The 52,386-nt window shown below is 39.2% G+C and overlaps 4 protein-coding genes and 1 pseudogene across 5 annotated transcripts; 2 read left to right on the plus strand and 3 right to left on the minus strand.

Annotated features, from left to right (window-relative positions):
• The window catches only part of LOC120294334, a 6,277-nt pseudogene extending 4,017 nt beyond the window's left edge, over positions 1 to 2,260 (plus strand).
• A 20,862-nt stretch (positions 2,261 to 23,122) lies between these two features.
• LOC104448544 (probable inactive 2-oxoglutarate-dependent dioxygenase AOP2) lies at positions 23,123 to 24,816 on the minus strand. The gene is made up of 3 exons (XM_010062402.3): positions 24,343 to 24,816; positions 23,800 to 24,124; positions 23,123 to 23,446 (listed from the first exon to the last, which is right to left on the minus strand). Exons 1-3 carry the CDS (start codon positions 24,714 to 24,716, stop codon positions 23,204 to 23,206), a joined length of 942 nt encoding a protein of 313 aa, XP_010060704.1. The 5' UTR covers positions 24,717 to 24,816; the 3' UTR covers positions 23,123 to 23,203.
• Positions 24,817 to 25,553: 737 nt separating this feature from the next.
• On the minus strand, positions 25,554 to 31,361 carry LOC120294912 (polynucleotide 3'-phosphatase ZDP-like). Of its 2 annotated transcripts, none has more exons than XM_039315913.1 (13): positions 31,230 to 31,361; positions 29,833 to 30,264; positions 29,466 to 29,525; positions 29,318 to 29,377; positions 29,129 to 29,191; positions 28,844 to 28,915; positions 28,656 to 28,712; positions 27,698 to 27,774; positions 27,396 to 27,477; positions 27,112 to 27,228; positions 26,323 to 26,453; positions 26,076 to 26,145; positions 25,554 to 25,855 (listed from the first exon to the last, which is right to left on the minus strand). In XM_039315913.1, the coding sequence occupies exons 2-13, from the start codon at positions 30,052 to 30,054 to the stop codon at positions 25,808 to 25,810; spliced, it is 1,059 nt and encodes a 352-aa protein (XP_039171847.1). In that variant the 5' UTR covers positions 30,055 to 30,264; positions 31,230 to 31,361; the 3' UTR covers positions 25,554 to 25,807. The 2 variants fall into 2 exon arrangements, with proteins under 2 accessions (XP_039171847.1, XP_039171848.1); XM_039315914.1 differs by lacking the exon at positions 31,230 to 31,361 and adding an exon at positions 30,750 to 30,903.
• Positions 31,362 to 32,379: 1,018 nt separating this feature from the next.
• Positions 32,380 to 35,610, plus strand: LOC104448545 (multiprotein-bridging factor 1b). Its single transcript, XM_010062403.3, has 4 exons — positions 32,380 to 32,625; positions 34,670 to 34,753; positions 35,064 to 35,146; positions 35,300 to 35,610. Exons 1-4 carry the CDS (start codon positions 32,484 to 32,486, stop codon positions 35,417 to 35,419), a joined length of 429 nt encoding a protein of 142 aa, XP_010060705.1. The 5' UTR covers positions 32,380 to 32,483; the 3' UTR covers positions 35,420 to 35,610.
• A 904-nt stretch (positions 35,611 to 36,514) lies between these two features.
• Positions 36,515 to 40,687, minus strand: LOC104448546 (tubby-like F-box protein 7). Its single transcript, XM_010062404.3, is given in 5 exon segments — positions 36,515 to 37,255; positions 37,784 to 37,913; positions 39,119 to 39,206; positions 40,143 to 40,303; positions 40,306 to 40,687. Coding segments are annotated over 5 exon segments (1,152 nt in total). The 5' UTR covers positions 40,502 to 40,687; the 3' UTR covers positions 36,515 to 36,678.
• Between the last annotated feature and the right edge of the window lie 11,699 nt (positions 40,688 to 52,386).

Genomic DNA, 52,386 nt, shown 5'->3' on the forward strand with positions numbered 1-52,386 from the left:
TATGCGACTGCACCAGAGCATGACTAGATCCAAATGCAACGATTCCCAATCATGAGTAGAGAATTTAATGAGAACAACCAGTAATGAGTGAATTCCCTACCTTTGTCCACCAGGATAGTACTGTGCATATATGGCAGTTTGAGACTTCCGGAATAGTGCCAATTGGACAGCATGAGATATCGTATGTATTCCAACAGCAATCATGTATGGCGAAAATGACAATACTTCAAGCCAGCTCCCACTTTGCATAGAATAACAAGTTCTTCTTGATCAACATGTAGGAAGAATCATCATCCACATTACAGCAACTGCTAGGTTCAACCATTGTCTAACTCTTTCCGATGAATACAAAGTCATGTAAAGTTCATAAACTTACATGCTTACAATATCTTTTGGCTTTTCTGATCAAACTCATGGTGAATTCACATACTAAAATTGTCTGGCTGTTGAGGGAAACCCTTTCTTGACTAATGTGATGACAAAAAAGGAGTACGCTTTAACTGATGAAATATTGCTTTTCAATACATAGTAACTTGTGACATATCATTTACTAAGAAATGTCCAGCATTACATTTGGAGTAACTAATGCAGCCTGCTTTGAGAAACAAGTGTATGACAAAAATCACTTCATTCTTGATGGGGGGTTAGAGTTATCTACCTTTTCTATGGAATGAAAAAAATGCTAAAGTTATGCAGGGTGCTTGAGCAGATACAAAGAATCATTAGGAAATCACAAGTCTTTACTTATCATTAAAAGGCTGTAAGAGGAAGGAGGCAGGAGGTGGTAAGGGTATTTTCCATAATTAGTTCTACTAGAATCCACCTCTAATTCTAGTCGCTGGTTGCTGCTTATCAGTTATTATCATGGCAATTGCATTTGATATTTGGCCTAGACCGACTATTTTAATCAGTTATAAAGCAAACACTTTTCTCTGTCATGCTATACTTGTCCTCAAAGTCAACAATTGCAGCAAGAGATAGTCAAGACCCAAATAAAGATGAAGACAAGATGGAGTACCAGACCTCAAAGGTGCGGAAGGATTGCAGAGTAATGAAAATGCTCAAGACATCCTCAAATATTCCTTGGTCAAACAAGAGGAGATCCCAAATCATGATAGGCCATGATGATCATTGCCTAAAGAGGAAGAAAGATAAACTTACTAAATAAGCAGCACAACCATCAGTTAAAACAGGAAGTCACCAGACTTGGCAAAGAGAGTAGACACACTTGAAGGATCAGTATTAAAAACTCCACATTCTGCCAAAGCTGCTAAAGATTTACCAAAACGACAAACTTTGTCTTTCCCAACCATTTTGGTTAGCAATATTCCTCCTTAGAGCCCTTTGAAATAAATAACAAAGGTGGAAAAGCAAAACCATGGGATATAGAGTTATGGGGCACTAGGTTGTGCTTGTTGTCTAAAGCTGAAAGCAAATATAAGGAAGATAAAAGCTACATACATGTTCGCAGTTCAAGAGAAGTGATTAAGTGCAATCACCAAAAGAATACTGTGACAAGAAACATAAGCTATAATGGGTTGATGTTTATCGAGGAATCCTCAGTAATCCTAACCCATTTTATTCAACATAGTTCATATTTCATTATGAAGCTATTACCCAACCACAGATTGTTGACTTCACTATTGTCCTAAAACTCTACATGTTTCTGCCCAGGGGTGAAGGAATATGAAACCCTTGAAATTCCCTTGCATGAGAAATGAGAAATGCTGTAGCAAGAAATTATCCCATAGAATTTCAAACAATATAAAAGATAAACCAGAGATGTCTTGGCATTTAAATGCAAAACTCTAGTGAAATTGAGAAGTGAAGAAACAGACACAAAAAGGAGGGACATGGGAGGGGATGTAAGCTGGCTTAGCACCTAGTAAGTTGTTGATGTAAAAATAGGCTCTGTAAGTCAGCTTATCATATTTGTCTACTGTCAAGTGCTAACAAAACAAGAAATCAGGAAACATACATTATCTTATGCATGATCGTGCCAAGCAGGGAGCACAGTTCAATGAAGCGTATGCCTCAAACAACAGAATGTGTCATTGGCTAGTCAGTAATTATAATGATTTCTTCCTGATACATCATAAGACTAATTAAAATGAAGCCACATGCTGGCGGAACTGATGCAATAGTAGTATAGCTTACTCCTAGTTCTTCATCATCATTATCTCCTTTCTACTTTAGTTTAGAAGCATTCCCTGAACTTGGGGTTTTGGACGACCGCAATTTTGTGAAGGCTGTACACTGAAGTAATCATGGTCCAAACACATTGGCCAACCTACTTCAAAACAATCAGGAGACCTGCAAATACATGGAAATAGTAACATACTTACTTAAGTTTGGAAAATTTAGCTTTTGAGAACATCAATATGAAAAGCACAAGTGAATAACCAGAAGTACTCATTCACATCATCATAGTTCTTCCAAGTAAAATGGTGCGCTGTCCTAGTTTTGTTTTCTCAGCCTCCTAAATTTTTGCAAGATAAAAAATTGCAAGAGATATAGGAGAGTTCCAGGGTATGGCATACAAAAGAAAAGATCTAATGTACTTACGTCAGATATAACCCTGTAAATTGGGGTAACTGCATTGTCCAGGAAAAACTCTGGCCTTCCTCCATAAGCTGGGATGACCTCCGATGTCATACTGAGACCCACCGTCAATATACCACATAATTCATACGCATCTGACCTTGAAAAGACCAAAAAAAAAAAAATGAATTCACTCTATGCTAGGTGGGCAACTAGTATAAGCAAACAGCAAAGTGAACAATGAAGAAAGAAAAATTTTCCTGGTAGATTGATGTCGCTGTAGAAACTGGGTAAATCAGGTCAAGGTTACAACTCGATCATGGTCCCTGCTGAGGTCTTAAGGAGTCACTTCGTGAATTACTCCATAATAGTTTGCCCACAAATGTATGTATGCAATCGAGGAAGCTGCATACAAACACATCTGAGATGAACGTTAAGAGTAATCGTTCCAATTCTTGACAAAATATACTATCCAGTGGAAACATCGCCCAAAAAATTTTCATACAGAGTAAGCATTCAAAACGCCTAGATATCTTGCCCTGTCTTGATTTGGGACAATTATAGAAGTTGAAAGGAACTATTCTAACTACTAAAAGTAGAGTAAATGGCATAAAATCTGATCCAACGCAGGATCAAAACGGGGGAACGCAAAAAATTTTGCAGTCAATATACATTCAAGTATCTTCAGACATTCATAACAACATATCGCTTCTATAAAGATATGCATCAGGCATTCCATGGAACTGTGAAATTCAAAAGCAACAATGAAAAGTATAGAATGAAGACTGAGGATGTACAATTTTACTTCTTCCACATTACCATTCATATCAAAATATGAAAACTAAGTCCATTACGTGAATAACAGAAAGACCGTAAATTGAAAACAGAATTCCCAGCCTCTGCACTTAGCTGAAAGAATACTGCCTTAGCATATCCAAAGTGACCGGTCAGAAACGCTTAAACCATTTAAGCCCATTTAATCAAGTTTTGGAAGCTTGTCAACAAGTTGTGATCTATCGATTTTTCAGTTTCCCACTCTAACAACTTCGAATCAGCCTACCTCACTCAATTAGATGCAGCATTCCAAGAAACAGAACTTAAATAGTAGCTCGCATTCTGTAATTTTTGCACTTACAAGCTGCCACACAGCATGAGAAATTTATTTAAGCCAATAACCAGGTGCCTAAAGCTCACCGATAACCTGGCAAATCACAATATACCAAATCTTGTTCACCAAGAAATAATTTATAAGCTGAGTCTTCCCTGCAATATACATCAATCAATCATCCATCCCTCTCGACCAAAATAAAACCAGACAAAACAGCATCCTTCGGCGACAACTATAAAATAAGGGGAACTAAAAAGACTCTGATTTCTTGGACGTAAATGCAACTTCCTTCTTCCGAACCAGAGCATGATAAGCGATGACTTGCCCACATTTGACCAACCCCGCATCGCAAACCTTAGCATAATGAATACTGAAGGGAACAGTCACAACCTTCTTTATTGGAGTGTAGACGAGAATGCAGAAATAGAATATCTCTTACTACCATACTAGTCATTTTGCATTGCCAAACACCATTTTCGTTGCAATTTACAAACTTCGTGGCCACACTTTCATAAACTTGGTGTTTCCTCTCATTTTAGTAGTAGCCATCCCAGTCACTTTGGTAGCCTTCCCCGTCACTTTGGTAGCTTTCGTCCGGCTCTGTTCCACAGCCTTTTCTGCGAAAGTATTGCAAGGATGGGAACTCCGCAGAGTATTTCTCGGGTAAGAAGCTCCTGAATTTCGGCAAATCGCACAGTCTAACATAACTTAACTCCGAGAAGGTGATTGTCATACTGGTCGCTTCTTCCCATTCCCCATGGCCAACAATTAGTTCCACATCTTCACATGATTCCACCGCCAGCTCTTGGATTTGCCCGAGGAGTGCCACCGTGAAGGTTGGGAGAAGTATTTGCAAACGTGGGCACTTCCAAGCCTTTATATCCCTCAAGTGTGGAAACGGGATACTTGAGAGACCGTCCTATTGCCAAATGCACCTCAAGTTGTCGAGATCACGCAAACCCAGGTTCCTCAATTTACCACTCCTTGTAACTGTTCCATCACTTTCATATATGATTTCGATGGAATGGTATGAAATCACTACTAGGATCGCGAGACAGCACTGCAACTTCTTCCACATAAAGGGTGAGGCAATTTGTTGGAGGGATTCCAATTTGAAAATGGAATTAGTGGGCATTTGATTGTTCCATAACTCTTTGCACTGAGGGCCTTCAATTTCTAGGCTTCTTATACTGGGAAATATAACCTGTGCAAGCACAATGTTAGAAAGAATGATAATATTGTTCGTTCTAGATCAAGAGAATGCAGAGAACAGAATAGAGCAAACCATATCATTGAACATTGGTTGTGACGAATTGTCACCCTCTTTTGTCGTCTTGCCAAAGGACCTCTTGACACCTGTAGAACTCGGGATAAAGGCTCCCAATTTTCGACAATGCCTAATAATTAGACATCTTAAGGAGGCAAAATCATATGAACAACTTCCGGAGCTGAAACTAATCAGGTTGTCAAGCTTCTCAAGTCTTAGTATACTTAAGCGAGGAAAACTCACATCTTCTGTCTTTGATTGATCACCTTCTTTCTTGGAAACCACTTCCTGCACTTGTTCGCAATTGTGAATGTACAGGAACTCGAGTTTCTTTAAAGTTGTGACTGTAAAATTGGAGAAGAGATATCTTAGGCCAGAGCAATGATTAACACTGATTGTTTTCAGACCAGGAAAACCCAAAACCATTTGGGAATTGCTCTTAACCACATGTCTCAGCTTTCCTGACCTCCTTAATAACTTGTTCCAATTTGGGAAGCAATACAATTTTTTGTTCCATATTCGAATCAAGGGATCCACAATCAAACAACAATTCCATGTAGGGACATTGCGCAGCTCTGAATATCTCAAGGTTGTGCAACCTCCCTATAATTTCGAAGGGAAGACGTCGAGTAGGTCGGGGCAATTGTAAAGGAGGACAGTGGTTAACTCACAGAAGGAACTTCTGAGAAGTTCGCCTTGCCATATCCTTCTGGAGGATCCTACTGACAACAGCACTAACACCTCCAAGCTTGGTAAACTAACCTGCTCACAAGCGTTATGTGTCAGACCATAGCTGTGAATAATTTTACAATTTAGCTTAATCCTAACTATCTATCTGTATGCAGCAGAAGAATGGATTTTCACTAGCCGCCTTACTCTCACAAATGCAGCTATAAACTACATGCACGTTTTAACTCATAAAACCAAGAAAAGATCCTCAAAGAGATCTTATCGCTTGCCTCAAAAAGCACATGCCTATGGCTGTTGGGGATATAATCTCAAGAAAAGGGATGTGTACCTTTTCATCAAAGAAGGAATCAGGATAAGCATCTTGTGAATGTGAAGTAGCGGTCGCCGACTCTTTCTTTTCACGAGGATATGAGAAGAATTTCTCTATGGGGCAACTAGTTATTTTTAATCGCATCAGTAATGGGAGCTCTATCGTATCATCCATCCCTTCATCTCGTCTTTCTTCATTCACAATCACCACCTTCATATTTTGACAATCCTGCACTTCAATTTGTTAAAAACCAGAGAAGATGCAGATATGCAGATATGCACAAGAGCAGCGCTAAAACAGAGGAGAACAGAGGAGATATCACAAAAACAGAGGAACCGTCTATTTTACACCCACACATATATAAAAAAAACTGACGCCTTAGCCTTTATATAGGCTTTACAAAAACAAGTAACCACCACAGCCTACTAACTTCACACGTACATCAACCAATCCACATAATAGACTATTAACACATAAAAACAAACCAGAAACATTGACTCATTCAACATTCCCTCCCTTAAACTGATGTTGCAAACAATTAGTTTAAAGGACCTTCTCTCAATTTGGAATATCCAACAAACGAATACCAAGGAGCTTTCTCGCTTCAAACATGGACAACTTTAGGGGCTTGGTGAATATATCAGCCACTTGATCTTCACTTCTACAGAAAACTAGCTCAACTACTTCATCCTTTGTAAGATCTCTTAAGAAGTGGTACTTCACATCTATATGCTTGCTCCTCCCATGTAGAACTGGATTTTTGGACAGCTTGGTAGCTGAGCTGTTGTCACAATAGATTATAGTTGCCTTTTTCTGTTTGAACTAAAGCTCTTCAAGAATCTTCCGTAACCATATGGCTTGACAAGCGCATGAAGTTGCAGCAACAAATTCTGCTTCAGTTGTTGATAAAGTAACAATTGATTGCTTCTTTGAAGACCATGAAACCGCCCCTGAACCAAGCATGAATACATACCCTGAAGTACTTCTTCTATCATCAACATCTCTAGCATAATCGCTATCTGTAAACCCAAACAAATCTGACTTTTCTCCCTTTTTATAGAACAGCCCAAAATTTTTAGTTCCTTGCAAATAGCGAAAAATCCTTTTTGCAGCTTTTAAATGTAACTCAGTTGGGTGCTCCATATACCTGCTTATAAGGCTCACAGCATGCATGATATCTAGTCTTGTCCCCGTCAAATACATCAGGCTTCCAACAATCTACTTGTAGAGAGTGCTATCCACCTTGCTTCAATAAGGATCTTTCAAGAGTTCAATCCAACTTCAATTGGAGTAGTCACGGGGTTACAATTATTCATTTGAAACCTGTCCAAAATCTCTTGAACATACTTCTTTTGAGACATAAAGATTCCAGCTGCAGATTGAATAACTTCTATGCCCAGAAAATAATGCATCAATCCAAGATCAGTCATCTCAAATTCATCTATCATAGACTCCTTGAATTTGTCAAACATGGCACTATCACTCCCAGTAAAAATAAGGTCATCCACATATAAGCATACAAGAAGCAACTTTTCACCATCACCAATTTTAATAAAGAGTGTATGCTCATATGGAAATTTTTTTAAAACCTTTCTTTAAAAAATAAGCATCAATGCGACTATACCAAGCTCAGGGAGCTTGTTTTAACCCATATAGTGCCTTTTTTTAATCTATAAACTTTATGTTCACTACCGAGCTTCACATAACCAGAAGGTTGATCAACAAATACCTTTTCTTGAAGATCACCATGCAAGAATGCTGACTTCACATCCAATTGGAAGATAGGCCATGAACTCTGCGCTGCTAATGCAATTACCAATCTGATTGTATCAAGTCTTGCTACATGTGCAAATACTTCTTTGTAATCCACTCCAAATTCCTGCTTGTAGCCTTTCGCCACCAAGCGCGCCTTATACTTATCAACTTCACCGTTCTTGTTCAATTTTGTTTTGTACACCCACTTGACTCCGATTGTTTTGTGTCCTTTTGGAAGATCTGTTAACTCCCAAGTGTTCTTCCTCTCAATAGCTGCAATTTCTTCATCCATTGCTATCCTCCAATTTTCTTTTTGTACTGCTTCATCAAAAGTTGTTGGATCACAATCTGAAAACAAAGCAAAATGGATAAGTGGATCTTCATATTGATCAACTCCTGTTACTTCATAATCACTCATCCATGCAGGCCTCCGTTGAACACGATGAGGTCGATCTTCAGGTTCCGCAGCTGCTGCTGCTGTACTTTGGACACTGCCTGTGGCGATTTGGGTTGTTGTGGATTGCTGCACCAGCCCATTTTCATCTTCAAAATTCGTTGGAATTTGCTTACCAACACCTTGTTCACCCCACGGCCAAGTTTGTTCTTTATCAAATATCACATCACGGCTAATAATGATTTTCTTGGTCATAGGATTATAAAATTTATAGGCTTTTGATTGATCACTAATGTCAAGAAAAACACATTTGACTCCCTTGTCATCTAGCTTCTTCCTCTTTTGGTCAGGAACATGGGCGTAGGCAATACACCCAAAAATCCCGAAGTGATCTATGCGGGTCTTTGGCCGCTCCATGCTTCTTCCGGTGTCATATTTTGAACAGCTAGAGTGGGACTTCTATTTAAAATATGAATACTCCAATTGACTGCTTCAGGCCAGAAACTTTTTGGAATTCCACTTCCCCTCAAGAGACTTCGCACCATATTCAGAATGGTACGATTCTTCCTCTCACATACGCCATTTTGCTGTGGTGTATAGGCTGCTGTAAGTTGTCTCTTGATCCCATGCTTCATACAAAAATCTGTAAACTCAAGCGAGTTGTACTCTCCACCACGATCCGTGCGAAGGACCTTTATTTGATTTTCTCCATCCTTTTCAACAAGTGCTTTGAAGTTCTTGAAAGCCGCAAAGCTTCAGATTTTTCTTGCAAAAATACACCCAAATTTTCTGGCTAAAATCATCGATGAAGGTAATGATATACCGTTTACCTCCATTGGAAATTGGAGATATTGGTCCGCAAATATCTGAATGAACCAACGCCAACGGACTTTTTGCTCTCCACGATTTTCTTTGTGGAAATTGAGCACGATGTTGCTAACAACACAATCTTCACAAATTTCAAAAGGAGCAGAGATTTGAGGAAGACCCTCCACCATCTCTTTTTATATAGTGTTCGCAACCCACCGAAATTAAGATGCCCATAGCGAAAATGCCATAACCAGGCTTCCTCCTTCAATCTTGCAAAGAAACATGAATTTGTAGTGTTGTGGAGATACAATGGAAACATCCGATTGCCTGTCATTTTGACTTCAGCAATTAAACCCAACTTCTCATCTTGGATTCTACAAATCCCACCTTTAATAGAGATTTCATATCCCTTCTCTTGCAGCTGACCAGCACTTACAGATTAGTCTTCAATTCAGGGGACATACAATACATTTGAGATAGTTTGTACCGAAGTCCCTTTTGGATGAATTGCCACTGTTCCTTTCCCCATCACCGACACAATGGAATTATCACCAAACTTTACGGTGTTGTTGTACGTTTCGTCTAGATCAAAAAACATTTTCTTGTCTCCACACATGTGATTGCTACAACCGAAAGTGTCGAGATACCACATGTTTGGTTGAGTTTCTTCCTTCTCATGGCACACCATCAAAAGAGATACTTCTTCTTCTTTTTCAGCAAAGTTAGTTCTTTCAACTCTTTGTTTATTCAAATTAGTTCGACATTCAGATTTGTAATGCCCATACCTGTGGCATCTAAAACACTCCACTTTGGATTTGTCTCACTGACCTTGGCCTAAAACCAGTTGAATGTCATCCTTCACGACCTCTTCCTCTCCCTTGGAAATCACGATATGAATAGCTTTCAGACTTTTGATCAAAGCTGAAGCCACTGCGATCGTTGTTCTCCCTTCCTTTGCCTCTTCCTTTGTTCACCCTTGTTTCGATGAAGAATGATCTCAGTTGAGACCTTCAAAGCTTGCTCTTCCATCTCTTGTTGTAGGAGTTTTTGTTCATGAACTAACAAGGATCCTTGCAACTCATCAATGGAAAGTTCTTCAATGTCCTTGGCTTCTTCTATGGAACAAACAATAAAGTTGAACTTTGGTGTCAACGATCGAAGAATCTTTTCAACGATGATGACATCCTCCGTCTTGTCGCCATGAATCCGCATCTTATTAACTATTGCCATTGTCCGAGAGAAGAAATCTGTGATTGTCTCTCCCGACTTCATTCGTAGCATTTCAAACTCCGAACGAAGCGTTTGAAACTGCTGCCTCTTTGCTCTTGCTAAGCCTTGATACTTTTTCTTCATGGAATCTCATATTTCCTTGGAGGTATCCTTGCAAAGAATTGTCTCCAAAATGGATCTGTCAATTGCTTGGAAAAGATAATTTTTGGCCTTGAGATCCTTCAATTTTAACGCATCCAAATCCGTTCTTTGCACTGCTGTTAACACAACTCCTTCATCAAGTTCGGCAACTCCCGAAGAAACAACATCCCAATACTCCTTGGACTTGAGAAAATTCTCCATTAGCATGCTCCAATGATCATAATGACCATCAAAGTGTGGAATAGCAGGTTGTACAAATGTTTCTAAGGCCATTACTGCTGCTGCAAAATAGAACCACCACAAAAGCAACCTGCTACTGCTACAAACGAAAATAACCTGCTGCAATACTCTCCCTTGACTGCTGCAAACGAAAGTACTTGCTGCAATAAAAACTCTCTTTTGGTTCTCACCTTTTACAGCACTCAAACACACACTTTTCTTCCTAACCTCCGCTCTGATACCAATGTTAAAAACCAGAGGAGATGCAGATATGCAGATATGCACAAGAGCATCGCTAAAACAGAGGAGAACAGAGGAGATATCATGAAAACAGAGGAACCGTCTGTTTTACACCCACACATATATAAAAAAAAACTGACGCCTTAGCCTTTATATAGGCTTTACAAAAACAAGTAACCACCACAGCCCACTAACTTCACACGTACAACAACCAATCCACATAATAGACTATTAACACATAAAAACAAACCAGAAACATTGACTCATTCAACACAATTACTCTAATTTCTTTGAGATATCTAGCCATAGACATCGGAAAGAGAAATGACAGCCCTATATCGGTGACAAAGAGTTCCTTCAGGTTTTGAAATCTCGATATTCCTTGTAACTGTACATCCAGTTTCCACATGCGTTGCAGGTTTGGTAACTCAAATAATGTCAATGCCATTAGCCGAGAGAGAATCTCAACATCTTTGGTGACTTTTAGCTCCTCCAAGTCGAAAACTACTTCTGCTGATTGAGGCAAAAGTACAGCGCAAGTGCCATAACTTGGCATCGAGGGACATTTAAGTGCCATAACTTTAAAATGGTACACTTGAGTGCCAGTTTTGAAGTTAAATGGGACACTTAAGTGCCACTCCGGCGAAGATCCGGCCAAATGGCTTACGTGGCGACTTTCCGGCGAGCTTGGTCCAAAACGGCGTCGTTTTGCACGCTGACGTGGCGGAGAAAATGCAAAAACGACGTCGTTTCGTGTCTACGTGTAAATAATAATATAAAAATTAATTAAATTTAATTTAAAATATTCAAAAAAATTTAAAAAAAAAATTTAAAATTTTAAAAATTAAGAAAAATTATAAAAATTAAAAAAAAAAAAATGGGGGGGAGATCAAACGGGGCCCGCCGCCGCCTCAGCGCCGTCGCCGGGGAAGGACCGGCGACAGAGGAGGGAGGGTCGGCCGGGTCGCTGGCCCCGGCCGCCGACCGGCGGCGAGGGCTGCGAGCCCCGCCGCGACCCGGCGACGAAGGGGGAGGGTCGGCCGGGCGCGCCGGCCCCCGGCCGACCTCGCCGACCCCGGCCGGGGCCCGACGACCCCGGCCGACCCTCCCCACTCCGTCGCAGCCCTTCCCGGCGGCGGTGGGGAGGCGGCGAGGGCCCGCGACCCCTCGCCGGATCTCGGCGAGGGCCGCCTCCCCATCGCCGCCGGAAGGGCTCGCGACGAAGTGGGGAGGGTCGGCGGGGTCGACGGGCCCCGCCCAAGGGTCGGCGGCCCCCGGCCGGCCGGCGAGGGCCGGTGAGCCATCGCCCGGATCGGGCGAGGGTCGCGGCCCTCGCCGCAATCCGGCGAGGGCTCGCCCTCGTCGTCGATTAGCCGGGGCCGATGACCCCACCGACCCTCCCCCCATCGCCGGCCCTTCCCGGCGACGGCGAGGAGGCGGAGGCGGCGAGGAGCCACCCCGTTCGACCCCCCCCTTTTTTAATTTTTTTAATTTCTTAATTTCTTAATTTCTTAATTTTTTTAATTTTTTTAATTTTTCTTAGTTTTTAAAAATTTTAAAATTTTTCTTAATTTTTCTTAATTTTTTAATTTTTCTTATTTTTTAAAAAAATTTGAATATTTTAAATATAATTTAATTAATTTATATATTATTATTTACATGTAGACATGAAACGGCGTCGTTTTTGCGTTTTCTCCGCCACGTCGCCGTGCAAAACGACGCCGTTTTGGACCAAACTCACCGAAAATTGTCACGTCGGCCATTTGGCCGGATTTTCACGAGTGGCACTTAAGTGTATCATTTTAAAGTTATGGCACTTAAATGTCCCTCGCCCAAGTTATGGCACTCCAGGTGTCCCAACCTCGCCGATTGACAACACTCAATATCCAATGACTCCAAATTCGGCAGCTTCAATAGCCAATCTGATTTCAGAATGAGCAACGCAGATCGAAACTCACTTATTCTTAGCGATTTCAGATTGCTATATGGTATTGGAGGTTGACTGTATAGTATCTTTTCCAGGTCGAGGAGTTCAGCCATGACCAGGGATTCCAACCGAGGGAATGAAACCTAAAAAAGTGCCACATTATCAGCATTTTAGCAAAGATTTATTTGAATTCTAATCAAATTGTATCAATTAAATGCAACAATGTTCTGTGAGCACCAACATCACAAACTACAGAGGAAGAAAATGAAAATCTTACCTGAATTGGAGCACCGTCTGATATGATTTAACCTCCCGTGCAAAAGCTCCTCATATTTGGCAATTTAACGAAACTCAGAAGACGTACCTTGGTAATTCAATTATGCCATTGGCAGCTCCTGCATCGTTTGTGACAATGCCTCACATTGACTCACATTCCCACACCTGAAGCTCTTCCAACTGTACAAGTCTATGCATGTATGAGAGAAACCAAAGGCTTTTCAACCGGTCGCAATTTGTGACTCACAACTTTCAATTTGCTGAAGCACTCTGGTGCCATAAAGCCGTGGCATATCTTCTCAAGATTAATAAGATTATTGAGGTACAAAGACTCTAAAATTGTAAATGCAATGAGGGGGAGACCGTACGATGAGTTGGCAATGTATTTGATGGAGGGAATATTCTGAATGTAAAGGTGCTTCAGATATCCCCGAATGCACAACTCATGAGCATTCTTTTTAAACTCTCTCAATCCATCCAAACGGAAGTATTGCGCCTTGAGCAAAGTTTTCTGAACCTAATCTCTTAAAAGAATATTATTGCTCTCTTCCAATTTGAGCTCCATGGTATTCACCCCTTCAATTTTCCTCCCTTCAACACTTCCTATGTTGATTGAGAATCCGATCAGGTTCTCAAATGAGAGGTCATCGTCCTCCAAGAGAATTGTGGGATCTTGGATTGATATTTCTAAAAAGGTCAGCTTTGTCATGCTTTTCAGCTCGACAAGCCTCGCATTACACGACTCAACCGGTATTTCATCCTTGCCCATCCAACCATCAAAACTTCCCTTCATACGCAATTCTTCCAACATGATTAAACCTTTTAAGACGCGAGGCTCAATTATCTTAAGCTTGCTGCAGTTACTTAAATTCAAAGATCTCATATTTTTCAATTCCCTGATTTCTTTAAGCAACTTGGAAATTGCAGACCCTGCAAAACTGAGAATTTGCAATGCTCTAAGTGGGACGACGTGGCACGCTGGGACGAGATGACACTCATAGGGTACCTAATATTTTTAGAGAGACCATTTGCAAAGGAGAGCAAAGGAGAGACCATTTGCAAAGGAGAGCAAAGGAGAGACCATTTGCAGAGGAGAGAAAAGGAGAGAGAGTGTCAAAGCATTTGCAGGGAGGTGGGCCGAGGACTATAGAAATGGAAGGAGAAAAGAGAGTGGGATGACGTGGCACTCTAGGACGACATGGCACTCATAGGGTACCTAATATTTTCAATCGTCTGCAGAGGAGAGCAAATGAGAGAGAGTGTCAGAGCGTTTGCAGAGAGGTGGGCCAGGGACCGTCCCCTCCCACGGCCACTTGTCCGCTAACAATCGACGGTGGCCGGTGGGCTGTGGGCGGTGGTCGTGCGGCAGTCGTGTGGTCGGCGTGCGGCGATCATGTGACAATCGGCAGCGCGCCGAGCGGTGGCGCGGGCGGCAATCGGCGGTCCATGAGCAAAAATAAAAAAAAAACGAATAAATACAAAAATAAAAAAATCATACCAAATGTATTTCTATTCTTTTCCTATGTTGATTGAGAATCCGATCGGGTTCTCAAATGAGAGGTCATCGTCCTCCAAGAGAATTGTGGGATCTTGGATTGATATTTCTAAAAAGGTCAACTTTGTCATGCTTTTCAGCTCTGTTGACACCTGAAATTTTCATCGACATTTTAAAAAAATATTTTGCAAAAATAAAATAAAAATAAAAATAAAAAAAGAAAGAAAAAAACGAAAAATATAAAAAATATAAAAGGGAGGCCTTTTTTTTCCTCGCTCGGGGGATTCTCTAGCAAAGGGGCTCTCTCTCCCTCTCTCTCTAGCTCTCTCTTTGGGGGTTTCGCGCACGACGGACGCTCGGAGGGGATTCTCTCGCTCACGGGGACGCTCTCTCTCGCGAAGGGGAAAAGAACCGACGGTCTTCATCTCTTGCTCGGCTGAGAGCTCACAGGGAAAAAAAGAAAAGGGGGATCGAGGAGAGGAGAATCGATCGATCGCCATCGCCTTCCCCTGCCTTGCGTGCGACTCGAGTCGATCGGAACCATCGTCGGCGGCGACGATGACGACGACGACCACGACAGCGGTGCGATAGAAGGCTCGGAGAGAGATCTCGGCTCTTGATCAGGTTGGGTTCCAATCGGTGGCTCAACATCTAGGGTTTTCGGGGGATTTCGATCGATTGGAAGCGGCGGCGACGACGACTAGTCGTGACAGCCGCTCTCGATTTGTATCTCTCTCTATTCTAGTTCGGCGGATTGTTCTCGCCCGCTCGATCGAAAATAGAGTAACCGTCGGCGAAGGAGCTCGAGGTGAGGGATTTAGATGCGAAGCTGATCAGCGGCGGTGACAGCGACGATGACGACGCCAGCGATTCTGGTTCCACCGGATCTGAGTCTCTCTCGGCGAACCTCCCTCTCTTGATTCTCTACTCTCCGGATTTGACTCGCCGGATCTGATCGATAATATCAGCGACATCGACGGAGACTGCGTTGGTGGGAGGAGGTTCAGATCCGAAGCGGACTGGTGGTGACGACAGTGACTCTTGGCCGATTTCTTCTCTCTGGATCGAGTTTGCTCGATCGGTGAGTTCTCTTTCTATCACTCTCGATCCGTTAGGGTTTCGTTTGCAGTTTCAATCCGTTCGGGTTGTGGATTTCGAACTCTCTCCCTCAGTTCTATTTTGCTGTTCTTTCCCGAGCTCCGGTCGGAGGTAAAGGTCTTCCTCCATTGGCGAGCGATTGAAGATCAAGTGCCAGGCGGTTGAAAATCGTGAGGACTTGATTTTGTCTCGGAGATCATACGCTTGCTTGCTCGATCGGTGCTTCTCTCTCTAGATCAGGTTATTTTTCCTTTTGGTCCAAAAGGGTCGTTATTCACAATTTTATTGAGCTGAAGATAAGTTGTTGTTTACATGATGGCCGTGACAAAGAAACTAGATGCTGAATTTCTGCGTTCGTTGCCATAGAGCTGTAGAAAATTATTAGAGCTGATGGTTTTGGATGAACTTAAGTTTGATGCTTAACTCTGTCGGATTTTACCAAATTTTGAAACTGAGCATGATTCCTATTGTTTGCGTGATGAAGTGGATCCTACAAAGTAAGTATTACTCGAGGGAAGTAGAAATGGCTGTTTTGGTTGTGGTAATAGGAGTTGTTGTTTGCACTATTATGGACGTTAAAGTCAATGCCAAAAGTTTTATATGTGCTTGTGTGGCTGTCTTCTCCACATTGATGCAGCAAATTTCAATATGCTCCTTGCAAAAGAAATATTCGATTGGATCTTTTGAATTGCTGAGCAGGACAGCTCCAATTTAAGTTGTCTTTCTCCTTACTTTTGGTCCAAATGTTATATTGATTTCTTGATTTGAGATACTGCTGCTTGTAATATGTTGTTTTGCTTCTTTTTCTTCTGTGGCTAGCTGCTGTTAGTATTGAAATGGAATGGTCGATGTGTCGCGATTTCGTATGACTGATAGACTTTCTGTTTTGGCTTAAATGAATTGATAGATAAGGTTTTCTGGTCTTGAGCCCTTCTAGACACAAAAAATACCTTCTAGACACAAAAAATACACTTGTAGAGCTTCGATTTGATATGTCGCACGCCCTGAATAGACATCATCCGGTCATCGAAAAATACCGACAAAGTCTGTCAATTCTGCAGTAGTTTTTTAGGTTGATTTGCTGTTTTGACCTACTGCAATTTTCTGTTTTAACTGGAACGAGCTGGAAGATGATGTTATTAGGACTTAATGTCTTCTAGAGATTTGTAATAGGCTTCTCAAACTTTCCATTGACATATTATACGTGCGATTTGGTCATCATTTGCCCTGCCTTTCCTTTTTTCAAATCGAGCTTTGAAATCTGGAATTTGTCTTGAACTGCAATGCTGTCTTTTCTGTGGCTAGTTGTTGTTAGTCTTAAGATGAGATAGTAGATTTGTCCAAATTGTTTTCAATATTTTGTAGAATGACGGTGTGACATGCTACTATGATCTATTCTTGATTGACTTGTTCATGTTCTTAATATTTTTAGAAATTCATGCGTTAGGAATCTTGAGGTGCTTCCTTCATGGAATGACATCCTTTATCAATTGTCTACAAAACGGTTTTAGGTACCATGTGGGTTACACATTGATTGCTCTGTTTGCCTTAAATACATATGTTGAGTGAATTCAATGGTGCATGTTTTGGAATAAGTGATCTTTAGTTGGTTCATTCATTGTTTTGGGTTGATTGAGGACCAAGGTCATGTGGCTTGAATGTTTGTCATGTTATATGCTTTGTGTGTGATCGTTAGATAGATGATTTAAGTGTAATACATAATGATGCTAAATCTTGGGATTTCACTTAGAATTTGGTGTAAAGACTTCATGACTTTAGTCACCATTTTTGAACACTAATAATGTCATGTTCTTTGATGTTTTGATATGTTTGTTTGTTTCCTTCCACTGCATATACCTAGTTATAGGTTTATTAGATTAGGTTTAGATTAGGATCCCGAAGATGGAGAAGGCGTGAAGATGGTGAAGGTCGATGTCCACTCCGACTGTTATCATGTAATGCTCATTTTCCCGACATATGTCTCGGGTTTTATGCATTGTATAAAGCTCAACGAGTTGCGGGTTTCCTTTCTTTCTCGATTGTTTTCTCTTTTATATTCTTTAGAATTGCATGATTAGGTTTACTGTTTTATCTTGATTGTTTACTTCATGTCTTGCAATTTAATTTTCATTTTCATTGTTTGATTTCCTTTCATTTCTCAGAAATAGAATAGAATGAAAATGATCAACTACGCATGATCACTTAGTCTAGGAAAATGATCAACTACGCATGATTAGGTTTACTGTTTTATCTTGATTGTTTACTTCATGTCTTGCAATTTAATTTTCATTTTCATTGTTTGATTTCCTTTCATTTCTCAGAAATAGAATAGAATGAAAATGATCAACTACGCATGATCACTTAGTCTAGGAATTGATGATCCTGAAAAATGTAAAAAGAAACGCATGGACATGTTAGGAAAAACACAACATACTGTTTAGGTACCGAAAGGGCGCTAATAGCAATATTAGCGTAACCCAAGTCCCCGAACCTAGATATCTGGTTGCGTAGGAATCGAGGAAACACTCCCGACCCTCGATTGGGTTTCTAGCCGACCCCAAAAGTTGAGGCTAGTGGCGACATCTATATATTCTTAGGTTGTTAAATACCTAGATTGTATAAATAAATCCGCTGTCGCGCGGGGTACGAGCTTGGGAGAGCTCGTGATCTCGTGAAAAACTCTCGTGATCAAAGTACCCCTAAATCCGACCTTTCCCTTCCTTGGATATATTTCGAGGGGCGGCGAGATCGGGTCGCGACAAGCTCGACAAGCCTCCATTACACGACTCAACCGGTATTTCATCCTTGCCCATCCAACCATCAAAACTTCCCTTCATACGCAATTCTTCCAACATGATTAAACCTTTTAAAACGCGAGGCTCAATTATCTTAAGCTTGCTGCAGTTACTTAAATTCAAAGATCTCATATTTTTCAATTCCCGATTTCTTTAGGCAACTTGGAAATTGCAGACCCGCAAAACCGAGAATTTGCAATGCTCGAGTGGGACGACGTGGCACGCCTGGGACGAGGTGGCACTCATAGGGTACCTAATATTTTTAGAGAGACCATTTGCAGAGGAGAGCAAAGGAGAGACCATTTGCAGAGGAGAGAAAAGGAGAGAGAGTGTTAAAGCGTTTGCAGGGAGGTGGGCCGAGGACTATAGAAATGGAAGGAGAAGAGAGAGTGAGACGACGTGGCACTCATAGGGTACCTAATATTTTCAGAGAGATCGTCTGCAGAGGAGAGCAAATGAGAGAGAGTGTCGAGCGTTTGCAGAGAGGTGGGCCGGGGACCGTCCGCTCCCACGGCCGCTTGTCCGCTAACGATCGATCGGGCCGTGGGTTGTGGGCGGCCGTCGTGCGGCGGTCGTGCGGTCGGCGTGCGGCGATCGTGCGACAATCAAGTGGCGCCGTGCGGTGGCGGCGAGCGGCAATCGGCGGTCCATGAGCAAAAATAAAAAATGAATAAATACAAAAATAAAAAATCGTACCAAATGTATTTCTATTCTTTTTCTATTTTAATAATATAAATTTTGTGTAATTACCAAACACATTATTTTGTTCCCTGGAGGAGAAATAGAAAAAAAAACTATTTCTAAAAAGAAACTATTTTTCGGAGTAGAAATGTTATCATGCACACCTTAAAATACCTTCAGCACAGAATGTGATACGATGAGATAGAACGCAATTTCACCTCATCTCACATGTCCATCTGTCCCACTTTAAGAAAATTTCTTGAATTGCTCCGAGTCATGCATGTTAAAATTAGATTCACAATCATGACAAACTCCATTACCATACTTCACCAAAATCATGTGAACGGGGTGGAAGTGCAAACTAAGGATGGACATTGGATCGAGGTCGCCCCTTCGTCCGCTTTCTCTTTTATTGTCCTCACTGCCCCCCCAATCCCTCTCCTTCCATCTCTTTGCTTAACCTTAAAAGGAAGTGAGTCCACTCCACCATCTCTTTGCACTAAGGGCTTGCATGGTAACAATTCTATTTCTCCCAATTTCTGTTATTTTGTTCCCCAGAAAATTAAAAGAATATAAATCCGTTTGGTAACGCCAACCTATTTTTCTATTCACCTGGAATAGAAAAGTAGTCGTGAATAGATTTGGAGCAGAAACAAGAAACAAAAAAGAAAAATTAGCTTTTTTTTCCCGAGAACAATTTCTAGAAATAAGCTAATTTTTTCTTTTCTTTTTTTTTTTTTTGTTTTTCTTGCTTACCGCAGCCCTAGCCAGCCACCTCGGAGCCAACCGCAACCATCGTCAATCGTCACATGACCAGCGGCGACCATAGTCACTACCGCCGCCCGATTATTGTCGTTGTTGCCCACAGCCCATTGGCTACCCTCGACCGTCGATGACCACCATCGACCACCATCACCACCGCCCGACTACGGCAACTTGCTATCGCCACCAATCACCGCCGCACGACTGCCAACCACCGACCGTCGTCATCGACCGCCACCGCATGACTACTAGTCACCGACCATCATCGCCAATCGCCACCGATCGCCGCCACCAACCGTCGCTGCACGACTACCACCCACAGCCCACCGGCCGTCCCCTCCCACAGCCACTTGTCCACCGGCAATCGACAATGGTCGATGGGTTGTGGGCAACGGTCATGCGGCAGTGGTCGACGACGACGGATGGTGGTGGCGATTGTGCGGTGGTCGTGCAATCGGCGTGCGACAGTCGTGCGGCGATCATGCGGCGCCAAGCGGTGGCGGCGGGTGGCGAGCGACAATCGGTAGTCCGTGAGCAAGAATAAAAATGAATAAATACAAAAAATAAAAAATCATACCAAATGCATTTCTATTCTTTTTCTATATTACGAATAGAAAATTTGTGTAATTACCAAACACGTTATTTTGTTCCCTGGAGGAGAAATAGAAAAGAACTATTTCTAAAAAGAAACTATTCTTCGGAGTAGAAACGTTATCATGCGCACCTTAAAATACCTTCAGCATAGAATGTGATACGATGAGATAGAACGCAATTTCACCTCATCTCACATGTCCATCTATCCCACTTTAAGAAAATGTCTTGAATTGCTCCGAGTCATGCATGTTAAAATTAGATTCACAATCATGACAAACTCCATTACCATACTTCACCAAAATCATGTGAACGGGGTGGAAGTGCAAACTAAGGATGGACATTGGATCGAGGTCGCCCCTTCGTTTGCTTTCTCTTTCATTGTCCTCACTGGGGAGTCATTCTACGTGTGCCCCCCTCCCTCCCTCTCCTTCCATCTCTTTGCTTAACCTTAAAAGGAAGTGAGTCCACTCCACCATCTCTTTGCACTAAGGGCTTGCATGGTAACGATTCTGTTTCTCCCAATTTCTGTTATTTTGTTCCCCGAAAAATTAAAAGAATAGAAATTCGTTTGGTAACGCCAACCTATTTTTCTATTCCCCGGAATAGAAAAGTAGCCGGGGAATAGATTTGGAATAGAAACAAGAAGCAATAAAAAATAAATAAATAACTTCTTATTCCCGGGAACAATTTCTAGAAATAAGCTAATTTTTTCTTTTCTTTTTTTCTTTTGTTTGTCTTGCTTATTGCAGCCCTGGCCGGCCACCTCAGGTCGGCCACAGCCATTGTCCACTCCTTATCCAAAACAAGCATCAATCTATTATAAAAATATTTCACCTGAGTTCAGTGCTTTTTTGACTGCTATTGATTTTGGACAAGAGCCAATGAGCTTTCTTGAGGCACAAAGGTCAATTATGTGGAAGAAAGCCAGGGATGTGGAACTACATTCTCTAGACAAGATCCACACTTGGAATATAATTCCATCGCAATATGAGAAATGACTTCTTGGGTGTCCGTGGACCTATAAGATAAAAAATAAACATCATGGATCTAATGAGAGGCACAAAGTAAGCCTGTAGCGAAAGGTTATACTAATTACGAAGAAACATTTGCTCATGTAGTGAAGATACACACAGCTAGAGTTATCATGTTAGTTGCAGTTAATTATGGATGGTCACTTTTTCAAATGGAGGTTAAAAACGCCTACTTACAAGTTGACCTTGAAGAAGAAGTGTACATGGACCTTCCCCGAGACATTCCTTGGAAGGATGGAGTTTGTGCGCAAATTAATTTATGGTCTCGAGTAATCTCCCTGAGATGCCAAGCTCATGTTGGCTTAAAAACTAGTGAGTTGGAACACACTCTCTTTGTTAAGAAAATCTCTAAAGGAACGGCAGCCATTTTGATTTATGTTGATGATATCGTTATCACTAGGGATAATTTCAAGAGATTAAAATTCTCAACCAAAATATAGATAGATAGATAGATAGTTGAATGAAAAATTTGACATCAAAGACTTGGTGAGGTTATGTTACTTCCTTGGAATTGAAATTGCTAGTTCAATAAAAATATTATTGCTCTCCAAGAAAAAGTATCCATTAGACCTGTTGAAAGAAATTGGGAAATTGGGAGCTAAACCTGCATCATCACCTATGGATTATAGCAACTAGTTTGCTACCAACACCACTCCTCTTAAAGACAGTGGAATGTTCCAAAGATTGGTGGGTCGTTTGATTTATTTGACTATTACAAAACCCGGCATCACATATGTTGTTACTTATGTTAGTCAATTCATGCACAATCCTACCTAAGGTCACATGGAGTTGGTGGGCCATAGATTGCAATATCTGAATCCATGCCCTAAACATGGCATTCTTATGAAGAATTATGGTCATATAAAAATTGAAGGTTATGTTGTTGCAGATTGGGCTAGAAATCTCATAGATAGAAGATCAACGATCGAGTTTTGTGCCTTTGATGTTTTTGTGGTTAAAAAATTAATTTAGAGTAAAATTGCCACATATATATTAATTTAGGATTATTTTTTAGTCAAAAATTAACTTTTGGTAAATTGTTCATAAATGTAATGGTTTTGGGTGGTTCGTGGTATTAACCATTTTAGAAATGTACAAAATGAGTTGTCAATGGATTCATAACATAACCCATTTGAGACCCATTCCCTTTAATTTAGAACCTGTTAATGGCTGGCTTGCGAGATTTTAGATGGCCCATGTACAATCCATTTAAATTGATATGGGTTAATAAATGGGTTTTGGATCCATTTTAACATGTCTAGATATCAGTTAAATTGACATGAAATTGATGAAGTAGAGAGAATGAATAAGTAGAATGAGAACGGCGGATGGTAGGGAATGAATTAGCAAAGATTCTCTCTCTCTCTCTCTCTCTCTCTCTCTCTCTCTCTCTGCTCATCTTGGTGTCGGGTTTGCCTTATAGATGGCAGACGAAGACTGAAGAAGTAAAGGAAACCGGTAAAGCAAATTGTCCGGTTTTTCTTGGAATATGTGTGGTGGTGAATCCATCGTCGATTGCCTCTCAATAAAAGCGTCGTTAGCATCTCATTCTCCTCAAAGATTTCTTTTGGTGAGAAGAGAGAAAAGAAAGGGAATTTCTTCGTGAACACCCATGTGATTCGTTTTTTTTATAGCACTTGCTTGCTAGAAGCAATCAGATCATCAATAGTCTAAAGCACATATAGCTTAAAAGATTTGCAATGAAGTCAGATGATTATAACGCAAGCAAGCGCTTCTCAAATTATAAGTGACCGTCCACTCAATAAAATATACACGGCAAACAATGGTCCTTTAAACTTGACTTGCAACGATTGACTGAGCAAAAGGATATGCGGTACTTCAAATTCTATAAAAAGTATCAACAGCCGAAGCTCCATTTTGACCCTCTTTTGTCTTGTAGATGCGGGAGAGACCATCCATGTCAAAGGGCTTGAAAAGCAGAGGGTGTTGCTCGTCCACAAGCTCTTGAGGACACTGAATTGTGCCTCGGTCGATAGAGAAGAATCCTATGCAATATCTTGGCTCATGCCCACTCATCATTACCCGGTGACAAGGGCTCTGTAATCTCCCATTGCTCCATCCCTGCGTGGTAAAAGAAGAAAGGGAGAGGCTCACAATGATCAAGCTCAAATGTCCAGAAAATAGATAATGGACAAGACTTCTGCCTCATCACAAGCTAGCGTCAATCTTATCATATAAATACGCAATCAATCATAGAATTTTTGGTTCGCATGGCGACTGGTTAATAAGAACTTGACAGAGAAATCAGCATTAATTTCGTAGTTCTAGCTATTGCCAAGCGTGATGATTAGTTATGCAAATATAAACAGTAAAACGATTGATATGTAAAGTCTATCTGCCGAATTCTTGTTAAATGCTTACAGCATGTTATCAACTTTTTAAACAAAATTCAATGGAGAGAAGGGGGGACTCACGTAGAATGACTCCCCAGTGAGGACAATGAAAGATGAAGCAGACGAAGGGGCGACCTCGATCCAACGTCCATCCTTAGTTTGCACTTCCAGCCCGTTCACGTGATTTTGGTGAAGTATGGTAACGGAGTTCCCATCCCGATGGCACATCACGCCGAGCTTCTTGGACTCAGTTGCAGGAGCTGCATATTTTATGAGACGGAAATTGTACCTGATGGACGCCCCTAGTAAATTCCCGTGATTGTCTATGCAAAAGCTTCGCAAAACCAGCTTCCTCACCAGCGAATCCAACTCCAAAACCTTCGTAATATACTTGTTCATTGTCTCACTGCGTGTTCATGAGACCACGGTTTCATAAATAGGGGTGTTCATTGGCATAGTATAAGCTGACTCACTTCAAAGTTTCTTTTTTGCACCAAATTAATCGAATTGATATCCTTTAGAGCCTCTTCAGCAGTGATCTATTTGATAAAAACTAATCTATTAACACCTCCTCAATGAGAACCGATTAGAAAAACTAAAATCCAGTAATGGAAATAAGATTACCAAAATCTTGTGTTTCCCTCTGGCCACATGAGATCAGCAAATCTTTCGATGGAGCCCTGGACATAGGGGATTCCAAACACCTCGTGGAGGGGCGCGAGAGGCCTATTCGCAATGTAGCCATTGAACGGTTTGTCCGGGACGACAAATCGGTGCTTCACATCAGCCGGAAGCTCGTGCAATTCCTTCGATTCTTGGAACACATCATCGTGAAGCTCCAATGTCATCTTATCATACAAAGCTTCGAAGCAACCGAATTCTTCAAGGGCTTGGCGGACTTGACTTTGCAAGGAGTCCCACCGACCTATCCCTGGCTTTGAGCCATCTAATTCGGACAGATCGATCAAGGGAAGCTTCGGTGTTGGGATAGAGCTCATGCTTAATTTGTCTTTTTTCTGAGTACTTTTTGCCAGATTTTTCTCCTACATTTTTCTTGGGGTGGTTCTGTGCTGGATTATACGGCTTCTGCATCCTTGAAGTAGCCATTGTTGCGATCCAAAGTTACAATCTTTCCCTAAAGAGTTGATTGCCTTCCTTTTTGCACCCTCTTTTTGGCATATGGCTCTTGGACTTTTAATGACTTGACTTAAACTCAAGCAATGATAAAGGTTGTCTTCCTCTTCCTGCGTGGAATACATGGAAAGAAATCAGCGGTCAAGAGAAACATTGAAGCCTAATACTAATGGCACACTCATAAACGGCTTAAAGGCCATTCTTAGTTTTCTCCTGACATTTTGATAGGGTAAAATTCTCAATCAATAATTTAAATTTGAACAATAAGAATTGAGAAAAGTACTAGAAAAGCTGTAAACCTATTGCATTCACACCAATTTAATTCTAAATTTTTCAATTTAATTAATTTAATCCTAAATATCTTCATATTAATACAAATTTAGTCATTCGGCCGATTTGAATCGGAAATTGTTGATGCAAATGCCAATCAGCTAGTCGACGCTGACCATCACAGCTCTGCCACCAGTTGATAGCCACGAGCACTCACAGGTTAATCGATTCAACGTACATTTCACTAGATACTACGGTGTCTACAAACTCTGCCAGGACGTGTAGACAGGTTCTCTTCTCGTTTAGGAAGAGAAGTAGTTTGCTAGTTCGTGCAAGTACGCCGTTTTTTTGCCCCCTCTTTGGATGAATAAGAAAATTGAAGGGGCACTTTAATCAGCGGATTTTCGCGAGGAACAAAGGCAGCTGAGAAATTTGCAAATTTTGGGAACCATGAATTAGATGAAAGCATATTCAAGAAGCGAAGGAGCACAGAGGCGATGTCACACCGAGGTATCTGAGTGACACCATAAATAGCGAAAATGCTAGAGATCATGACAAGATCAGAAGCCTCTTCCCAGAAGCAAACCAGGGCAATCGATAACCGGAATCTCTTCCTCTTAAGCCCTCTAGTGATATCCAACTCGATGCATGGATCATGCACGCACAAGCCCCCTACACCGTTCCTTCATTCCTGAAAATATTCCTCTGGGAGATGGAACTTTAAACCAATGGCCTGCAACAAGAAAGAAGACAAATTTATCCATGCCTTGATATGACTGTTTCACTTGGCCACTCAATAGTGTTTGCAGCATATACCTCTAATATCTGAACTTTCTACTACAGGCAGAAGTAATTCTAAACTGAGTGAAAACACAGGACAGACAAAAGTAAATGCAATTAAAAAAGCATAATGATGCAGAGAGCAGTAAATATTTCGTCTGAGCTTCTAATACCTGAGCAAATTTGATGTCAGCATCACTATGGTCATTGATTCTCCCAGCAGCATCACCAACGTAAAAGGATCTAGAATTCAAGCATGGATGTTATATTACATACCAACGCTCCCCCAGTCCAAAAATAGATGAGACAGAAACTGAATCAACAAGTTGCAAGAAGGATAAAAGGGACAAAATGAACAAACAAATCCCTGCCCATCGCACAGTGTTACATCAGTGACACAGAAAAAGAAACCATGCTTACTTGTCCATATCAATCGAAATGCCAGAGTTGAGATACTTCGCCATAACATTCCACATTCCTGTTTTGGGTTTGCGATAGGGATCTTCTGCCAGACCACTAGTAGGCTTACCGACACCACAAGCTATAAACACCTGCATTAAGTTGGGCAAATCAGCCGTTACTACAAATTTTCTGAATTGACAGAATGTCATAAATGAACTTGGAAGTCCCTTTTTTTCTTTTTTTCCATTAGTAAACTCAGAAAAAAGTTTTAAGAGGCATATCTTGTATATTGTCAAACTGTAGCTTTTAAACGCAAGATTTCCTTCGATCACCCTACTCCACCAAAAAGAGAGAGAAAGATACAAGCTACTATTCCGTTAACACAGCAGGAAAGAGTCATCTGAGGATTGAAGTTTCTCATCTTAGGCTAGAGATGGACGGCATAAATCTCTAATTGCATTCATGCCATGCTCAAGTCATTTCTTTGGATGATTAGCAGGTGAAAAGCAAGAAAGAAACATGCCGAGTTACAGGCATGATAGAGGAAGATGAAACTGCGAAGGAAGAAATAATATCCTAGGAAGATCGAGTAATTTTAAGGTCTCCAAGACCTGACACAAACAACATATAGTAGAGAAATACTCACCTTAAGAAAATACATCACAAGAGTAGCCTCTTAACTCAATGAAAACATGGACAGCTATGGAGAATTACATGAATAAATAGTTTGATCATGTCGTTAGACACTTTGAGTAGATCATTGTCTACATCACAAACGCTAACACAACGTTTATGAAATTGTAGTACCTGAATTGGGACATTCACTAGCTTGATAAAGCCGTTCAATCTTCCTAATTTTGAGTCCACAGCCACCTGTCTCTTTTTCTTCCAGCGCTCAATGTTGGATTCATTGGTAAAGATGACCTAATTAGCACATCGAAAATTATTGCCCATAAAGAGGGAGGATCAATGAACAGGAACTAAAGTCCATGATTTGAATGAAGAGAACCAGATAAAATACAGCACCATGTCCAAAATTATGACATTTTGTCTTCATAGGAAATCCATATGCAGGAATAAATGAAGCTCACCAGCTTGTAGCCTTCATCATACAACTTCCGCAACTTCTCCGGAATTGAAGGATACAGAAGTGACCAAGCATCTGGACCTACTCTGGAGTTGAGTTGCAGCGAATCAAATTAAATGAAAGCATACAAAAGTTGCTATACAGTTGACTGCTAAAAGCAACAATACGTCGAGCTCAGCACATCTCGTGAAAATGGAGGTAAATTTTCAAACAATACAACGTTATTCAGTTCACAGAAGATCATAAAGCGAAACTCAAAAAACTGTTAACCCAGAAATAAAATTACAACATGGGTTGCTTTGATACCTTTTTACAGATGTATTCACCAGACAACCATCAAAATCAAATGCAGCGATTTTACTTGAGCCATGAAGACCTTCATCCTACAATAATCCCAAAAACAAATGCAAACAATATCAATTATTTTCCAGCAAATGTGACCATGTGAAGTGCCTCGATATACAAGTAACCATCAGAAATCACAAATACAATACATGTCAATTAAAAATCAAAATGTAATAATGATTACTTCAAAGCACGTGCATAATAACGAACACGTGGAATCAGTATTGGATGATGAACTAATTCTCCTCACCATTCGGACAATGACAGTGCAATTATAGCTATATTTAATGAATAGGAAGAAGAAACAGCAGAAAATAGATCATAATCATAGGTACGATTAGCAAACCTCCAGCTAAACATTAATTAAGCAGTCACTGCATAACCTCCGCAAAAAAAACACAAACATATCTGTATGAAGTCCCTTCATCCTACAGTAATCCCAAAAACAAATGCAAACAATATCAATTATTTTCCAGCAAATGTGACCATGTGAAGTGCCTCGATATACAAGTAACCATCAGAAATCACAAATACAATACATGTCAATTAAAAATCAAAATGTAATGATGCTTACTTCAAAGCATGTGCATAATAACGAACATGTGGAATCAGTATTGGATGATGAACTAATTCTCCTCACCATTCGGACAATGACAGTGCAATTATAGCTATATTTAATGAATAGGAAGAAGAAACAGCAGAAAATAGATCATAATTATTAGTACGATTAGCAAACCTCCAGCTAAACATTAATTAAGCAGTCACTGCATAACCTTCGCAAAAAAAGCACAAACATTTCTGTATGAAGTCCTTGTAGCAACACATGAATAAGCAAAAAAAAAAAAAAATGATGTATTTTACTCCATCTCTACCTTATCAAGAAAAATCCATCAAGATCATTCTAAGACAGATATCTCACCCGCTCCAGAAAAATAATTGTCTCAAAAGCTTTCCATTTTGGTGATAGTTTGGCATCCTGGATGATAAGGACGAATGTGCGTGAGACAATATGACAGAAAACCAACTGCTGGGCATGTAACAGTATAAAGACATCTCAAAGACATTGAACTGCGCTGAGAGAACAACATAACCAGAAAGATAATGAACCTTGTAATTGTCCTTGATTGCAGAAACTGAAAGGGTGATTTCCACTTCATTTTCCTCTTCAGGTAGAGCCAGCTGGATCAAAAGCATGCACAAAATTAGCTGGCGTAAAGAAACCTCCCTACACCATCTCTTTTTTTTTAGGCGTCCTCCACTAGGCAAGGGCAGGCTTGACTTAAGTTTGCAAAAATGAGTGACAAAATATTCCACCATAAAGGTAAAAAAGCATAAGAGAAATTACAGTAACAAAACTGCAAGCTATAAACTTGGCTCATCTAAGAGGCTTACCTGTGCTTTTGCAGCATTTCCTTCCTTTGCTTCATTTTCTGCACCATCGTCTCTTTCTTGAATCTATTGAAATAAGTAATAAGAAAAGGGGAAAGCCATATCACAAATTATATAGACAAATACACACATAAGTTGGAAGATGAAATACGAGATCAAATGAGCATCATTCCTCAAATGGCCTTTGCATACCTTACGCTTTTTCGGATATTTCTCCATTTCATTTTCTTCATCTTCATTCCTTTCTTGAATCTTTAAAGAGTTCAGTGGGAAAAGTTCAAAACTTTTGTATCACGAGAACAGATTGAGAATGTGTAAATATAAAACAAAAAAGACATGCCTCTTCCAGAGTCTTCTTGCGGCTGCCTATCAATCCCTTTAGAGACTCTTGGTCACTACTCTGCAAACTCATGCAGATGAGCAAGATATTAATCCTGTCGCCATCTAACAACATCTAATGGAGAAAGATACTAGAAAGTATCAGGTAAGATTAATTATGGGTTCTTCTTCAGCCAGTTTAGCATAGAAAATTACCCAACTTCAAACCGTAATCTTTTCCCAATAGATTCACGAGCATGTACACAAAATCTCCATTGTTGCTTTCATTACTCAAATCCCCAGAACAACAAAAATCCAACAAGTCCAGGCAAACAAATCCCCCCTCAAAAAAAAAAAAAAAAAAGTAACAGCAGTAGATCGAATCAAACCTGCAAAAGAGAGAACCCTTTGATCGCCTCTGTTGAACTCATAGAATCTGATTCAAAAGGAAAGCAATTCATGTGGTGCCAACTGGTCATATCAAAACCTCGAGAATCTCTATTCACTAGCCCCAATCTAACAGCATTTTTGTCGATTGTCTTGAAGCACTTCTTGCATGAAGACCGGTTTGACTTAGCGTACTCCACAACAGTTTTTGAAGAAGTCGGCATTGCCACTCCAGAGAAGCAACAAATGGAAATGGACTTTATCTCTCGCAAATGTAAGTATAAATGTCTCGGGACAAAAAAGATGACGAATGGAGGTTCCTGGTAAAGGAGACTAGGATCTTAATTTGAGGAAAATGGGAGGTAACTGGCAGATTGACAACTACTGGCATGCCAGCCCTATGCTTGCCCTTCGTGTAGGATTAACGCAAAATGCTGCAACACATTAAAATTGGAAATTTCAATCACAAGCCAAAGGATATAGAGTGGGATAAGGTGGATATTAGGTAACACAAGTACGTGATAACAAAACAAATCATCATCGACTATGACAAAGTTCTTTTTCCACACTAAGAAGGATTGGCTGCAATGACCCTCTCTTCCATTGTGGTTTGTTTAGTATGCTGTTGTCAGTAACATCCAACTAATCAAGTTTAATACCTAAAGTTCCCACCTATGTCTTCCCTCACTCCACTTTTCTCTACATATTTAACACACATTAGTCTGGGATGTACCAAAGAATAGCAACCCATTTACAAGATCAGCAATCAATCTCAGCAAAAACTCAAATAAACACAAAAACCGCCGTTGGTTTTGTCCTCCATTAACCAGCAACCACAATATAAAGCAACATTCCATAGCTAAAACCATTTTGCACATTTCTCATATCACATACTAAACACTTTGATGTGCCCTCATACCCGCAATAATCTTATGTCAATAGCCATTTTGACATACATCCTACCACTACTTTTTGCCCTTCACTATTCACTGATGCATTTGAAGGCCGCCACCACAGAGGGAATTCTTTCATCTTTAGGCAAGGGAGATATAATCAAAAGGCCAGCTTAGTAGCTTGCGACAAATTGCAACCCTACATTCTCATCTCAAAAACAGGAAAACGAAAAGTGAGCTCCATGGACTATCGGATAACTGAAGCGAACTCCCATGGAACTGCACGTATCATCCCGTGATGACAACAAAAGTTTCTTATCGACAACAAATGAGACACAGTTGTAAGCGCATGATAATCTGTCGTGACGGGCTGATAGAGAGCAAAAGCCTACCCATCAAGACGGAAAATCACCCGAAAGCAAAAGCATAAAAGCTAGCTCCAAGAATTCAAATTAAGAAAAAAAAAAAAAAAAAAAAAAAGGGACAGCCGAAGCCGCAGGACGAACCGGGTACATATGTTCTTGCACGCTATTCCGATCCTCATCCATCTTTCGCGGGTGAAGAAAGGAGACGAGCTTCCATGAGAGAGAGAGCGCGAGTTTGCTGTTCTCCGTTCTCTGTTTCTCCGAGGAAAATCCATGGGCTTCGCCGGACAGCTTTGGGCTTCGGCCCATTACCATTTTACCTTCGCGGATTTGTCATGACCAAAGCCACTTTAAAAATTTCCATGTCCTCTAACTATTTTTAAATTATTATATCAATTTTTTGAAGTATTATCTCAGTATTAATGTTTTGAAAATTCTGAAGGCGTTTAGTGTCGGAGAAGTGCCAAAAAGAAAATCACAGCATTTCATTCGTACAATAATCGTGTCACGATTTTTCACTCGTGTTTAGAAAAATTATATGACATTTGACTTGTCAGCCAAAATTGATAGTTTTCAACATCACCATACCAACTTTTGTCCACCACATTGGGCCCTTCCAGGGCTACATCAATTGCTATAATCATTGAAGAAGCACCCAAGACGGACCAAAATGATATTGTTGCATATGGACAAATCGCATGATGGATCACATAAAATATGAGTAATTTTCTGAACATCCAAACAAAATGAACATATTTCAAGAATTCCAGAAACAACGAGAGCAAGGTTGATATAAATTTTTAGTGAATACAAAAATCCAAAAGAAGCAAATGCAACTATAGTGTTAGTGTTGCACACAATATTATTTAGAGCGTCAATGATTGATTAAAATATCGAAAAATTGATTGCCAACATATGGGAATTTCTTCTTTCTTTTTTTTACAAAGTTTGATCATTTTTAACAGATAAAAAGCTAGGTCTAATGGACGTAAATTTGGACCTAATATTTAGTCGATCCCATTTTTAGCGCAGATATTACCGGTTGTGTGGTTTAACAAGTATTTTCAACGGCTGCGATCGGACATGGGGACGCAACGATCAGCATCTGGAGCGTAGGGCCCCAGCGGACGTGGCGATAGATATCCACCCGACAGATGAACGGACGCGATTGAAAAGACAGTGATCCGACGGACCACAAACCTCGCGGCGTGGGCCCGCGAGAGCAGGGTAGCATCGCCCTAAACCGCAGCATCCCCTTCCCGCTGTGCCTATATAAACCCTCGTTTTGGGCGCAGGGAGGCGATATCTCATCGGCAGCGCGATTCTCCATTTCTTGAGAGAGAAAGCACAGAGAGAGAGAGAGAAGAGAGAGAAAGCACAGAGAGAGAGAGAGAGATGGCAGGTGTGGGACCGATCTCGCAGGACTGGGAGCCGGTGGTCATCCGGAAGAAGGCGCCGAACGCCGCTGCCAAGAAGGACGAGAAGGCCGTCAACGCCGCCCGCCGCGCCGGCGCCGAGATCGAGACCGTCCGGAAAGGTAACTCCGTCCACCTCGCGCCCCGCTCCCCTTTTCTTTCTCTCTCTCTTTCTGTCTCGGCATTTCTCGGTGATGATGAATCTGATGGAGCGATGGTTGATTAGTTCTCTCTTTCGATTGCACGGTCGCATCGTGCCGTTTGATTCGATGATGGAGGAATCGTGAGGTTACGTGGCGCGTTTTTGACTTGTCTTGCTGTGTCGGTAAATAGATTTGTCAGAGTTCGTCGCCGAAATTTTGTAAAAGTTGTGTTGTTGCCGATCACCGTGTCCGTGCATAGGAGCGATTGACTTAAATCGGGATGAATAGTAATTCGTTCTCTGTTTCGCTTGATATGGTAGATGCTTTCGGTGTTTGGAAGAACCTTGTTTAGCATTCAAAGTGACTACGTATTTACTGAAAGTTGATGAATTGCAAGGTCCGACATGTTTTCTGTCTACATGAATTATAAATATCCATCGAGGAGCTTAATTAATTTGGAAATATGCCTTTTCCCTTTGGATTGACGACATGCCTCTGCTTGTAACTTTTAAAAATGAATACTTTAATCTGTTTTATTTTCTGACTCTGTGCTTTAGCTTTCTTTAGATGTTTTCCTCTTGAGCTTGTCTGCTCATCACATTGTTGTTTTGATTTTTAAGATTGTTGTTCTTTATGATGGCGGTGCATTGGAGACTCTTGCTTGACAAATATTCTCGAGAGGTCACCTTCACCTCTTTTCACTTTGGATCACTGCTTCTCCTCTGATCTCACTCTAAAGAGTTTGTTTGTTAGCTGTCAATTTCAATAGAATTTGGCCCTTTTTGCAAATCTTATTCTCCTCTGTCTAAATTTGCTGTGCTTTTCACCGTTCATGTTCTGTACCAATCAGATTCTCCCCCAGGGGGCACCATATCTACTGCTAGTCACAAAAATCAACTTTTTTTACTTGATGGCCAATTAGAGAGCTCTGTCACGTTTTAATTTCCCAAAAACCCATCTCCGCTCCTTTATATACTGTCTCTCCCATCTTTTGTATGATGTGTGCATGGCAGGGAGATCTGCCTATTGAATTTGACGTGTGTCGAGCTTTAGGAGTTGTGTGTGTGCAGAAGAAACAGCGTTTTTTTTTTCTTTTTTTTGGCGGACAAAAGAGGGTGAGTTCATATAGCTGTCAATCAAATGCAGAAGATCTGCTGGCTGAGTTTATCTTTTAAGTCAGTTGGGTTGATCTGAAATTGTTTTTCCAGTCGTTTATTTGACTTTTTTTTAAAGAAAGGAGAGAAGAGAGAAGCCAAACGAAGCTAACTTTGTCACTGTCTTATTGTGTCATCATCTGCTGCCAAATCAATTTTTAATATTCAGACTTCAGAGCTGATATTAATTTTAGTTTGGTGGTGGCACCACCTGAGGCAATGAACCATTTGAACACGGAAGTTCTTAACTTCTCTCCCCTTTTCTCAACCACATTGAAGCTCTTGTAGTGCAGTAGACGAGTGTATCTGCGTCTTTTTTCTGAGCCATAGAGCACTCATACTCTCATATAGTGCTTTTGTCTTGTTTCCTTCAATTATATTTGACCCATTATTTTGGTTGTAACAATCCTTGTCCTTTACAGATCACATCTTTGCATATGATTTATCTGACAAATTGCTGCTATCTTGCATGGTGTGGTTTTTGGTGTGGACTGTGGATGAACTTTCAAAGCCTATTGGCATGATTGATTTGTTGCGTATGTCGAAGTTTTGCTGATGTCACACATTCTCTAGCTTAGCTGTTTTCCTGAGATATATTAAGAATGGTGAAGCTGGTTGGATAATATCGTTCAAAACAATATTGAGTATCTGTCATGAAAATTATTAATTTTTCGCTTGAAAGTTTTCCGTGTAAAATTGATGCTGCTTAATTAAGTTGATCAAGGAATACCGAGTGTTTTCACTGGTAGGCTGGGCATGCATGTAGAAGATGAATGTGGCCTTTGGCTTCCTTCTATATTATACAACGGGAAGCATTGACAGTTTAATTTATGAACTTTAATTGCTCAGAAATTCCTTTTGCTTTGCAGCAAATGCTGGCTCAAACAAAGCTGCATCTAGCAGTACCTCTTTGAACACAAGGAAGCTTGATGAAGAAACAGAAAATCTTGCTCGTGAGTGGCTTTTCTTCTGAATTATTGAGTGATGCATCTTGCTGTACTTTTTCTCTTGCGAGATATTTGAAGTTTTTGTGGAGCACAAATCCTTGCAACCTCTTTACATTTAGATTTGTTCGTTTTCTTCGTGTTATCTTGCGGGAATGAATTTATAATCTGTGTCAGACTGCTGATGCAGCCAGAAGTGTTGCTTTAGTTCATTTGTTAATTCCTTTGTGCTTAGCTCTCGTACAATTTGCCTCCACACTTGTTGAAGATTTGTTTGTTGAACGTGCGTTGACTGAGAAATATGATATTTGGTTGGTAGATGATCGCGTGCCGAATGAGCTGAAGAAGGCTATTATGCAAGCTCGAATGGACAAGAAGCTTACCCAGTCCCAACTTGCTCAGGTGTGTATTTTACTAACTTTTTGTCTTTCCTTATTGAACTTGGCAGAGGACATTTGGGTTTCTATAGGGCCAAAGGACATCTGGAGTGCATCTATATGAACAAATGCTTTTTCTTAAACTTATCCTGACACTTTTGCATGAATTGCAATGCAGCTGGTCAATGAAAAGCCCCAGATCATTCAAGAATATGAATCTGGAAAAGCAATTCCTAATCAACAGCTAATTACCAAACTTGAAAGAGCCCTTGGTGTGAAGCTGCGAGGAAAAAAGTGAGGGTCATCTTGGAGTTGGAATTTGGAATGAAATGATGTTTACGTTTCAGCATCTTCGTTTACGAGTCTTGAGATAGTGTCTGTTGTATATGAACCTTTATGTACCTTTGCTATGGCTATCTGCGAGAACCTGTTGCTTCTTTCAACTAATGTGCTGAATGCAATGTCGATCATGCCGGTCACAGTTAATCACTTGGCTAAATTTCTCAGTGACAACTGCTCCCTATGCCGATAGAACACTCAGATCGAGTGATATCTGAGGAAAGCAATCTCGGGCATGAAGTGGCGCATTAGCTTGTAATATTCCGTGATGCATTGGTCAGCATCCCATATAATTGTGTGCATGATGCAAATAATCCTGATGTGATTGTCTTATTCATAGAGAGGAATGTATGTTCTTCCTCATGCATTCTTAGGGGAGTAGGCGGTGTTTTCAGATGATATTGCTAAGCACATGTACGGAAGGATATACATAAGCTCAGATCTGGATGGTGGGAACTGGGAAGAGACTCGATGTTCATCTTTGTATTGGTTGAAATTTAAACCATTCTTTCATGAACGCAGGACCGAAGAAGCGTGCATCTGCGATGCAGCCCCAAACAACCTAATAATGGATGTGCCGGTGTGAGTGATCTAGGATTCCACCGCGATAGTTGAAACGATGGAAGTGTCTGGCATCGATTGTTTGGTAATTCATATGTATGTTGCAAATCAGTCCGAGAATCGGAAAGATGACAACGGTTGAGTCTACCGGAACAATGGTCTTCATTCATCACGTTCTGGGAAGCTTCCTAACTGCAGATGGTGCAAGTAACATGTCAATTCGGAGTAGGACGCTAGTGCCGTTTAAATTTAGTGGTCAACGCTACTGAACGGAGGTCCGAGCCACTGGAACAGCTTATAGGCCACAGCCTAAGGCATTGGAAAATCAAGCGTGCAACTTTCCAGGGAAAATACCACGAACGTTCTCGGTCATCTTCTACGCCATTCGTTCTCGTGTAACATGATGGAGTACGACTTTTTCCACCATCCTAGAGTCAGAGAACAACATATAGTAAAAGGACCAGCTTAATTTGCAGCAACCCAAGGTTTTTCCACATCTGTAGTTAGACATTAGCCAGTCGATTCATTTTTCATAGATCATGTACATATATGCTTTGGATCAAACTTAGGATATACCATGTTTATACCAACACAAAAGTGCATAATTATACAAAACAACGGCGATGACGACAAACCTACATATAGCAAAATTACATTTTACTCGCATGCAATTTTTGTGCCAAAGCTGGTAAGGCAGACGGCAAATGCCTGGAAGGCAGACAAGGGCTGCCGATAATCCATGGTAAAAGTATCGTCCCCCACTTTCCCGAATTGGAGAAGAACGGTCTCCTCATCTCCTTTCCCACCCGGCTGGCTTTGGTCCATTATGGCAACGAGTTGGAAATTTTTTACTGAAGCCACAGTTACGCGACCATGGAAGTTCAGGCACCAGCACTGCATGTGCTCATGCCACCTTGGAGCTTTATTTTTCAAAATTGTGTAGTCAGAGTTGAGAGATCCTGATTTCATCATCTTGGCATTATCCATCTGTTTATCGATAGGTGCTTCTACTGACACAGGGCAATTCAGCGAGCAGATCATCCTTCTCGGACCTCTAGATTTCAAAAGGTTGAACTTGTAAGAGACCTGCCCGACCTGAAAGTTGCCAGCTGGGACCTGGGGGCTTATTTGCTTGCTTGCAAAACGGCGGCTCGCCCGGCTGCTTGAGGGCTTTGCACCATCATGCGGTGGTTGGCTGTCATAGATTGTAAAGTTGGTACCAAGAAAATCCGAGCTGCAACAAGCACAAAATTTTAAACAAAACCATCGATTAACATATATAACTATTCACCTTTTCTGTTAAAAAAGGCCATGGTGAGATGTGAAAGGAATAAGTTAGATTTTCATTGATTACAACTACAATAAAACCATATTCTCTTTGTCAGGTAAAGACAATTAAACATGCTCGTTTTTATCAATTAAACCCAAGTCCTGCAGGACAGGCTTCTAGAAGCAGTAAAAAAGCCTCTAGCAGATCAAAGATAAAAGACCAATTTCAAGCTTTGGACAAATTAGGCAAGAAGCCCCAAGTTCCTCCATACTTCCTGTATGACAAGACTATAAAATGAATAGCTAAGTAGGTAGGCATATAAAGATGCTCCATCCTAGGAATTCCAGAGACATGGTAGTATTGTGTTCAAACACATTTTCCTTACATTACTGAATTTGTCACACCACCATCTTAAGGGGAAGAAGAAACAAATTCCAATAAATTCTTTTAGAGCAAATTTACAAAAACAAGACCCTATTTAAGTGGCCTTACCTTAACTTCCCAACATAAGCATTACTTCCTTGGGATACATCATCAGCATCTAGAGAAATAATGTACTCAGTGTGAGCACCATGCCTATATCTCCGAGCAGCTAAAAGAAACTTCCCCTCATCTGGCGTTGCTGGAGAATAAAGGAGTAAGAAAGAGTCAATTATGAGCAAACCATTTATGCCAAGAAAATTTCAATTCTATAGGAACATGGTGTTCAAGAAAGCCATCATATCAAAAGGAGCACTATGCCAACTTTTAATGTATTCATTGAAAGCTCTAACCTCAACAAGCCTGACATCAATCCAAATCCTTTTTACCAGTCAAATGATCAAACCAAAAGTAGAACTTAATATCTTCATTCAAGGAACTGATATTAGCGGATGAACCACAAGATGGAGTAGAAGTCCCCTTTACTTATACTAACAGTAAGTAACAACAGAACTATTACTGAACCTCCACGAAAGCCCTGATATGCCCTAAAGATGAACTAAAAGAAGAAAGAGGACTGATCTAGAACAATGAGTTTTCAGATCCATTTTCCTTACCACAATTTGCGACCATTAAAACTACTAATAGTCTCGATTCCAGCTATGTTATCCCCTCAAAACAAACTATGAGAGCAAGGGTAAAAGGGACCAAGAACAAGGTCAAGACTTCTTTTATTTTACACCATCATATTCATACATTAACCCCTCTCAACCACTACTAATATCTAGATATGATTCCATGATCCCTAATCCTCATGAAATGATATTCCCACAGGTACATGTTCCATTACTCCTCCAAGCTGGCATGCCGAGAACGAAGAAACAGCAGGCATCTAGTCCATAATAAGCATCAACTGAAGTTTCATTCAACTTGTTGAGTCTGAAACTGTCAAAGAATTGACAAGCTAATAAACAAACATCATACATGCCTTCAAGTATGACTGTCTCTTTTGAAAAAATGTAATCATCTGTAGAGGACCACTACATTGAAGAAGTTTCGCTCCAGATAAGCTGGAATTAGAAAAAGAAGCTGAGTTGTCACAAGTATACCAAGTCAAAATTGACTAAGTTTTCTGAGCCAAAGTAGATCATGCAACCTCCTAAGCTTGGATTGACTCGGATGAAAAATCTATTGAAGGTTTAGCAGACATTGCTCTGCAAACTCTAGCTCTAGCAAACTTGATGCAAGTAATCAAGCCAAAAAAAAAAAATTGAAGCAGATACAGAAACAGGAATGAACCTCAACCTAGACCAAAACAAAGAAAAAAAGAACTAAGTATCAATGATAACCATCCATATCAATTGTATGTAGTAGGAAAAGAGAAATCGACCGCAAATATTTACTTACATGGGCTGAGGGTGAGAGAAAGGTAGAAAGTTGAAGTCTTCTTGTCCCGCTTTATAAGGCATTGATGTGCAGAATCCCGTGGCCCCGGCTACATTTAGAAAAATAACCATCAACAACCACCCAATATTTGGAATTTCCAAACAAGAAATTCCAATAATTCAAGCAAGACTGCGGGTGTGAGGAAGTTAAATATACAGAAACAACAACCCAGCCACCGAGATCCATACTTCAAAACAACGATCAAACAACAGTGTTAGAGGCGTAAGGTTGTCATCCTTCATTTGTTAGGTTGCTAATGAGATGTTCCCATAGGCAGAACCACAATTTATGCAATTTGAACTGAACTAAATATTTTATTCCTTTCATTGACGTGGAAGCATCAAAGGTACCTTTTGCCACTTCTCACGTGCACCACGAAAGTTAAAAGTAGTGTAGACTAAAATTCACCAGCAGGATGATCACCCTACTTAAATATTATCAAGAATGTCACGGATAAGATGTTTATATTGTGATTTTGGAAAATATCATAGAATGTAATGAAGACGATGGTGAATATATATACACCGAGAACTCCCAGCGGCCACATTCATTTTCCCTGCGAAAGCCATCAGAGCGAAGCCCTCACTTCCATTTCAAGAAATAAAATTAAAATCCAAATCACCGTTCCCATCTGGAACTTAGCGCACCTTCCGAAATGACTCCATTCTCTCTAATTAACGCCCAGCACAAGACGCATCGAATGTTCAGACATCAGTAATGAGGTCGAACCCTAACTTTAAATTAGATCTCGACGAATTGGTCAAATTGAGCAATTATCCACAGTGACAATAGCCCAACGGACACAATGAGCTCCATGAATCTCCATCAATATGGAAAAGAGAAGCAATTAACGAAAAATTCAACGAAGGGAAAGGAAACGAGCCGAATCATCGAATCGAATCAATTGAAATTCCCCCGACGACAACGAGGAAGCAAAGAATCCGAAGAAATGCGGCCCGAATTCCACCAAAGAAAAAAGAGCGACCTGCTTGAGACAGGAAGGGAAAGTGATTTGGCCGCTGCGGAGCGGCGACCGAACGATTTCCCTCGTGATGTCCCTCCACCGCTTGCAGACGCAGGCGCAGGCGACGACGTTCTGGCGCTGGGGCCACCGGTCCTCGCTCTCCTCCACGCGGCGGATGATCTCCCGAGGAGCTCCGGCAGCATTGTCCCCCATGACTCGCCGTGCGCGGCCTCCGGCTCCGCCCGGCCCCCGCCGCCGCCGCCGCCGCCCCCTCCCCCCCCCCCGGCGCCCTCCTCCGCCTCCTCCCGGGAGGCCTTGCCGTTGAGCTCCTTGAAGGATCTGGAGAACTTCCGCGAGAGTAACGCCCGTCTCAGCGACATCGCTCCCCCGCGCTCCCGGGTCTCATCAAAGGTAGAGAGAGAAAAAGGAGAAAAAAAGGGGCGCTAGAGAGAGAAACACAGTGCCTGCCAGAGAGAGGGGTCTCTTTCCTTCGCGTCTTCCAGAGAGAGAAAGAGAGAAAGAGCGGGGGGGAGGAGAGAGAAAGCGGGAGCGATTGCCAATGGAGACCGTCTGGAACCGGGGGCAGATGTGATGAGATGAGATGAGATGAGATGAGACTGGCCCGCCCGGCCGTGGAGAAGCCCGCCCCCTCGATCCTCGGCCGTCGGATCCACCCGCGGCCGGCACACGTGGCGCCCTCCCGGGCCGTGGATGTCGCGCGACACCGTGCCGGGGTGGGGACCCCTTTGACCCGGTCTCGGTTATTACGAAACGCGAGAGGGAAAGCTCGATTTTGTCCGAAATTTTCCCATACTTCTTTAATTCTTCTTCTTATTATTTATTTCATTGAAATCGTGCAATGACCGAAGAACGAGATTGCAGTCGGAACTGAAATTGCAAAATTCTTTTTGTTTTTTTCATTTTTCTTTTTCGATTGGACGCGTTTGGATTACTGTGCTCATCGGTTGCTTGCTTTGATTGACCATTGAATGATTCTCCCCCCCAACGCATCTGACTACGACTTTCTCCAATGCTGGGAATGATGTCCGTCACGGTCGAAAGGCTCGAGTAAACGCATCTTTCGCTTTCCTACTGTCCATTCGGGTCGTGCATCGAGGGTGTCCTTAGTTCCGGGGAAGAAAATTCTACGTCCCCAAATTCACGGCACGATTTGAGACTCAATCATATAACTATCTCTTCTAGTTTTTTTTTTTCCTTTTTGGGCCAGAAATACTCTTTGAACTCGATTAGTCTTTTCTTCTATGCTTTTTCCTGGAGAAATTACAGAGGTATTTCCCTGCATTTTACTTTAAAGTTATGACAGTCGTTGTTGACCTTAGACTTTGAAGATGAACCTTGTCAATGGCTAGGTGCGCAAGATAAAGTTTTGTTACCTAGCATTCCCCTAAGGGACTAGTCGAGCGAGAAGAATTTTACTATTTTCAAAGCATGACAATATGTTGTCGAGTATTCTATTAACTCCGATAAGAGGAGAATTATCAAAAAAAAAATTATAAACCGCGGTTGTACTAATTCAGTCCTAAACTTTTTTTTTTTTGGTCAATTGAGTCCTAAACTTATTGTAATGAGAAAATATCACAAATGATTCATGAACTTTCATCCAATGTATAATCTCGTCTCTAAAGTTTAAATTTGTTAAATTTGATCCATAAACTATTAACAAATGTTCTATACAATCATTCCGTTTGTTCAAACTATTAAGTGAAGACGTGGAGCGTTAATTGATGATTGGAGTTGAGCTAGGTACTAAAATTATGAGTCATATGTACTTTAAAAAAGAAAAACATATTATGGCTTCAAAAACCCTTTTCTTCACATTGACGATACTTCTTCCTTCTCAGCATCAAACTTCTCAAAATGCTTGGATTGAGATCGGAACAAAGATGGTTGGGTTGAGGTAGACCTCTTTAGGATAAACACTCATTGAGACACATTTTACTAAAATAGCGTAGCGATCAAATGCAACAAAACTTATACAAACAAACAACAGCAAGTAAGCCAACTATTTAAGAGTATCGAATGTAATCTTGAACACTAACATATTATACAAAAATAAGGACATCTACATTTCTTTTCATATATTGAATGTATTGTCAAAAAAAAAAAAAAAAATCTTGCCGAAGAATGCTTGTGCTCTTAATAGCATCATTGCCACATGTTAAACACTTCCAAAACTACAAAAAAAAAAAATGGAAAAAAACTCCATCACTTGATCTTAAACATAGGAGTACCAAATCAACAAAAAGTACTAAAGCATATCATATTTACATCTCTTTAAACAACTACTTTCTGGTTAATTTGTCTCTTTCTTGAAGATCTTGTTGATCAAACACTTCCAATATTGTTCAAATGCTCTTTGTCTTTTTCTTTTTTTCTTTTTCTGCTATTCTTGCTTCTTTTTCATGATGTCTGTCTTTTGTTGTTAGACAAAAGAAATGCATCAAGCAATCGAATGTCAAATCTTACATAACAACAAGGTTTCTATTGTAAAATTGTCCGTCTAGTACCATTATAGTGATAAATTTGCGCAATACGCTCTCCACGGTCTCCACATTGATCACATTATGGTTGGTATTTCTTAGTAGAGAAATGGCTCGGCTACCTTCTAGTCCAAGCTATTAAGAACACCAATTCTCAAGTTCAAATGGCACTTACAATTATTGGAGTACAAAGTCACTTACTTTTTTTTTTTTTTTTGGTCGGCCAAAGTCACTTACTTAAAAATAAGGTTAAGAGTACCTTTTGAGGGGTGGCATTGTTATGATGTATCTATCTTTTCATCCCATCCAATAAGAAAATGAAGTCAAAAATATTAACACAAGTTGAGACTAGAGACAAAATGAATAAACCTTACATTTTCCTTTCGTTTCAACAGACAATTTCTTGAGTTGTGGCCTTGTTTGAAGTACAAATGACATATGATTTTTTCGCCTTGTCTTGACAGTTTGAACCCATTTCTAGATTCTCCTTCCTCTCTTATCTTTTATGTTTAAGCCTACCAGGCATAACCCAAGGCATTGGTGCTACCATAGGTTCTTTATCACCAGAAGACCAAAGGTTGTCACCATTCATTGCTTCCAAGTAGTGACTATATGCCATTTTCCATCTTTCACTAGCATCTCTTTTGTCACGGATTCTTGTCACTATCTTCTCTCTAATATCCTCAAGCATGGATATGATAGACATGTGTCTAGCTTCTAGTATCGATCCATTAGATGATTCCAACAAGTTATTGTCCATAATATCATACTTGCATATAATTTTATAGAAAGTCTTGCACCAATATTTCGGAACAGTCCTTATCAAGTCAACATTTCCTATCTTGCTAATCTTATCCAGTTCTTTGAGATGCTTTTCCAATTGCAGGATTGTAGTTGACTTTTCACACACCCAAAATTGCTTGCGACACTTGTCAACCCTATTCTTTTTGCACCAATTTGCATAGATATGTCTTGCACATTATCTGTACTCACAGATGGCATCTCCTCCTCTATTACTTGCACAAGCCCCCAAAATAAAATACATGATATCATCGTGTGTGTGTGTGTGACAAGCCCCCAAAATAAAATACATGATATCATCGTGTGTGTGTGTGTGTGTGTGTGTCTATATATATAATTTTTTTTAGCTTTGGCCAAATCTTCAGCATTAGCAACAGGTAAGCAGCATCTTCGGATAGTCTTCAAAAGAAATTTGATCATAGTTTTGAAAATCCTATTTTGTCTTCTTTGGCTTTTTTTCTCCTTTTAGTAATTGGTGATTTGTGATTGGTAATTTCCTATATTTGTCTCCATCTTCATAACAGATTGATACCATAGCAATCATCTCATTTGTATCTCCACTGTGATGGAATTCATCAGAGGAACTTGGAGATTTTTTATGTGATTTGGCGATTAGTAATTCTAATATATATTTTTTTTTCAATGCAAGGCGATAAATTTTGTATGATTGGCCGCCAAATGGGCTTAGGCCAGTGATTTTTGTTGAAGAAATTCAGTAATTTTGATATCAGTTGGTAATTGGTAATTTGGCTAATTCAACTAGTTTAGAACTTTCCTCAGAAAGGTTTTCAGCGAACTTAAAATTGTCCCACCACTTAGTTTTGAATTTCCTAAGTAGGTGCTGGACATGTGAAGAGTGAGAAAGCTTATGATAGTCGAATTCTCAAGAAGTTACCCTAGAGACTCGAAAATTAATGAAAAAGTGCATGAGATTATAAAACTTTGATTCATGATTGGTCGATTCGAAATATGTGTGAAAGATTCTTAAGCTATTTTTAAACTATGGAGGTAAGATTTCAATAATAGGGCCAAAATGACTCCACCATTTTTGGAACCAAAAAGGTAATTATTCAATATTGAAATCAATTTTGAAATAGAAAAGCCATGTATGATGGTCATCTTCATTTTGACCGGAAAATGCATTCCAATAGGCTTCTTAGTAATCCCAATAAGTGAAGGTTGGAAGATATGGTAATTTTGTGGTTAATCTGATTTCAAATTGTAATTAGGTATGACAATTGGGTTTAAATGTTTCTGGTGGTATAATTTAAAAGATAGTAGCTATTGAATAAATGATATTATTTGAGTTTTCAGATGATACAAAAAGTTTGAATGTCATAAACTTGGTTTCAACAAGAGTTTATTCATAATAGGCTTGGGGTTTTGGCAAATCAGTTTGTGGGCACTACTAATTTTCTAGGAAAACATGTTTTGCATAAACTTTTGGATTTTCATGATAAAATTCTCTTTAACCACCATGAGGTCTTAATATAGCCTTTTGGTGATAAATTGTAATTTGAATGATGACTATGATATTACTATAGAGTTAGTGAAGGTAGAGGGTTTAGCTATCTAGAGGAAGAATGTGATTTTACAACTATTTTACTGGTTATTCTCTTTAGTGATTGTGATTCTTTTGGATTGTAAGAGGCCAATGGTCACAGATTTAAAGTAATCTCAATCTGCTTTGATAAATTTTTTTAGTAACATTTGCCCAAGTTTTAATAGGAGTACATAGTAATAGTGATTTTTAAGTTTGTAATCATGTTTGGGGCTTGTGTGATTGTGATGAGGTAGTTTTTGGTTTTGCTTGTGAAAGTAGTAAAGACAAATATGAAGTAAGATCAGGTGATATTGATTGTGACAATAATGTTTATTGGCCTTTGATTAGAGCTAACCATATTTGTAACTCTGGAATAATTGTGATGTTGGTGACGGTAGTGGCAATTGTTGAGCTTTCACATCTAACCAAGCTTAGAGTTGGTCTAATTTTGATGATTAGAGTTATGATTTTGAGATTTCAGCAATGGCTTGCCTTTTTCTTTGTTGGATTTTGGCATTGTTTTTCCCAAAAATTCTCTTGTTAGAAAATCAGGCAAAGAATTTGATGACTCATTAATAAATTCAATATTGAAATCAAAAGCAGATAATATAGCTTGCCATCAGGCAAAATTTTGTTTTGTTGCAATATTCAATACATCATTTTGTAATACTTCTTTTCTAATTTGCAATCAATATGCAATACAATTTTTTTGTTTAAAAGATCACCTTAGGATATGGATATAGCTAAAATGATGGCTAGTATTTCTTTTTTGATAGTAGACTAATTTTGTTGGGTTTGGTTTCAATGTTTAGAAACAAATTGTATTATTTGTTCTTTATTATTTTTTACTTGTTTAAGAATACTTCCATAACCTATATCCAAGCATATGTTTACAATCTTGAAAGCAAGAGGATCGGCGAGATGGAGCAAGTTATTTCTTTAACATGAATTTTGATTTGTTTAAAAATATTAGTGTGAACCAATGCCCATGGCAAGGCTTTTTAATATAATCTTTAATGTAAGAGTATATTGAGGCTTCCTAGAAATCTTTGCAATCAGGTTTTATCTTTAATTTTATGAAAAGACTTTTCTATAAATAGAGTTGATCTTTTTATCGGGATGATAGTTCATTGAGAAATATAATGTCCTAAAATCTATTTCTTGTTTGGAAAAGTGATATTTTAGTAGGAGACACTACTAAACCATTTTTCTTAATAGTATAAAACACAGATATATGTTTAAAGTGTTGATCTATACTAGAATAAAATATTAAAACATCATCAATGTAAACTACGATATATATCATTCATTATTCTTTGAAATTTAGAAGAAGCATTTTCAAACTAAAAGACATTACCTTTCATTAATATTGCCTAGAATCTGCTTCATTTATTTGAATTTGCCAAAATCAAAATTTCATATCAAATTTTAAAAATATTTTTAAATTATGGAGTTGGTTTAATAAATCATTTTTATTTAAAATTAGCATAGCAATCAAATGCAACAAAACTTACACAAACAAACAGCCACAAGCAAGCCAACTATTCAAGAATACTGAATGTAATCTCGAACACTAACAAATTATACAAAAATAAGGCCATCTACATTTCTTTTCATATATTGAATGTATTGTCAAAAAAAAAAAAAAAACTCTTGCCGAGAATGCTTGTGCTCTTAATAGCATCATTGCCATATGTTAAACACTTCCAAAACTACAAAAAAATAAGGGGAAAAAAAGCTCCATCGCTTGATCTTAAACACAAGAGTACCGAATCAACAAAAAGTACTAGAGCATATCTTATTTCCATCTCTTTAAACAACTATTTTCTGATCAATTTGTCTCTTTCTTGGAGATCTTGTTGATCAAACACTTCCAATATTATTCAAATGCTCTTTGTCTTTTGTCTTTCCTTTTTTTTTTTTGCTCTTCTTGCTTCTTTTTCATGATGCCTGCCTTCTGTTGTTAGACAAAAGAAATGCATCAATCAATTGAATGTCAAATCTTTACATAACAACAAAGTTTCTATTGTAAAATTGTCCGTCTAATACCATTATAGTGATAAATTTGCGCAATGCGCTCTCCACCGTCTCTGCATTGACCACATTGTGGTTGATATTTCTTAGTAGAGAAATGGCTCGGTTACCTTCTAGTCCAAGCTATTAAGAATACCAATTCTCAAGTTCAAATGGCACTTACAATTATAGGAGTACAAAGTCACTTACTTAAGAATAAGGTCAAGAGTACCTTTTGAGGGGTGGCATTGTTATGATGTATCTATCTTTTCATCCCATCTAATAAGAAAATGAAGTCAAAGATATTGACACAAGTGGAGACTAGAGACAAAATGAATAAACCTTACATTTTCCTTTTGTTTCAACAAACAATTTCTTGAGTTGTGGCCTTGTTTGAAGTGCAAATGACATATGATTTTTTCGCCTTGTCTTGACAGTTTGAATCCATTTCTAGATTCTCCTTCCTCTCTTATCATTTTCTATTTAAGCCTACAAGCATAACCCGAGGCATTGGTGCTGCCAAAGGTTCTTTATCACTAGAAGGCCAAAGGTTGTCACCATTCATTGCTTCCAAGTAGTGATTATGGCTCCGTTTGTTTCACGGAAAATAATTTTCGGGAAAATGTTTTTCGGATTTTCCAACGTTCGTTTCATGGAAAATGAATTCCTTGGAGAAAATGTTTTCCATCAAAGGAAAAAAGTCTTCTAAAGTAGGAGAAAATGTTTTCCACTTTCTCTCTTATCTCACATCTCTACAAATCCTCACTTCTTCCTCCATTTTCTTTTTTTATTTGAATTATTTTTTTCTTTTTTATTTTTCTTTTTTAATTCGAATTATTTTTAATTTCTTTTTCTTTTTCTTTTTCTTTTATTTTTTATTTTTATTTTCTTTGTTTCCCATCTTCTTCTTTCTTGGCTAGTCGTCGGACTAGGTGAACCTCAAGCCCGTTGATCTCAAACTCGCGTTCGTCAATTTGGCTAGCCTCAAGCTTGACACTCGCGCTCACCAATCTAGAGAGCGAAAAATATTTTTCTTCTCGAACACTAAAAAATATTTTCCGAAACATTTTTAGATTTTAGCCGAACACTAGAAAATATTGTCATTTTCTTAGAAAATGACTTTTAGGAAAATATTTTCCGGAAATGGCTCATTTTCCGCGAAACAAACGGACCCTATGTCTTTAAATAGATATCCTTCTTATACCAATGGGTGACAAAAGTTTCTATCTCCACTCCATTGAATAGAATGATACATATTGCATAAGAGCATGGAATCCCACTCAAGTCCCACGCCTTGCAAGGACATGAGTTGTTTCTTATGTCCACTACAAATTTGTCATTCCTAAGGCGCACTTCAAATCCATCTTCTCCATTCCAAAGCACATGACAGAAGGCACCTTCTTTTTATTGCCTTTTGTTTTCTCCGATATCCTTGGCGCAATGTCCTTTTCCATCTTTGACCAGCATCTCTTTCATCACTCATTCTTGTCACTATCTTCTCCTAATATCCTCAAGCATGGATATGCTAGACATGTGTCTAGCTTCTAATATCGATCCATTAAATGATTCCAACAAGTCATTGTCCATAATATAAAACTTCCATATAATTTTAAAGAAAGCCTTGCACCAATATTTCAGAACAATCCTTATCAATTCAACATTTCCTATCTTGTTAATCTTATCCAATTCTTTGAGATGCTTTTCCAATTACAGGATTGTAGTTGACTTTTCACACACCCAGAATTGCTTACGACACTTGTCACCCCTATTCTTTTTGCACCAATTTACATAGATATGTCTTGCACATCATCTGTACTCACAGATGGCATCTCCTCCTACAGTTCCTACACAAGCCCTTAAAACAAAATACATGATATCATCATATATATTTACAATTTTTTTTTAGCTTTGGTCGAATCTTCAGCATTAGCAACAACATCTTCAGGTAAGCAGCATCTTCAGATATTGTCTTCAAAAGAAATTTGATCATAGTCTTGAAGATCCTATTTTGTCTTCTTTGGCTTTTATCTCCATTTGGTAATTGGTGATTTGTGATTGGTAATTTCCTATTTTTTTTTTATATATATATATATATATATATATATATATATATATATTTTATTTATGACCCAAGGAAGCCTCGTATGCTAACAGCGCGGTGGAGTAAACTCTGGGGAGGCACGTGAGTCACCACCACCCCTCGTGCCCCGGGTAAGTCACCCTTGCGACGCTCGAAAATCGAACTCCTCCCCTTGCGTTAGGGGGAGAAGTTCACCGCCAGCAGCGCCACCCAGGCGGGTGGTGTAATTTCCTATATTTGTCTCCATGTTCATCTAACATATTAATACCATAGCAATCATCTCATTTGTATTGCCACTATGATAGAATTCATTAGAGGAACTTGAAGATTTTTTATGTGATTTGGCGATTAGTAATTCTAATATAATTTTTGCCAATGCAATGCGATATATTTCTTGTGATTGGCCGCCAAATGGGCTTGGGCTAGTGGTTTTTGTTGAAGAAATTCAGTAATTTTGATATTAGTTGGTAATTGGTAATTTGGCCGATTCAACTAGTTTAGAACTTTCCTCATAAAGGTTTTCAACGAATTTAAAATTGTCCCACCACTTAGTTTTGAATTTCCTAAGTAGGTGTTGGACATGTGAAGAGTGAGAAAGCTAATGATAGTCGAATTCTCAAGCAGTTACCTAGGAGACTCGAAAATTAATGAAAAAGGGCATGAGATTAGAAAACTTTGATTCATGATTAGTCGATTCGAAATAGGTGTGAAAGATTCTTAAGCTATTTTTAAACTATGGAGGTAAGATTTCAATAATAGGGCCAAAATGACTCCACCATTTTTGGAACTGAAAAGGCAATTGTTCAATATTGAAATCAATTTTGCACTAGAAAAGCCATGTATGATGGTCATCTTCATTTTGACTAGAAAATGCATTCCAATAGGCTTCTTAGTAATCCCAATAAGTGAAGGTTGGAAGATATGGTAATTTTGTGGTTAATCTGATTTTAAATTGTAATTAGGTATGACGATTGGGTTCCCACATTTCTAGTGGTATAACTTAAAGGTAGTAGCCATTGAATAAGTGATATTATTTGAGTTTTCGAATGATACAAAATGTTTGAATGTCATAAACTTGGTTTCAACAAGGATTTATTCATAATAGGCTTGGGGTTTTGGCAAATCAGTTTGTGGGTACTACTAATTTTCTAAGAAAACATGTTTTGCATAAACTTTTGGATTTTCATGATGAAATTTTCTTTCAACCACCATGAGGTCTTAATATTGTCTTTTGGTGATAAATTATAATTTGAATGATGACCGTAATATTACTATAGAGTTAGTGAAGGTAGATGGTTTAGCTATCATAGAGAAAGAATGTGGTTTTACAACTATTTCACTAGTTATTCTCTTAAGTGATTGTGATTCTTTTGGATTGTAAGAGGCCAATGGTCATAGATTTAAAGTAATCTCAATTTGCTTTGATAATTTATTTTTTTTAGCAATATATGCCCAAGTTTTAATAGGAGTATATAGTGATAGTAATTTTTGAGTTTGTGATCATATTTGGGGCTTGTGTGATTGTGATGAGGCAATTTTTGGTTTTGCTTGTGAGAGTAGTAAAGACAAATATGAAGTAAGATCATGTAACATTGATTGTAACAATGGTGTTTGTTAGCATTTGATTAGATCTAACCATATTTATAACTTGCTGGGGTGATTGTGATGTTGGTGATGGTAGTGGTAATTGTAGAGCTTTCATTACATCTAACCAAGCTTGGAATTGGTCTAATGTTGGTGATTAGAGTTATAATTATGAGGTTTCGATAATGGCTTTGCCTTTTTCTTTGTTGGATTTAGGCATTGTTTTTCCCACCAAAATTCTTTCGTTAGAAAATCGTGCAAAGAATTTGATGACTCATTAATAAATTCAATATCAAAGTCAAAAACAGATAATATTGCTCGCCATTGGGCAAAAATTTGTTTTGATGCAATATATTATACACTATTTTGTAATACTTCTTTTGCTAATTTGCAATCAATATGCAATACGAATTTTTTATTTAAAAGATCACCTTGGGATTTGGATATGGCCAAAATGATGGGTAGTATTTCTTTTTTGATAGTAGAGTAATTTTGTTGGGTTTGGTTTCAATATTCGGAAACAAATTGTACTATTTGTTCTTTATTATTTTTGACTTTTTAAGAATACTTCTATAACCTATATCTGAGCATATGTTTTTACATTTTTGAAAGCAATAGGATCGACGAGATGGAGGCAAGGTATTTCTTTAACATGAATTTTGATTTGTTTAATTAGTGTGAACCAATGTCCATGGTAGGGTTTTTAAATATAATCTTTGATGTAAGGGTATATTGAGGCTTCCTAGAAACCTTTGCAATAAGGTTTTATCTTTAATTTTATGAAAATATTTTCCTACAAATAGAGTTGATCTTTTCATCGGGATGATAATTCATTTTGAAATGTAATCTCCTAAAAATCTAATTCTTGTTTGGAAAAGTGATATTTTAGTAGGAGACACTACTAAACCATTTTTCTTAATACTATTTATAAACACGGATATATATATTTTAAAGTGTTGATCTATACTAGTAGAAAATATTAAAACATCATCCATGTAAACTACGATATATATCATTCATTATTCTTTGAAATTTAGAATAAGCATTTTCAAACTAAAAGACATTACATTTCATTAATATTGCCTAGACGGTACTATGAATGTTGTTTTATATCTATCTGCTTCATTTATTTGAATTTGCCAAAATTGAAATTTCATTTCAAATTTTAAAAATATTTTTGAATTGTGGAGTTGGTTTAATAAATCATTTTGTTTAAAATTAGATCCCTATTCCATTTTAATGCTTTGTTCAATGGTTTATAATTGAGAATTAGGCTGGGTACTCCCCTTTCTAACTTAGCATTTTTATTGACATAGAAAGTAGAACACCTTCCGGGTAATTGATTTTTTTTTTAATTAGTTTGTTATCTAATAAATCTTGAATTTCTTTTTGGCAAAATTGCAAAACTTCTCAATTCATTTGAGTTGGATGAGCTTTTGTAAGAATTTGTTTTTCTGTAAAATATAGTTCATATGATAGACTAACAATACGTTTCTTTCTTTTCCTAATATCACATTTTGTCTTATATCTTTAATTAGAAGAAAAGATGTTTTATAAGACATTTAATCTTTTGTTACGGAAGATTCAGGTAGCTTAAAACTAATTCTAAGCTTATCTCCTAAGGCTGAATTTAATGATTATGTAGTTTTATGAAAATATTTTGTAGGAATCAACTCTTCTCTTGTGCAATTAAGATCAACTCCTACATCAAAAAGCGTTGTGATATCAATAGTAAATTCATCA

Source organism: Eucalyptus grandis, chromosome 6 (genome assembly GCF_016545825.1).
Source record: "Eucalyptus grandis isolate ANBG69807.140 chromosome 6, ASM1654582v1, whole genome shotgun sequence".
In the NCBI taxonomy this organism is placed as follows: domain Eukaryota; kingdom Viridiplantae; phylum Streptophyta; class Magnoliopsida; order Myrtales; family Myrtaceae; genus Eucalyptus; species Eucalyptus grandis.

Coding starts and splice junctions, on each gene's coding strand:
- LOC104448545 (XM_010062403.3), top strand. CDS start 32,484: ATGGCAGGTGTGGGACCGATCTCGCAGGACTGGGAGCCGGTGGTCATC. Junction 32,626..34,669: donor GATCGAGACCGTCCGGAAAG/GTAACTCCGTCC, acceptor TTTGCTTTGCAG/CAAATGCTGGCTCAAACAAA. Junction 34,754..35,063: donor AGAAACAGAAAATCTTGCTC/GTGAGTGGCTTT, acceptor TTTGGTTGGTAG/ATGATCGCGTGCCGAATGAG.
- LOC120294912 (XM_039315913.1), bottom strand. CDS start 30,054: ATGCCGACTTCTTCAAAAACTGTTGTGGAGTACGCTAAGTCAAACCGG. Junction 29,526..29,832: donor AAGGGTTCTCTCTTTTGCAG/GTTTGATTCGAT, acceptor ATGAGTTTGCAG/AGTAGTGACCAAGAGTCTCT. Junction 28,916..29,128: donor GAAATGCTGCAAAAGCACAG/GTAAGCCTCTTA, acceptor CTTTTGATCCAG/CTGGCTCTACCTGAAGAGGA.
- LOC104448544 (XM_010062402.3), bottom strand. CDS start 24,716: ATGAGCTCTATCCCAACACCGAAGCTTCCCTTGATCGATCTGTCCGAA. Junction 24,125..24,342: donor GAGGGAAACACAAGATTTTG/GTAATCTTATTT, acceptor ATGAACACGCAG/TGAGACAATGAACAAGTATA. Junction 23,447..23,799: donor TCACTGGGGAGTCATTCTAC/GTGAGTCCCCCC, acceptor TTTACCACGCAG/GGATGGAGCAATGGGAGATT.